The 63,014-nt window shown below is 49.3% G+C and overlaps 2 protein-coding genes across 3 annotated transcripts; one reads left to right on the top strand and one right to left on the bottom strand.

The window, feature by feature from the left end:
• Window positions 1–430: 430 nt before the first annotated feature.
• On the top strand, window positions 431–7,566 carry CUNH5orf58 (chromosome unknown C5orf58 homolog). Its single transcript, XM_023764506.1, has 3 exons — window positions 431–774; window positions 1,821–1,908; window positions 7,139–7,566. Exons 1-3 carry the CDS (start codon window positions 766–768, stop codon window positions 7,288–7,290), a joined length of 249 nt encoding a protein of 82 aa, XP_023620274.1. The 5' UTR covers window positions 431–765; the 3' UTR covers window positions 7,291–7,566.
• A 1,625-nt stretch (window positions 7,567–9,191) lies between these two features.
• Window positions 9,192–47,105, bottom strand: LCP2 (lymphocyte cytosolic protein 2). Of its 2 annotated transcripts, none has more exons than XM_006100958.3 (21): window positions 46,823–47,105; window positions 42,461–42,523; window positions 37,927–37,973; window positions 30,952–31,020; window positions 30,492–30,523; window positions 29,886–29,923; window positions 26,741–26,939; window positions 24,795–24,892; window positions 23,336–23,402; window positions 23,167–23,250; window positions 20,599–20,624; window positions 20,463–20,482; window positions 20,263–20,370; window positions 18,945–18,975; window positions 16,820–16,832; window positions 15,996–16,125; window positions 14,596–14,645; window positions 13,568–13,662; window positions 12,663–12,740; window positions 11,574–11,729; window positions 9,192–9,934 (listed from the first exon to the last, which is right to left on the bottom strand). In XM_006100958.3, the coding sequence occupies exons 1-21, from the start codon at window positions 46,898–46,900 to the stop codon at window positions 9,812–9,814; spliced, it is 1,605 nt and encodes a 534-aa protein (XP_006101020.1). In that variant the 5' UTR covers window positions 46,901–47,105; the 3' UTR covers window positions 9,192–9,811. The 2 variants fall into 2 exon arrangements, with proteins under 2 accessions (XP_006101020.1, XP_014321828.1); XM_014466342.2 differs by having other exon boundaries at window positions 14,596–14,642; window positions 46,823–47,088.
• Between the last annotated feature and the right edge of the window lie 15,909 nt (window positions 47,106–63,014).

Below are 63,014 nucleotides of genomic sequence, written 5' to 3'. Positions count from 1 at the left end.
CCCCGGGCCCCCCTACCGGTTTTAACTTGGCCGAAGGAGAAGGGTTGTTGTTAGAAGGCGGGTGCGGGCCTGGGGTGTTTCTCCCTCCGGCCACGGGGTCGGTGCCCGCGTGCAGGTGTCTGGGCCTCACCCGCACGCTCCCTCCGCCCGAGCCCGGCCTCCACCTCCCAGGTCCTGGGGACACTGCCCACCTGTCCTGCCTGAGGAATGGCCTGACCAGGCTCGCGGGGAGGCCGAGCCAGCCCCGCCTCTGTCCCGTGAAGTGGGGTCTTGCCGAAGCTCTGCCCGCTCACCCCACCCACCCACCCACGGGGCTTAGAGCCCTCGGCAACCAGACCCTGAGCTGGAGGGTCAACTTTCTTGGGCGTTTCACTATCCATCTAGTTTCTACTTCCTTCTTGTTCTTTTTGGCTTTTTTTTTTTTTTAATTTACATTCATTCCTCATTTTTAAAGTTATCCTTCGGTTTGCCATTCCCAGGATACAGCTGCCATTCCCGCTCAGCGCCCAGGGGCTTGTGGGTGGATGCCCAGTGTGTTTTATTCATTGTCCTGAAAACGAACAGTCACTTCCTTTGCAGTGGGCTCTGCAGTGAGCGTGAGGAATCGGATCAACCCCTCTGACTCAGGGAAAGGTGGAGCCAGGGAAGAATTGTTTCATTATTTTGGACAAGCCCCGGAACGGCCTCTAAGCGCCCACCTTGCACATTGCTGGAGTGGGGTGTGCTGACTGCGGCTTATTTTTCAACTCGTTTTGAGAGATTTGAATGGCTCAGGTTAGTTTGGTTTCCAGTGACCCACCTACGTATTTGTTTCTGACGCAATTGTTTAAATATATGTGCTGTGTACACTAGTACTAGTATAACAGAGTAATATGTTGATTTACGGATTTCACTCAACCAAAATTCAGAGGTGGAATTAGGTTGCCCTAATTTCCTTTGCTAAAATAGAAGTGATCATTTTGCTATCCTCTTAGTCAATGAGTTATCATTGAATCTTATTTTGAATTTTACTATCTCTTTAAAAAAAATTTTATGGGAATCCTGTCACTCAAGAATAAGTTAGAAAAGAAAAAAAGAGAATAAGTTAGAAAAAGACAGTGACTTCCGTGTAAACAATGATTGCTCAGGTTCAGGGAGTTTGAGTGCAGAGGCTTGCTGAGAAGGGGGTGTTTGCATCTCCCCTGTAAGGGCCCCATCTTGTGGAAGTGGTTTGATTAAAGAAGAAACTTCGTCCTAAGATTTCCAGTTGGAGGTGTTTTGAGTTGAGAAAATCTACAATAATAAAAGGGTAATATGCTAATTAGATTGGACAGCCAAATGATCTTCTGGATGTCATTCCGGATGTCCTTCCAGATGAAGTTGCAGTGGCGGGGGCTGGGGCAGAGGTGGTTAGGGGCGATTAGGCAGGCAGGCAGGCAGAGGGGTTAGGGGCGATCAGGCAGGCAGGCAAGCGGTTAGGGGCGATCAGGCAGGCAGGTGAGCGGTTCGTGGTGATCAGGCAGGCAGGCTAGCATCTAGGAGCCAGCAGTCCTGGAATGCAAGAGGGATGTCCCCCTAGGGGTCCCAGATTGCGAGTGCGTGCAGGCCAGGCTGAGGGACCCCCTACCCCCATGCATGAATTTCGTGCACCAGACCTCTAGTATTAACATAATAAGTTGATATCTTTTTATGTTAGAATTCTATTTATAAAGACTACTACTTCACAATTATTTGTTCTGAAATAATAGGTTTTCCTTTTAGAAGTACTGAAAATTTAAGTATTTTAATAACACATAAATGTTTCTGATTTTACATTGTTTTTGTTTCTCTTTTAAAATCAGATGTTGAACAGTGATGTTTCTGACCATAGGCTAAATGTCATAATTAAAAATATTAATGCAATTTCTTTGGAATTGAAGAAAATGAAAGGTAAGTATGGAATCACTAAACTAAAATGTTTGCATGTCATTGTTATAAAATAAATAGTAGAGCCATTTTTGCTTCTGTTGAGGTGTTAGCGAATTTTGCCCACTATTTAGGACTTTTCTGTTTCTTAAGAAATGCGTACATTATAATATGAACTAGATCTCTAAAGATGAATTATGTTTAAGCATTGATCTAGCAGTTAGCCAATTTGAATTCCCATCCTTGACACTAACAAGCTTATGATATTGTCTAACCTCTCTAAATTACTACCCTTTCTTCCTTTCATCAAACTATTACATGACAGTGTCACATTCTACAAAATTCACTGTCTTTATCCATTAATCCTTACTAAGCCTCTAAGATTCCTTACAAATTAAAAATTAGAAGTTTGTGAGTTAAGGGCTCTTCATTTTAAACAGACTCATAGAGTTGGATTAGACCTCATGGGGCATGATGTTTGAGCACTCACCTCACAGATGTATTCTGTTTTCCCCCGGCATGTGAACTCTCATTAATGAACATTTCTAGGGGTAATCTATCCCTGACCAAACATTCCCTCCAGTCTCCCTGTTCCATTTTAGGATAGCTGCTCCTTACGGACTAGCTGCAATCTCTTCCCCATTCTTTCACCTGCGGGTCCTACTTCTAAACGTGAAAACTGCATTGATTATGTAGTTCTTTTGACGACTCTTGGATATTTGGAAATAGCCTTTGTGTCAGTTATAGGCCTTCAGCTACGTGTAAAAAAATACCAACTTAACATGCTTATAAGTAAGGAAAATAGCAAGAAGATCCACGGTGGGGCAGCCTACAGTTGCTTCAGAGTTTTAGAAATTTCATCGGATACTGGGTTCTTTCTCTGTTTTTTCTCTGTTATATTCACTCTGTTCGTCAGTCCTCGAGGTCATTACCTGCAGACTTGGCCAGACACTACCTCTACCTCTTCTCTTTATGTAAGCCTTTCCCTCATCCCTCCAGCACATTTCCCCTTTCCTGTCATTGGCCAGATATGCATCAAAGGCAACCGTCTGCAGCAGCTGCTGCCAAGGGGAAGGGGACTGCCGAGACCAGTGTGGACCAGTCAGAACTTACTGCTGAGGCTGAGGCGGAGAGACCACCACACCTGGAGGCAGAGTGTGCCACCAGGAAGAGGAAGGTGGCTGTTAGTTAGGACCAGAGAGTGAGTGCTGTTACACTATTTCTGCCTGTTCCTCCCAGAGCAGCATTTCCCAGACTGCTCTGTGAACCCTGCTGGCCTAGAGATGTTAGTAGATGGGTGCAGTAACCCTGGGTTCCACATCCTTCTGGGACTTAAGTTTGGGAAGTGCATAATGCTCTGTATTTCTCTCACAAATCTACAGTACACATTAGCAAAGGCACCGAGGAGTCCGATGTAAAGAAATCTGGTTAGCTTTGCTTAATTCATCTCTAAAACCAATCTCAACTTACAGCAAGGATTATCTCCTAACATGTAAATATGCTGAAAACTCCCATTGGTTCACTGCTGTCGTCCTCGAATGGACTATAAGACCTCTTGAGACCAGCCCAGCCCATCCAATCTCTCGTCTCGTTATCTCTCCCTGGAAGTGCTGCGCTCCTACCATGCTGACCTGGGGGCACCTCTACACAGTTGCTTTTTTTGTTTCTGTTTTTTAACACAGGCTTCTCTTTCTGAAATGCCCCTTGCGGCCCCCCCCCCCCCCCCGCCACACACACACACACCTCCACTCCACCAGGTTAACTGCTATTTATTAAACTGTGTCAGTCAAGGCTACTTAGGTTGGAAAACTTCCTTTAAGCCAGCGTGTTACCTCTTCTACCTTTTCATACCATCTATCACGCTGTGTTGTAATTGCATGTTTACTTCCTTTCCCTGTCCCTGCTCAACTGGAAGCTTTTTAAAGGTATTCCTAGCACTTAGCAGTGCCTTGATATAATGGGCTCTTGGAAAATGTTTACTTAATGAATAATTGGTTCTGGATGCTTGCACTTTTAAAAAATTCCTCCCAAACTCGATTATCTAACTGTTCTAGACAATCCTTTCATGAAGTAAATTAGAAATAATAAATATGCTATACATGTCCTGAAAAGTTGTGGGGTAGGTCAGGCAGTTAGGGTACAAGGGGCTTTTGTAGACGTGTAGGACGGTAGACTTCTGGTAAACATTGAAGATTAAATGAACACTCTGTTTACTCCACTCTCCCCCAAAATAATAATGTCAATAAATAATCATAACATTTACCATAATCCAGATATCCTTCTAAGAGCTTTATATAAGTGGACTCAGTTGTCATAACAACCCTGTGTGATAGGAAATATTGTCATTGGCATTTATAGGTACAGAATATCTAACATTGGTAGATCTGAGAGTTAAAGTGATGTCAAACAGGCAAAAATTCATAAGACAAAGAGCTCTCAAAAAGTGTTACCTACAAAACAGAAAGCAAATGGAAACAAACAGAGACGTTTAAACCCTAAAGCCCAAAAATCTAAACTATGAACTGGCTGGGTAAAGCAAAGAAATAGCCCAAAGACTCAACACATGGTTGTACAGAATCCTCTGGAAGTAGCGGGAAAGGTGGAGCTAAGAACAGGAGGACTGGTTAAATGTTTAAGAAGTCATAGGCCCCTAAGGTCTCTTCCTTCTCGACGGAACTGGGCAGCTGTTTCTCTGTGACAGAGACACGAGGTTTATTCCATAAAAAGGTAAAACCAGGGATCCCTGGCCTGCAGCCACTGGTAACAAGCCGAGGGGGAGAGTACTGTACTAAAAATGAGGGTATTAAGACCAAATTGACCTCTAGCTTTCTCTTCCCACTTGCCTATAAAACATCAGAAGCCTGATTTATACCCTCAAGCAGATTTTTCTTTCAGGAATATGACCAGCCTAAGAGAAAAGACCTAAAAATACTGATAGCACAGGTTTCCCCACAAACCACCCAGTCAGACCAGCCCACAATACCACCTACCACGGCAGAGAGCTTCTGTTGTCTTTATAGTGCCACGGTCTCAAATATGAGCAAACAGCTGTGGCACGGACATTGGAGGAAAACATCTACTATGAAAAGCAGAGACAGAACCAATAAATAGGTTCAATCAAGGAGGAAGAAAACCAAATTATGAAGGGAAATGAGAACTCAAAGAAACTATAATATCCACAGAGGAGATGCTGTGTCTATGAAAAGGAACATGAAACTACAAAAAATATTTAGAGAACAGAAGGGAGCTCTTGGAAATTTAAAAATGCGATAATAGAAATAGATCTGTAGAGGGTTAAAGATAAAAATGTAGAAAATACCCTAGAGTATAAAGAAAAAAAGAAGAAGAAAGAAAGTTTTAGGGGGGAAATGACAAACCAGGCCAAATGAAGTCCAATATCCAGTAAATAGGGGTGTTAGAACTTAGACAATGAACGAGGAGAAATTCATTAAAGAAATAGTCTGAGGAACTTCCAGAGTTGAAGGGTATGAGTTTTTACAATGAAACAGCCCAACACAATGGATGAAAATCAATGCACACCAAAATACAGTACTGTGAGGCTTCAGAACACTGGGAGAACAAAAGATCCTCGAAGCTTCTAAAGAGAAACAAGAGAAGCTTGACAGTTCTCAATAGTGACACTGGAAGCTGGAAGAAAATGCAGCAGTGCCCTTGGAAATCTGAAGAAACATGATTTCCAACCTAGATTTTTATATTCAGTGACTCCATTAAGCATTGGTGTAGAGAGAGAACTTTTCAGACATATAGAAGTTACTAAGGTTGTATTTCACCAAACAAGGATGCAGACCAAAAAGAGAAAGACATGAGATTCTGGAAAAAGGATGCTCCACATGAGGGAAGGTGAAAGGAGTCCCTAGGATAATGGTGAAGAGAGCTCCCAGAATGTGAGCTGTGCAGCAGTCCTGGAGGGCATCGGTCCAGGCTAGAGCAGGTCAGAAGGCTCTGGAGAGGAGAGACTTTCAACTGTAGAATAGTTAAGTGCTTGACTGAACTGGGAGAGGAGATTTACCCAACTGGGGTTTGAGATATGTTCATGATAATTAAGCAACAAAAAAAGAAATTAACTGTGGCTGGGTGGTAGCTTAAAGGAAGGGAAATGTCATATTACAAGACTCAGCTGTGAAGAATCCTATGTAATAAAAGCATGATATGCAAATTGACTGAACTGCAGAATGACGGGGGCGGGAGGGCAGCTGGGCAGGCAGTGCCAGGCCAGCCAAAGCGTGTGCCAGCCGGCAGAGGGAGGGGACGGCAGTGGGGGGGAGGGGGAAACCAGCGGTGGTGGAGGAGGATGGGGGGGCGGGGCCGGCCATCACCGTCCCCTGATAGGCCCACCAGGTCACCTCCCGCAGAGGGAGGCCGATGGCAGCTGCAGCAGTGGGGTGATGGGGGGCAGGGCCGGCTACTCGCTAGCCAGTGCCATCCCTCGGCCCACCTGTAGCCTTCCACAGAGGGCTGTCAATCGGACATCCCCTGAGGGCTCCCGGACTGCAAGAGGGCGCAGGCTGGGCTGAGGGACCCCCCCTCCAGTGCATGAATTTTCATGCACTGGGCCTCTAGTACTTATATAATTAAAAATTATAAGCATTAAATACTGAGCTAGCAAAAATTGTACTCAAGTATATTGGGGATGGGCACGAGTAAAAAGTGTTATATCTTAATCTTCTGTAATCAGAAGCAGATAGGTAATACTTAAATTTGAAAAAATAAAATATGCATGTTATTTAAAAATATAGAGGTAATTCCAGCCCCCACCTCAAAAAAAAAAAAAGATAAAAACTCCACAGCCACAAAACAACAAAAGCAATAAAAACAAAATAAGCTCCAAAGTGAGCTCCAAAGTTAGAAGTGGTTGCTTTTGGGAGGTGAAAACTGCTAGTTTTGTAACATGCCTCATAGACCTATTTGATTCTTTATACTATGTGCATGTAGAACACACAAAAGTGATAAGTTTAAAAAGTGTAAATAAAATTTGCATAAATCAAGTTGCAGCTTAGTAAGATTGCTGACAAGTTGGGCTAAAGAACCCTTCTAGTAAATTTTTGTCATGCTTACTTTATAGTACATAAATTTGACTTGAAGTTACAATAAGCACACCTAATGTGTAGTTTGATCAATAATCACTTAAAAGAAAACTAAATCGAGAATTAAGGCAATAGCTACTGAAAGCAACAGTAGTTGTCTAGGGACATATATGCTACAATATGATCCCTTTTGTTATTGTTTTACACAGAGCACTCCCAGTTACTGCTTTGTGACCTTACTCTACAGTTTAGTCACCCTGTGAAGACAGATGACTCCAAGGAAACAGAAAGAAACAAGCCCCTCTTTGAAGAGTTTCAACAGTCAGATGTATCCCTTGCTTCTAACCGTTTTTCTTCCTAATTTCTTACTTATCTGTTGTGAATTTATAACTGTATGTATTGTTGAATTAACAAGTATCTTGGAGAACTGAGTTTACCAATATATTTAATATAATAAAATATACTGAGTTATAAATAATCATTTTATGTTCCTGAAGGCTGTTGTATTATTGTTTTAATATTTCAAAGAATGGCTAATTTATTTCACTAATGGCAAGGGTATGACATAGGAAATTGGCCATGTGACACTGCTTATTATTTACCTTATGCTTGAATTTGGCTCAGGCTGAAGGAGAGTCACTAAATTATAAATGGATGGTATGAGTTTATGTTAGTAAGCTGTCTCCTGGTAGCAGGTGCCCAAAACAACTCAAGCTAACTGAAGCATGTATTGGATCACGTGACTTGGAAATCCATGGTGGAAGTAGATGTCAAGGACTCCGCTAATGGACCAGATGGCTCTGTCCTGGTTCTGTTTCTGTGCATTGGTCTCATCCTCTCCTGTTATGGACTGGTTTCCTCCACAAGACCAAAGGAGGGTAGAGGCATGGCAGCAGACAACTGCAGGTGTGCAGATCCCTAGAGGAGAGAGACCCTCTAATTCAGCCTCTGTGTTTAGCATCCCAGGGAAGGACGCCAGCTTTGGTTAAGATTCTTATTTCTGAGCAGGGTCCTAAGCAACTGTGATTGGTGAGGCTGGGCCATATGCCAGGTCTGTGGTCAAAGGCGGAGAGGCCCTACCAGAACAATGGAGTTGCCGTTGCCTGAAGAAGGGGAGGAAGAATGCTAGTCATGAAAACATCAGGTACTCACCACTGATTTCAGTCATGGCCATGGATAGCTTTTAGCCTTACAATATCTTTACCCTAAACTTCCTAATTTTTGTCCCTTTCCACCCAAGGAGACTTAAAATAATAGGCTTTAGTTTGCCATGTAAACATGATTCATTACCAAATAGTTGCTTTGAAATCTACCATGTCCTTCATTTTAGATATTTTTTAATATAAAGGACAGAATACTATGAAGCAAGACACAAAGTCAGCTCACTCCATAATAGAACTTATAATGGTTGCTAGACTCACTACCCAGCACCAAGCTCAGTATTTAACACAGAACAGGGACTGAATAAATGCTTATTGAATATCCTATTGAATAAACATGTAAATAGTGCAGGTTTTTTCAGCTTTAGAACTAGTTCTGGACCCTAAATTGAGAACTTTGGCTTGTAAGGATGATGTTTTGTGAAACATTTTTATCATCATTGGTGAAAAGTATCCACACACTCATCATACCAAATTGTCAGTTTTAACCCAGTGACACTCTTGATCCCTTCCATGTTCTATTAGCTCATGAAATGAAGTTGCAAGATATTCTTTGCCACCCAGAAAACGTGTAGATTAAGCAGAGAAGCAAACAATTTTTCTTAGTAAAAGTTGTGGAAGAATAACCAAGGGCCCAACAGGGAAAACTTGAAGAATCACTGAATGCCAGGTTTTTGTTTTGCAAAATGCCTACTGCTTGTTAAGTGAGATTTGTTAGCAAAGGAAAGAGCTGCATTGCTTTGCAGGATTTATGAAGCTCTTATGGGAAGGATGAGGAAAAGGTCTTTATGACAGTTGTCAGGGGGATAAAAAGAGGTGGAAGAAAGGTTATCTGGCCAGATATTTTTCTATGTATATTCATTGCTTTTTCATCTTCCCAGGAAGACTTTGGTAAAATCTACAGCCAAATCCTTGACATCTACTCCTACCATGGACTTCCAAGTCACATGACCCAATACATGCTTCTTGGTACTTAAATCCACGTGTATTTGATTTAAAATGTTTTCTTTTTGTATTTATAGCTTACGTGTGCTTTAAAACAAAAATATAATAGTACGGACCAAACAGTAAAGTCAATAAAGTTGTTTTAGGAACCCGAAAGTAAAGCAAAAGGCAAATTAATTTTAATTCCAGGAAGTTACTCCAACATGCATTTATCTTTTCATAAAAAAGTATACAAAAATCCCCCCAACAAAAAGAAACACCAAATAAGAGAGAATGAAATATTTTTGAAGCCTTTTAAATTATTGCTGCAAAGAAAGTTAATTTTAGAAATTTTCAAATTACTAGTATACATATAAAAACTCATGATTGCCACTGATGGACAAGGTTTGGCTATCAAAAAATCAGTTTTATGTGATAACAAAAGCTATTATTGTTTAAATGTTTTGAGACTTGCCCCAAGTTATTTTTGTAGCTGTGGAAACTACTGTACTTTGAAACAGGCATCAAAAATGCACATTATTTGCACAAATCATTACAGTGCACACCTACAGTGCCAGTGTGCACATTACCACTCATGCACTTCACAAACAAGAAGAATAAATAAATTATGGGACACGTGACAGTCTTCATTTCAAACCTTTGTTAAGTGAAAGGACCAAACCCTCGTATTCATGCTGAGGGGTTCGATTCAGTCCTGAGTGTTTGTCCAGCCACCCAGGTTGGCTGATCTTCCGCACTGGCCACAGTCAGGGAAGGTTCGCCTGCTCGGCTAACGTGCTACAGGCAACCTGCCGAATGGGTTAACGTGCACTGGTATCTGGAGCCTCGGTTCTTCCCATCGATGAGCAGGAGCGGCATTTTCCGGAAGTAGTCGATAATATCTGACACAGACTGAAAGTCCTGAAAGATTCAAAATGGAGATAAATCAACCCTGGAGCAGGTAGCATGAATTGCACCCTCAGTTTTTTAATCTGCATAATATCTTACCTCTTGAAGTTAGGAGGATTTTTATTTTTTTAATGTAAAATTTGACAAATGTTTTAATGATTTCTGCTGTCACCAACATCCAATATACTATGGATAAAAGACTATATATATATATATGTGTGTGTGTGTGACTAATTTTTAAAAAATATATTTTATTGATTTTTTACAGAGAGGAAGGAAGAGGGATAGAGAGTTAGAAACATTGATCAGCTGCCTCTTGCACACCCCCTACTGGGGATGTGCCCGCAACCAAGGTACATGCCCTTGGCCGGAATCAAACCTGGGACCCTTCAGTCTGCAGGCCGACGCTCTATCCACTGAGCCAAACCAGTTAGGGCGACTAATTTTTTTTTTAACTTCAGACAGGGGATCATATATAGAGGGGCCTAATTATGATACCTTGGCCTTTGCCTCTCTTGGTGTTTTTGATTTTGGTTTCTGAATTCCATATCTCAGTCATTAATATGTGAGGAGGTGTAGGAATCAGGAGGCCACTGTCCCTGGGGTCTGGAGGGGACGTCTGCAACATGGCATAATAATTCCTTCATGATCTCTCTGCTGCCTGCCCACTGCCACCCCCGCACTCACCAGGGCTCTGTAGCCGAGTCTGCATTCAGTGCCTGGATCACCTATCCCCAAGGGCCAGACTGGGAAAACGCCATCCACCCTTCTAGGTGGGTCAGAAGTCACCTAGGTATCCCGACAGGACCGTGCACTTCCTCTAAGACCACTCTGCTAGGCACTTCCCTCGGGGCAGCTGTGATTCAAACACTTGACCAAAATCATGTGGGGGCTTTTTCCCTGCTCATTTACATGATCATAACTGAAACACATTTGGAGTGAAATGGAAGTTATGGTGGGCTGTTTCTCAGTCTGGGAATGTTTGGTTCGCCTGATTCTCCCTCCTGGAACTTTGAACTTAAAGAACACGTTTGGGGCAGTAAATTTAGCTGTTAGTTTCCTTTGCAAAAAGCAGCCCTGAAAGGCTTTCCTCATAACCGGATTACCACCCAAAAAGTGACTGTATAAACCTCGGCTGAACAGAGGAAGGTGTCTTTGGCAATTTGGCCACCTTCATTGGCCACACCTCCAGTTTAGTAGGAAATGAACCAAGTATCTAAATAACCACAACAAACATTCTATTTTTCCATTTGTTGATTTAAAATACAGCCTTATAAATACCCCGCAATCTTCCATTGAAATGATGTGGCAAAGATGACTGAGAAGGGACTTGCCTTTGACACCATCCAACTGGAGCTCTTTGGAGAAATTTAAATGTTTACATATATTTTCTGATTTCAAAAGTTGCACATGTGACTTTAGACTATTTGGAATAAAAGGTAAAAGAAAGATTCCTGTGGTAGAGGTGTGGCTACTGTTAATATTTTGTTTTATTGCCTTTCAGTAAATGAAGGGTTTCACGAACATGATTTAACTTAAGCTGCCGTACAGTATGGACCTGCAAAGAATGTTACAGTGAAGTTCCACTCGGTAGGTATGCAGGGAAGCAGAACAAGAGAAGTGGGGAACATTTTGGAACTGAGGTCCTTACCTCCTTCCCTCGGAGCCCAGTTCCCAGCATGTAAGCGTGGCTTTCCTCCACGTAACGGATCTGGACGTTGTAGACCTTGTCTTTGTATAACACCATGAGGACGTACGGATTGCTTGGTGTTTTCCTCGAGCTGTCTCTAACCAGGAAAGTGCCATCCTGAAAGGAGACATTCGTGTGGGGATGAGAACAGTAAGGCAACAGTGGGCCAGTCTCTAGGGATCTGGAAAACTGGGTTACAAGCCAAGCCGGTGAACATTCAGGTCCCAAACTGCTAAAATCCCAGGAATGGTTATGGGGAAGGAGGCAGGAGAGAAAGGCCTAAGTCAACCTCTGCAGTCTCTGACGAAAGGCGTGCCCTTCTCGGTAATGAAACACATCGGCGGGTGAGTGGGCCCAGGGCCAGGCGACATAAGGACTTGGTCAGCTAAGGAGATAGCTCCCTACTCCTGGGAGCTAATTCATGTCCTTGCCCTTCCTCCCTCAGCCAAAGCCAGAAAACACCCAAACGCCTTGAAATTCACTCACTTTTTTAAACCTCCTGACCTCCAGGTGGAGGGTTCGACCCTGAACAAAACTGAACGTGGACTGTCTTTGTGCTTATATTTTTTTTCCTGATATTTCCTAAAATAGTGTTGTGATTCATCCTGTACTTTAAATTTTTATTCCATAAATTATTGCTATCTAATATAGCATTTCCAGAGAATGATATTAAATTAGAATTGTCCGCCTGGATGTGATCTCTTCCCACTGAGCACGAAGAGGAAGACTGAGCCAGTAAGACGCTGGAACTTTGGGAGAGAGTCTTCTTTGCACACTGTATGATTCCTATGACAAGTTGGGCCTTTTTGATGATAAAATCTGCGATTCTGCCAGCCCAGTGCGGCCTTAATTTAGATTTTTCCCGGGGTCCTAGGAATCTCTGTGGCGGCTGCTGGGAGGTGTGAAGCCGGTACTAACAGGTCCCCTCGGTGTAGCAGCGTGGGCCTAGCAGGATCCCTAGCCTGTAACTGGTACTCAGTAAAAGCCAGTCCCCTTCTCCTCCTGCCACTAATGTTCATAACCACTTAAACATAAACTTCAGCACAGTACCTGGTTTATCCTTCTAAGAGCAGCTTCTGCCTCCGGTCGGGTAATATAAGAGACGTACCACTCTTCACTTAATGAATTCTGAAAATGTAAATTTTTAAAATACAGAATAAATTGTGCAGTTACATAGGTAAGTAAAAAGGCCTCCAAGTAATCATTTTCATAAATCGCCACCTCCATTCCATGAGGTTGGAAACGTTTGTTTTCTTAATATAGAATCATTCAGGTAAGGCTAAATAGAAGGTATTTCCTGCAAACTGCTTTTTATCATGATGCTGTTTCAAAGGTATCTGTGAATAAGTATTCCTTATATAATGGAATCTCTAATCAGAAAAAATATAGATATAATAATTTCTTCAGTCTAATAGAATAATAGACTTAATGAAAAAACTGAATTAACAAGCATTTAAGGGACTTACTCAAGGTCGTAAACTAGGAAACATGAAAAATAGGATCATGGTACTCACTGTTAAATGCAAAACACATTTGCCATTGGAAAAGTCTTTAAGAACACAAGGAAAAAGAATATATTTTTCACCTGGATCCTCCCTTTTAATTATTTTCACTTAAAAACAAATTAAGGCCATGGCCAGCCGTGGCATGGCTCAGTGGTTAAGCATGGACCTATGAACCAGGAAGTCCGGGTTCGATGGCTGGTCAGGGCACATGTCTGGGTTGCGAGCTCGATCCCCAGTGTGGGGCATGCAAAAGGCAACCGATCAATGATCTCTCTCATCATTGATATTTCCAGCTCCCTTCCCTCTCCCTTCCTCTCTAAAATCAATTATATATATAAATAAAATAAGGTCAAGAAGATAAAAGTACAAAAGAATATTCAGTGGGAGCTTATGGTGATTCATTTGCTGGGGGAAAATGAAAATGCAATGAAAACATATGTGCGTCTTTACCTCTTCTTCCCCAGGGGATGGTGGCTGGGGTTTGGTTGGAACTGGCAAGGTAAAGTTCCTGCCTTCCGACCTGAGCGGCGGTCTGTTGCAAGGACCTTCAAAAGTACAACATTTGGAAGTTAATTTACTGTAAACCCTTTTTCACTTCTGTCATAACACACACTCCCCTCCCCGCCCCCCCCCCCCCCATTGCTCTTGCAGTTGTTTCCAGCAACTAGCATTTCAGGAAGCCTAGTTCAACAATAATTTCCACCTGTTCAAAACCACCACGTGGTGACGAGGCAGGAATGAAGATAATTATGTTCTCTCGTGTTCACAAAGAGAAATGTCAGTTGCCCGAGACAAGGTGAAATTACCTTGAGAATACTGTTAGCTTTTAGAACCAGAGTTTGCTCCCTGCTGCTCACTCTCTTTGAACACCTGGAGGAGATATTCTTTAAAAGGCACAGCCTCGCCCTGGCTGGTTTGGCTCAGTGGCTAGAGCGTCGGCCTGCAGACCAAAGGATCCGGGTTCCATTCCCGTCAAGGGCACGTACCCGGTTGTAGTAGGGGGTGTGCAGGAGGCAGCCGATAGGTGAGTCTCATCATTGATGTTTCTATCTCTCTCTCCCTCTCCCTTTCTCTCTGAATCAATAAAAATATATATTTTTTAAAAAGGCACGGCCTCATCCAGACTTACTGAAATGAAATTTGGGGGTTGGGTTCTCTTAATCTGTGTTTTAAACATGTTTCTCAATGTATAAGTCAAGTGTAGATTCATTGTGGAAACAAACTACAGAGAAAGCCAAGTACTACGCTGAGCCTGGGAGGTCTACCAGGGAAGGTTAAAGGCCAAGGCCGCCTTCCGGAGGGGGGTGTATGTTTCCGGCAGCCCTTGGTGCACTGCAGACCGTACTTCAGTGCTGGATGAGGAAGCCAGATGCCTTCAGGAACCAGCAGAACCTTGGCCAAGAGCTTTGGCACAGGTTGGTAACCCTGGCATGACGGCGTGTTGCCTGGAGTAGGCCCCTGGGTCCCAGACCACAAACCTTGAGAGAAGCATGGCGGCAGGGAGGCGCTCTGCGGGAAGCTGCTGCTGCTGCGGGAAAAGAACACACTGTCAGCTGGGTGAGGAGGAGCCAGTGGGAGGCTGCATGAGGGAGACCGGGCTGTCATGCTCCTTCCTTTGTGATTACTTCCCACCCAGCCCTGAAACCACGGGAGCCGGGCCGGAGACGGAACGGGGCGCACGCATCTCACCACCGGCCAAAGTCTAACCAGCTTCACAAGCCGCCAAACAAAACCAAGAAAACTGTAAGTACGGGCATTTGAAAGCGACTTCATGGTTGGCTGCACTTTGGGGCTTTCGAGTTTGGGGAATGGCAGAGTCCTCTGGGGAGAGGGCCTGTCATGGTTAGGAAAATACAGTGATGGGCATGGAGTTGGGGAACAGGGGACCCCCCAGGGCCTAGCAGTGGACAACGAGAGGGTGGGCGGGTGAGGAACAGAGACCAGGCGGCGTTGCAGCGGATGGTAAGGGATTCTGGGGACCCTAAATGCCATCTGTCCATGCTGCTCGGCCATGCCCCCACCCATTAGCCCAACCCTTCTGTTCAAGTCTGCTCTGCTCGGCAAGCTCCTGTGAGTGGTGTTTTGTAAGAATGAGGGCTAGGGCAGGGGCCCCGTGTGGGGCGGACAGTGTGGAAAATGGCAGGTGTGGCCGAGGAAGAGCCATAGCTGGAAGGGTGAGAAGCAGCAGCAGCAACTCAGAGCAAGAGGCACCCAAGGATGATTTAAAAAATAAAAAGGGGGGAGAGGGGAAGAGAGAGGGGTCGTGCTGATGGTTGAGTTTTCTCCCGTATTTAGAGTGGGGCTGGGCCTCTCCCTTTGTCCCTTTGGATATTAAAGGAGAGCGAGCCCACACGGCTGGAGGTCAGGGGGGACACCAGGAGGCATCCTGTGGGCTGGCTGAGGGAGACACGACCCGCGTCTTTTTCCTGTCCGTGCCTCTGGCCAGCCTCGTTGCGGGCCCTGAGCGAGAGGACCTGCGGGGAGGAGCCTGCACAGTGAACCCTTCGCACCTGCCAAGTACACGGTAGGCTTTCTCCGTCTCCCACTCAAGACGCAGGGTGAACTCCAGGTACTCAAATGACTGGGTTTCTTGAGTGGTCGTGTGTTGGTTTTAACTCACAAAGTGAAAATGTTCCCCATTTCCTGCCAAAGCGTCCGTTCTTTGGGGTGACCATGAGGCATTCTATTCTGTACCTCTCTGGCCCTGAGCAGACTCAGAGGATACGGAGGGTTAAGATGTGTGGCTCATTGTGATTAGCTTGGTTTTGGTTCTTAAGACCCAAAGTTCTGACCCTACTATACACTGGCTCATTTCTTCCTTCCTCAACTTACCTCACATTAGCTCAGTCAAGTTAGATCTTAAGGACATTGCACAAACCTCTCTGAGAATGCTCCGAACATGTGTGACGATGGGTGGGAGGGCTTTTGCGATGGCTTGTTGGATCTTGAAGGGAAAGTGTTGGAGCTCATGGGGAGCAGTGTTGGCTGGGGCAAAGGTCTTTGATGCACTGTGGGAAGGGAAAGAGGAAAAAAATAAAGCTGATTATCAGGGTCCAAGTGTCATAGAACAATCCAGAACTGCTCCCCCATTAGAAGCAACTAGTCCAAAGAGAGATACAAAAATCCAAGAAAGATGAAATGTAATTAGGAAGTGGTTGGTAGGATGGAACCCCACCTCCCAAGGACTTTCTGGGTGACCTTTCACCTTAGCGCGCATTTTAAAATGTTGCTATTCTATATCAGTCTCTGTAATACACTTTTTTCCCTTTTTTGAAATGCTAAGTTGGCAGAAAATTATCAATTGGAAACCATATGCATTTTAGAAATGATTCACAAGTTTTGTTTTGTTTTATGAAAGCCAAATTTTATGCTGTCTTATTCTTCTGCAATTAGTGATCCTTTACCCATATGCATGAGAGGGCACAATAGAAATGTTTCCATCAAACCATACATGCCATTTTTAACTCGCTGTACCATTAAGTAATTTGCACCGATACGCACAAACTCAATGGTTCTCTTTGGTAATCCAGCCAAACAATTCCATTTTATTACAGTCATGCAGTATACCACATGATATATGTCCATTTAAAACTAATTTAACAAATGTAATTGACTTTATGGTGTTTCTGTACTAAAAAATTTCATTTGAATGCCTGAGCAGAAAAATGAAGGGATGAGTTATAAGTTATAAGATGAACATACCATCATCTTCATCCTGGTAAAGGGAAGAAAAAATATATATTAGTCTATCATCAAGACGATTCCTCAATCACATAAATGGTTCTATTTCACATTAGCAGTGTGCGACTCTGTAATGAATATATTGTAGGGAACAGAACGAGTTAAGTGGTTTATGATTCCTTAATAAACCGGCATCGAAGGACACTCCACCCGGAGTCTCTCCGTATATACTTAGCATCAAACAGGCCCTGAGGTGCCTAAAAGGGCCCAAAAATACAGTAATGACAGTAACTACTACATGCCCCCAATGATTCATGCATGATCTTTCATCCAACTTCTTTAGCGACCCATCAAGGATTTAACATCCCCATTTACAAATGGAAACCAGCTGCTCAGGAGGACTCCAAACTTGCCAAGGAATTGTTACAGAACTGGATTCAACCCTGCATGTGTCTAACCCCAAGCTCAGCCTTCTTTTGGGCTCTACTGTGCAATGGCCAGTCCTGTGAAGAGCAACTGCATCTTATTTATGATGCAGCTTCCAAGGTGCGCCCACATCGCTCAGCACATTGATCTGCAGGGCAACCTTGTGAAACACGCAAGGGGGAGGCGAGTTGCTCTGCTCTCAGATGAGAAATGATGGGAGAGGCAGCAGCCATGGTGCCATTGACTAGACTGAAACTGACAACTTGGACTTGTTAGGATAGCATGCTGGTGATGAAAGGCTGTGAGAATTACATTAGTTATAACTTGTGCCTCACATATATGGAGTGCTCAGTAAAAGTTAGCTGTCACTAGTCTACCACTGAGATGAGGCAAGAAGGATCATAGCCAGAATCACTCATCCCATGTGGCCAACTGGGAGTCCCACCCAGGGCTGCAGAGCTAATGCATCTGGGCTCCGCGAATCCCCACAATGAAAGCTCTCTTCAACACGGCTGCCGCCATATCAAGTCCCAGGTTCTCATGACGTGAGCAGCTACCCTTCCAGAGATCGTGAGCCTCAGGAATGTGATGTTACCCTCGCTTTCAACCTTCCCTCCTCTTGTCCCTCTGGCTCGGCAGCCAAGCTGCCATTCTCACGAGCTCCTGGGCTCCCTGGGCACTGCCACCCACCTGCCTTTGCTCAGGACGTCCCTGAGGCTGGGCTGCAAGCCCATTTCTCTTAGGGTGACTTCACTCTGTGCCCTCCCCAACATTCAATGGCCACCACAAATTTCACCTCTAAGAAGTCACCCCTGGCTCCTCGACCCCCATGGGTCACTTTCTTCCCTTCATCTCCGTAGCTCATTCCATGATCATACACTGTTTAACGTGTTGGCTGTGGGTTTGCCTGCCTCCGTCACATCTTAACACTTCATCTGAACAAGCACACCATCTAGCACGGAGCTTCAGAACAGCAGGCACTTGTGGGCTGAGCCCTGAGTAGGGCAGGTGTATGACAGCCTGCAGAAGGCTTACAGACCAGAGGACTCAGCTCCTGCCTACTTACTCGCTGTACTACTTGCAAGGAGCTTGGCACCCCCTCTGAGCTTCAGTTTTCTCTTATAAGAGAAACCATGATTCCTCACGGGGTCAGTAAAGGCAAAGCGTGTGTAAACTGGGTGACCAACTTTCCTGGCTTGCCTGAAACTGATGGAATTCTGGGACATGCGACTTTCATTGCTAAAGTGGGCAAGTCCTGGGCACACTGCTGATCCACCAACTGTAGCTAGCTTGCTAACATGCACACAGTAGGCATTCAATAAATGCTGGCTCCCCTCCTTTGCAGGTTGTGCAAGTATTAAAAGGAAAAGAGGGGACTTAGAAACTCTGCTGTAAGGCCAGCCTCTCGGCCATCCCTCCCTTCATTCTCCCTTCCACCCACTGCCCTTCACCTTGCTATTTGCCATCAGAATTGGGGCTGCTATTCACCCAGCCACCCCGGGAGCTCTCAGAGGGGCCTGAGCTACTACAGTGCAGCCTGGCAGCGGGCCAGCGGGACAGATGGAGGCCCCAACAGGCACAGGACTCTGGAGCCCACAGTGTGTAGGCTTGACTCTGGGATGGGCTTCAGTGAAGGCAGGACAGAGGGACCCCCACCTGCACGGAGCCCGCACTAGTTCCCCCTATGCCAGGCGCTCACCAAATGACAGTGTGTACTCACATTCTCTCTTCTGTCTGGTGCCCGTGCATGCCTGAAATGAATTGGGGCAAAGAAAGAGAACTGAGCATGAAGTTCAAAGACCTGGCCTCAGAACATAGATCGTTTCACTTGGCGTAATAGTGAGAAATCAAGCCCATTGAGCTGTGACAAAATAGGAAGCAAAAAACTCCCAAAACCCAGCAGAAAAGCGGGGAGAGGCCGTGGGGGGAGGTCTGGTGACTGAGCTCTGTCCTGTTGCCTGCTGAGCTAGGCAAGCCTTTATTCTGTTCAGCTCCTGCAGCAAAGAATTACAAATGAAAAAGGGTTTAGCCAGCAAACTAACTCTTTAGTAGCTGTTAAATGTCATTGAATAGATGTTATACCAAGTAAACGAGAGCCGTGGGAGCTCATGTTCTCCTTCGCTGATGGGTTAAACAGCCATCCCGGGCCCATCCTTTGGGGGAAGGGGAGACAGTTGGAAACGCTGCTGCTCTGGGGCTTTGCCCGGATGCACAGCCAGTCCAGCAGGTTTGGTGGCAGCTGTGCCCCTGGGCCTGCATTCGCTCTCCCAACAGAGGGGGGAGGGGATGGCATTGCACATAGTAGGCGTTCAGGGTGAGGGTTGGAAGCTTCACCTGCCACGTCCCCCTGTGTGTATTTAAAATTCCGATATTTTGTTCATTATGATATTTTTTCCATTCATTTTGATCTTTTACAATATTCCATTAAAATGTTAACTTGATCACTGAGGTTTTGGGGTGTACCCAGCCCTGGGCCATACTGAATCCTCACACTGGCTGAGCCAGGGTCAGAGTTACAACTATTATTAAATTAAATGGAAGCTTTGGTTTTGTCCTTAGTAAGTGTGAGGCTGGGCCTGACCCTTTGGTAAATAGGCCCCCAGAACTTTCTAGCAAAGCGAGACAACGTTAGAGCAGACCTCAGGATACTGCTGTTATAAAATGAGGAAGATGCCGACACCCCCCCTTCCACCCCATTATCTCCTCCTGCTGTCTGTGTGGAAAACTGCAATGCCAGGGCCAGTTCCCACGCCCTGTGGTGGGAGCAAAATGCAGCCGCAAATGTGACTGGTTGAGGACAAGGTGCCCATGAACAGCAGTCACGCCCACACCCCCGATTAAGCATCTCCCCACCCTTTCTTGGCTGGATTGCCATTTTCTTCAAAGGGACCCTGGGACTTTGCATCCAGCCTAAGCAGCCCGAGCAATCCCTCAGCCCTAGGGGCAGACAGGATCGGGTCCCTGAGGAAAGCTACCACTAGGCAGGTGGCGGGGACATCCGCAGCAAATGACAAGCTCAAGCAACAGAGGACAGTTACTTGGGCACAGGTGGCTTCTTCCCCGGCAGGGGGCTACTCCTGTCGTGTCTTTCCGCGGTCGGGGGTAAAGGAGGCTTTGGTATCTTGGGTAAATGGTCCCCGAGAGGCCTGCAGAGTTGAGAGAAAGAAAGGATGTGTGAGATACAAACCAGAGTCCCAGGTAGACCAGTTCTCTCCCGCAGACACAACAGAGCACTCACCTTCCTGCTGGGGTCGGGGGCTGCAAGACAGGAGGGAAGACGAGTGAGTGGCCTCAGCACTTTCCAAAGAATAAAGACAAGATACAAGACACGACCAAAACGAAAACAAACACAAACAAACAGGAAGGCAGCTCACCTTGTCAGAAAACACCGGTTTCTTTCCTGTAAATGACAAACAGCACACGGGCCTTGAGTTCTGGCCTTTACCAGCTAAGCACCAGGCATTAGAACATAGTTTGATGAAATTGAACTGAGTCTCATGGGGGGAGGGAGGGAGGGAAGGAGCTGCTTGGGTTCGAGCCGGGAGGAACCCTAGACCTTATACCTGATTTTTCAGGCTCAGAGAAGTTAAGTGACTTGCCCAGGGTCGCACAGCATCGCATACATATAAACAGTATTCTGGGTTCTGTGCGTCTCTCCCACAGTTTATTTTAGGTAACGGGTGATAAAAGGATTGGGTGTCTTTTGGGGTTTTATCCCTCTTTCATTGGGCAAGAGGTTCTTGGTATAAAGCCTATGTTTACGTTTGTGTCTGAAATAAACCCATTTGCCACGAAGAGGTTAATTTTCCTCTAATCCTTTGGTACCGTTGACATTATATAAAATATTAATTACACTTAGTTTCTGAGAAGATTTTTAACTTGGGGAAGAGGGTTTCTGAAGATTCTCCTGGCGGGCTGCAAATCATTTGGTTTTGCTGCAAATCATTTGGTTTTGGTTTTTGTTGGCTGGCCTTCCTTTCTTTTTCTTTCACTTTTCTCATGGAGCAGATAACCTGCAGGCTCCCTGAGGGAATGAGAATTCTGCATTGCAAAGTTATTCACAGTGATTTCTTCTTTATTCTGTCTGAAGTGCCCTATGTCCTCAATGTAATACAAGTATTACTCAGCTGGATTCAAGCAGGTCTAGAAGTAAATGCTGCATGACCTTGAACAAGTTATTTAAGATCTTTGAGTCTCGATTTTCTCACCTGTAAAATGGGTGTGTGGATGAAAGGGCACAGGTTCGCTATAGGAGTCAGGTGACGCTATATGCAGGGTCAGGCACTTGATCCCTGTGAGCTGAGCTTCCCCCCTCCCTCCCACCGTCCTGTGCAGCGACCACCCTGAGGTGGATGGTGAAATGGTCCACCTGGAGTTGTGTTTTTACGTGATTTGTTTTCTAGATGCTGAGACAGCCAGGCCCACGGGAGGGCCAATCTTGTCTCACTGTGAGGAACTCCCTGCCCAGTGGGGGAGCGTTTCGGTGGTGTAAAAATAAGTTTGTCATTCATAAAACTCATTGGAGGTGAAAACTCTACTTTAAAGGGATAACCAGCAAACTTATATGTATATCTTTAGACCTAAATAGATTTTCTCTTTTAAAAAATCACTTGTTTATGCATATTCTCTGGGCATTTTAGGAATCTCCTGTGAAGAGTCTGAGCTTTGTAAGAGGTTAGTTCTCCCAAAACATCATGGACAAGTGAGTCACTTGGAGGGCAGAGCTGGTATTGTCAAGACAAGGTCACTTCCCAAGGGAAAAGGACACCTTTTAAGAGGCTGGGTTAGCTCAGAGGTGACTGAGACTTGATGGCAGTATTCCACTTTGTAAGCTTTGGGACAGCACACAGTCCTGCATGAGTCAGCAGAGCCTGGAGCCCTTTAAGAAAAACAGCAGCTAGCAGCAGCCTCGAGGCCAGGAACTGGCCAACAGGAGAGGAGGCTGAGGCCCCCGCAGGCGCAGGCGAATGCCTTGCTCAGAGTGCAGTGGTGGGGCCTGTTCTCCAGGCTCCTTATCCCTCCAAACCCAGGGGCTCCTTGCCCAGGACTCTCTGGTCCACAGAGGAAAAAAGCCAGCGTCTTCAGTGGCAGGAGGAGATGGTGGAAGAGAGCACCACTTTGAAGTCAGAAAGACATGGGTTCAAATCCTGTACCTAGTTAAACACATTTAGGGATGTTATTCAGCCTCCGAGCCTCAGTTTCATCACCTGCATAGGTGTGTGTGTGGGGGGGGAGATAATGCACCCCTTTGTTGGGTTGGTTTGAGAATTAGAGAAAATGTAGGTAAAATATTATGGTAGGTAAAGCACTGGGTCTATAGTAGGTGCTCAATAAATGGTAGCTACGTTTTAGAATTGAAAATAGCTTCATGTGGAGGTAGCTATAATCCAAGACTACCCTGGGTCAGTTCTGGGGGAGCAGGACTGTCGTAGACCCACAGTTTGGTCAACTGCACACAAACAACAACAAAAGTAACCCTGCCATTTAAATAGTACTTTAGAGTTTATGAAGCATTTTCTCCGAATAGAACACACACCTTACAAATAAGGAGGTAGCTTATTTGTAAAAGATTAGGTCCCTGCTAAACAGTTCCTCCCCCGGGCACCACAGCGCCCCCTGCACCGCCTTCGCCTTCGGGAGGACAATGAGATGAGTGTACACAGATGGCCCCGGGGAGAAGCAGGCCCAGCACAGGGCAAAGGGCAGGAGCTCTGCTTCAGGCTGATCTGGGTTGGGGTCTCTACTTGGCAGCTGAGTGATCTTGGGAAGTTACCTCTATGTGCCTCAGTTTCCTCATCTGTAAAATGCGGGTGTTTCTAAAAGCCCCCACTTCATGGTGTGGTGGTGTGAGTTAAATGAGTTGGTGGGTGTGAAAGGCATGCAATCAGCACTCTATAGAGGCTGGTCATCATTATTACGCATCCAATACGAATGATACGCACCTAGTGTGAGGGGCTCTCTGTCAAATGGAGCTAAGGAACGATCGAGGGTGGGCTTGGTGCTTCTGTCTATCGAAGGAGCTGGGACTGGAAGGGAAAAGAAGGAAGTCAATTAAAAGAAGAATGGTTGGCTGGGGGTGGGGCATGGCCGGCCAGGGAGAGTGGAACTCACGCTTCGCTGTTTTGGGGGTTCTACTTCTGCTAGGCTCTTCGTGGTTGGGCTGGGGTGTGGGGAGTGGCTGTTTGGGAAAAAAACAAATGTTAGGAAGTATTTGCAACACATCAGCAGTTCCTGGTGGCTTTATCTCCCCAAATATGTCTGAATCTGTTCACTCTTCCCATTTCCACGTTCCACCCTCAATCTTAATCTCTGATCCCAGTCTGAACAGTAGCCTGCTATGGGAGCCCCCTGTTCTGCCCTCTCTCCCCCAAAGCGATTCCTGCATGGCAGCGGAGGGAGTTGCTCCCTGACAAGCCTGCTAGTAAATCCAGCTCAATGTCACCTCCCCACCCATCATCACATTCCTGGGTCTTCTGTCTCCCTTACCTCACATTACTACTCAAACTGTCTTGTTTATACATCTATTTACTTTTTTATATTATTTGTATCAACCCCCCCCCCCCGACCAAATCAAAACTTCATGAAAGAGGGACCTTATTTGTCTTATTCATGCTCACTCCATTCCCAGCAGCTAGAACGCTGCTGGGCACACAGTAGCTGCTCCATAAATATCTGCTGACTGAATGAGTGAATTCTGCATGCCAATAGCAGAGTTCACAGCCTTCAGATTTCAAAAGTAAAATGCATTTGTAGATCAATTCAGGTCTGTGAGCCCCCTTTGCAAGAAAACTGCACAAGCAGGAGAGAGCTGACCATTCTTAGATGGGAGGTAGCCGACCATTCTTAGATGGGAGGTCCTGACTGTGGTGTGCTCTTGATTTAGAGCTTCGGGGCCAATATGTCCTCCCCCTCCCTCTAGCACTGACACTTTGGCACTTGCCATGGCTGTTAGAGTGCTCGGATCCCTCATGAGGGGAACACATTTCCAGATATTGACTCTTATCCTGAACTTCTCGGGGTCTCTCTGGGTCACTCTGGGTACTTGGATAGGCCCCCAGGACCCGAGACGGTAAGTTTGGAGAAAGAGGAAAGGGAGTTGCTGCCCCTCTTTTGATCTGGTCATAAACCTTGTAGTCTCCAGGCATTTGCCCGTGGAATTTCTGACATTGGCCAGCAGGTGGCGCGCATCTTTTTGCAGGAGAGAAAAGGGGACCTGGGACTCTTGGAATACCACTAGGTGTCATTGACTTAGAGTATATCTTACAGTTTTCACTTATTTCAAAAGTGAGAGACTTTTTATTAAGCAATTAGCTTAAATTGTTTATGATAAAAAATACCAATAAGCATTATAATATGAATAAAAATCACTAGTATATCAATCCCCCCCCCTGCAAAAAAACACACACATATACACAACGCGGTGAGTACGTGGGTATGCATTTTCCCAGCCTGCATATAATCCTGTCTTACTGGTGAGAAGTAGATGAAGATGTTTATCGACTTCTTTTCTCTCTGGCAGAGGAGGTCTGTGGAAGGGGCGGAAAGTGCAGGGAAGAGCGAGGAGGCCTACCGTGTGGCTCCGGCCGGCTGGTGGGGGAGGGAGGGCAGCCATCGGTCTCTGGGGCGGCACGGGCGGCTGCTGGGGGCATTTCCCGGAGAGGGGCCGGTCTGGGAAACACAGGCACAGCAAAATGAAAGGAGAAATGCTAAAGCAAGGTGAGTGTGGGCCACGCTCAGGGGTTCCCAGGAACAGATCCTGCACCCAGTTCTGCACATCTCGGGGCTCCAGGAGCCCTAGGTCCCACAGACTTCCGCCAGCGCCAGCGCAGGGATGTGTGTTACAAGCGGTGGAGAATCAGACACACATACTAGTACACACAGAGGCACGCCCAGCTGCCTGGGCAGGGTTAAATTGGCACTCACAGCTCATGGAGATCCTGTTCTGGGTTCCCTTCCTTCCCCTCACAAATGCTCTGGGCTCTTCTGCCCCCTCCTACTTCCTCCTTTGGCTTATCTCTTCCCTTAAAGGGAGGAGCTGGTCTTCAACTCTAGTTACCCAATCACAGATTCTTAACTGGTTAGGACTTGCCCTGGAGAGCAACTCAGATCTTTCTGGTCACTACAGAAGTATCCCTGAGCCAGGCTTGCAGGCTGACAACGTCCCCACCCCTTCAACAGGGAAAGGCCAGGCCAGGACTGCCAGTGCCGGCCTCCTTACACTTTGGGCCCTGGGTGCCTCTCTTGTCTCACCCTAGCCCCAGCCCTTGAGAGGCATTACCCGTCCATGGAGAATGGGGCTTAGAACGTGGGCAAGCCAGGTCCGAGCTCATGCCACTCCACCCACACTGGCCATCTCTCAGCTCCTCTGAGATGCCATGCTCCTACTAACCCCAGGACCTTTGCACAGCCATTTCTACTGCTTAGCATGCTCTTCTTTTCCCAAAACTACCCTCACTTAGCCTCAACCCTACTCATCCTTTAACTTTCAGCTTAAATATCACATCCTCAGGGAATCAAACCCAGACTAGGCATATACCCCAGCCTCATCTCCCACACTTGTCTCCTGAGTATATATCATGTTTTAATTAAACCATTTTGTGACCCATTCATTTGACGTTGCCTCAGCCACTGGACTATGAATTCTTTAGGGTGAGGACTGTCTTGTTCACTCTGTATCTTCATAACTGACACATACGAGGTACTCAACAAGTCAGTTATCTATTTCTTCGCTGGGCCTGTTTCCCTATATTAAAAAAGGTTGATAATTGTTGCCCTTATCACATAGAGTGCTTACAAAGACAAAGTAAAATGTTGACATGGAGTTTATGAAAGGGCTTTAAAATTGCCAAGTGTGATAGAGCTGAAGAATCAGTAGTATTAATTTTTTGTGATACTGACCATCAACTCTCTGGCTTACCCCTTGATGTTCTATTCTACGTGCTTATTTTCTGTTACCATCTCTCCTAGAACGTAAGCCCTGCGGGGCAAGGGCTGTCTTCTTCCCTGATCATGCCGACTTTCAGCATTTAGAATGGTGCCTGGATATAGTAGGAGGTCAATGATTTTTGTTGAATGAATGAATGAGAAATGGGCTGACAGAAATAGAGAGACAGCGAAAATCTTAAGAATGATTTGAAGTTATGCTCAAACCCCACTCAATATGGTTATATATTCTGACAGCCTGTGGGTAGTTGTGTCACCTAATTATGAGTTGGTCAAAAAATGTGGAGAAACAGGACACAACGAGTTATTACTGCCACGTACCCTCAAGTGGCAGTTCAGTGCTGGTATCAGCCGCCATAGGCAATGATTTCTCTGCAATATGAACAGTCCTCCCAGCAAACCTAAGTGGGTGTGTTATTATTCCCTGTCTCACAGAGGAGGAAACCGAGGCTCAGGGGGTGGAGTCACTTGCCCAAAGCTGGCATCAGCACACCCAGCTTTCTGCTGCGTGGGCGCCCACCTCCCGTGCATCGGTGGGGCCCCGGGGCCAGGGGCGGACTGCAGGGCCCTTACCGATGTACATGGAGTTGGAGTTGGAGAACGGCTTGGCAGGCAGGATGGAGTTTTGCAGGGCTTCCTCGTCATTGGAGGGTGGCGGCTCGTAGTCGGCATCGTCTTCCACGGGCGCCTGGTCCTCCTCGTTGGGGGATTCATAGTCGCCATCATCCTCCGCATCCTGATCGTCATTGGGACTCTCGTAGTCGTCTTCTTCCTGCCATGGTGACGGGGACAGCGCAGGCTGTAGGGGCTCCTCGGCACTCAACGTGCCTGTGTCTACTCTCTCTGCCAGGCTTCACATGGTACTCGCGTGGGGTCAGGCAGCACTAGGATGGTCACTCCCATTTTACAGCTGAGAGCACTGAGGCTGGGGAGGACAGTATGACAGGCCAGCAAGTCGTGGCCTTGGGACCTCCGTCAAGGTCTTCAGGCCATGAGGGCAGTGCATTTTCCTCTACACCGTTTTGCCCAACCGAGACAAGCAGAAGAAAGGAGGAGGACTCTGGAATGGAGGGGCCGGAGACCTGGCTCCGTTTTGAGTAAACAGTTTTTACTCCAGGCATCACCAAGAGGAAGACTAAATGCCTGGAGCATTTGTGATGCCCCAAGTTCATTGTCGATTCTGTTCATTGATGGTGGGTGCTATGCTCAAAAAAAATGTCTTCTCATTACAACCAAGTGTAGCGCTGCAGGCCACGCTAATGGCTAATGGCTAATGGGAAGGCAGATAAGCCACGCCTGTGAGTCAGAAAGCAGGTTGAGCTGTGTCTGGGAATGTTTAGGGGCTGGTCACACTGCGCTATTCATTTTGGCTGAGGGCTGCACATACAGAAACAGGTCATTACTCATGGCTTCTGACACCGAGTTTGAAGCCGCTCTATTGGAAAGACTCTAAGTTTTGTATTGCTTTGCACATGTGCTTCTCTGTGTGTGTCAGGAAGTCAGCTTAGGGGCGGGGTGGTTGCCTGGGAAGCAGTCCCTGGACCTGGACAGTCACAGGAATGACGTCCCAAGAAGAGGGGCCATCATCAGCCACCCAGCGGAGTGGCTGGTCACTCTCAGGCCAAAGTCAAGGGCAGTCAGCGAGCCCAGGGCATTTCTCTCAAGTTCAGGGCAAAGAAGCAATGGGAGGTTGCAGCTCGGTGAGGAAAGCTACGGAGTGATCATCTAGAAATCCTGGCAGCTTTGTGGGTGGCGTGAGGAAGACCAAACTGTTCAACTGAAAGATTGTTGTGTTAATTTTTGACTTGAGGAGCATTTGAAAATATATGTTGGAAGGCAAAGTGAGGATTGAGTGTCTTCCTGGACTCCAAACAAGACCTGTCCTGTCATTAGTGCTTCTTTATCTTAAAAGTCAAGTTTGGGGGGGGGGGGTGAGAACCGGTGACAATCAGGACTTCAGGACGATGGTGTCAGCCCTCTCCAGCCCAGGCTGACTGTGCCCTGGCCTCATGGGCGACCCTCGATTCTCTCAGCCTGCCCCCCAAGCCCATTGCTCCTGACCTCCTACCAGGTCTCCCCCACAGGCCTTTGCAACGGTAGACTCTTCCTCTCCACCTCTAGGACGATTCTGTCTCCCAGTGACTTGTGTGTGTGCTCTTATTCCTGATCAGACTCTGCCCTGCGCCTGTGTCATCCCTGTGTATGCCCTGCACTGTGAACTGCTCACGCATTCGGGTGCTTTATCGCCACCCCGCCCCCTAGTGCCCTGTTCGGTGCCCCGAGTTGTGTGGTCAGCAGCGAATGGAAACCATCTGTTTATAGAGGGGAGTGGGGCGGCCCGTCTGGGGCTGAGCCCTGCACAGAAGGCACTGCATCCCGGCACCTGCAAGGATCTCGCTTCTGGGCCAATGGGTAAACATTTGGGGGAGCTTTGGTCTGTCTTCCTTTCCTACGAGATGAATCTGTCCTATTCCTTCGTGTTCAGGCACAAAGCACAGAGTTGGCAACTTTTTCAAATTCAATGCTCCCCTTTGCCCGAATCCCAGTGAATGGGACAAGGAATGTGTAGGGCCTGTTCCTAAAGGCACTAGATCAGTGGTTCCCAATGTAAGGCACACGCCCCACAGGGGGGCAGTTTGATTTTTAATGGGCTCAATTTGAGAATGAGTTATTAACAGTGAATTTTTCGCATTTCTTATGACTCTAGGGGCTTCATATACAGTATATAAATATATATTGTGACATATTTATGCATTTCAGTTCTCTATTATATGTTTTGAAACTACTTGCTATTTTTTATATCACTTCATATTATAATTTAACAGTTTCTTAGTGATTTCTCCCTCGGTACTTCAACTGTCCCTTTGTTCTTTTATTTTTCTCTTTCATGGATGCCATGTTCTTTGGAAGCTTGTTTAGACCAAGTGAATGGCCTTTTAGACTTCCTCCCCATGAATAAGAGTTCACTTTTTGAACAATAAGAATTCTATGTCACAGGTGGGGCATCAGGGATTTAGAGATGCTTAGGCGGGGCGTGGCCTAAAAGGTTGGGAGCCACTGCACTGGAGGCAGCACCTACTGGCAGACCCGTGGCCCAGGGCGGGCCACCTGGCTCTAGGCGGGTCTCTAACTAGCTGAGTGGCTCTAAGTCAGGCTCCCCAGTGGGCTCAGCGGCTTCATCCATAAAATCCACAGATAAGCTCTGGTCCCCATGGAGCCTTTGCCTGGGCCTAGCCTTGTGCACAGGGAGTGTTTATTGGGTGTTAGGGGTGATGGTGTGCAGAGCTCATTAGAATCTCAAAGGGGTCCCTGTGACCCCTCAACGATAAAACCAACTGGCTGGAACCTTCCCTGAGGTCTTTTCAGGCCTAAAGGTTGATTCTGAAACCCCCTTCCTATTGCTCCACCGGGGGGACTGATGTGCATGAGAAAAGCTACATCCAAGCTGCTCTAAAGCAGGGAGGGGCTGGGGGAGGCCCTGCCGTGGGTGGTAACAGTGGGTAACGGTGTGGGCTGCAAACTATGACCCACGGGCCAAGTTCGGCCCAGCGTCTGGGTTTGTAAGAGAAGCTGGTGTGCTGCCACGTGGGTGCCAAGGCCAGGAAGAGTTACTCTCCGGCCTCCGCACATTCCCTGACCGTGGCGGGTACACTGGCCTCTGTGAGAGGCCTGCTCCTCGCTACAAAGACGCTCTGGGAGAGCAGCCAGCCATACTCACAAAGGACGACCAGCCCCCATTTTCCTCCTCGTGGCTTTCTGTGGAAGGAGACAACGCTAGTTAGTGCCAAAGAAGGTGCTAGAAAGAAAGTGAAAGCAGCTCTCCCTTCGGGTACCTCCCCCATCCTTGCCCCGTCCCACCTGACACCCCCTGAGTGCTAGACCGTCTGCCTGAGGGCTCAATCTCCCAGAGGGCAGCGGGCTCTCAACCTTCCGTGTGTGAGCCACAGAGAGTGCTTTAAAGTGGCCGACGACGTAACCACTGGGAGGCTGCTCTAGAGGCTCAGAACCATGGGGCTGGCTCCACGCAGGTGCCCAGCCAAAGCCTGTGCTCTCCTGCACCCCCTTCCCCGGCCCCGAGTTCCTCACTGTGTCTCTGCAGAGGGTCCCCGCTGAGCAGGGCCATAAGCCAAGTGCCCTGCATAGTGACATCTCTCCTGCCCTCAGTCGGGACCCAAACTCTCCTGCCCTCAATCGGGACCCAAACCCTTCTTCTGGGTTAGAACCGGCTGACAGGCAATGAACAAGGTCACTGGCATGCCCCCCAAGGAGCCCTAGGAACCAGGAGATGGACTGAAGCACCTCCCCCCCCCCCCCAGACCTTTACCTATTTCCTCAGGAAACCGATGGACTTGGGGTCTGTAAGGCAAACGGCGTTGCGTTAACGGCCTCACTGACTTCAGGAGCCCCCCCTTCCTCCACCCGGCCCTGCAAGAGGCTCCCCCAGTGGAGAGTATGTCTCACCCCCAGGACCGAGGTCCTTGTCGCTTGGCAACCAGGGCCAGACTGCCCCAAATTCTAGAAACCACCAAAGCCACATGGGTGGGGCCGCTGGCAGCTGGCGACTGCCTGACTGTCTCAGAGAAGTTCTGCTGACATCCCAGACCCAGGGTGCAGGGTAGGGAGCGGGAACACCCCCAACCCCCTCCCGGGAACCAGCTTCAAGACCCCGGGACTGAAGGGACACCGATCACAAACTGGGCCGAACCAGTTCTGCGCCTCCCAGTTAAGGTCCGACTTGGGCGTGAAAATCCTCGCGCTCCCTCCGGCACACAGGGCCCACTCACTTGCGAGGTGCGAAGATGCTCCTCCTCTCCTCATTCTTGTTGATTTCCTGACTTAACTTACTGAGAATCCTACAAGATAAAGACAGATAAGGTGACAAAACCGTCTGCCCCCAGCCTTCCCACTGAGACCGGATGCTCCCCAACCCGTCCTCCGACCTCACGCCTGGACCAACCTCCCCCAGCCTCCTCCTGCCACAGGCCAGTCCCCTAGGAGGCTCCTCTCCTCACTTCCTCCCGGAGCTGGCCGCCTCCGTGCCCCTGCCAGCCCTTCTCCTGCCCAGGGAAGCCCGCCGTGCCTGGCTCAGCCTCCTCAGTCTAGCCCCGAGCCCTCCGGGAAGACTGGCCAGCTCACACCTGGACCCCTTCTCTGGAGTCCTCAGCCTTATGGCAGGGAGATGACCACCGTGTAGCGGATGCTATCGCGTGAGCCTTCCTGGCTGAGGTGCTCTGACTCTTGGTGCTCGCGGTGATGTCTGGCTCCTAGGAAGCCTGCAATCATCTCAGAGATGATCGTATAGCACTTGACAGGGGCCGGATCCCCTTCCATTCTCCTCTGCCTGCCTCCCCCTCGGTGATCCCCCTCGGTGACGTGGGTTCTAATCTCAGAGAAGTATTCCCGGTCAAGGAACAGCCTGTGGAGTGGGAGACTCCCTCCATCACCCATGCCCTGAGGCCAACTGTGGCCAGGACCTTGGAGATACTCCTAGATCCTGGGGGCTGTGAACCAGAAAATCCCCAACGCCAGGATGGGGAGGGCCTTCTCCGGCGGGACCGCACACAAGCAGGCCTTAGCCATAGGCGTCCGTTCCCTGGGCTCTAGCAAACCCCCAGGACACGGGACTCCAGCCTCCCTTCACACCCCCTGCTGAGACCACGGGAGTGAACAGGCTCAGAGCTTCCTAGGGATTCGGGGCAGCCGGGAGGAGCCTGGGAGATGATCTGGTCTAAGGCCATTTTCCAGGCGGCCCAGGCAAAGGCAGGGCCAGGCCACCTGCGGGTTAGTGACGAAGGCCACCCCTCTCCCCACAACATAGAAGCCGGGCTCCCCAATTTCCAGGCCAGCACACCCCACACACCACTTCCTGTGTTCACGCCCGCCAGCAGTGAGCACTATGAGCCGTGCTCATCTGAGAGGGACCCAGGAGCTACATGCCTTCCGCAAAGTGACTGTCTCCAGGTGACAAGCCTGGCCCACAACAAAACTGCTATGTTAGAAAGGCAGTGCCCAGCACCCACCACTTCCTGCTTCCCTCCTGACCGGGACCCTCCAGACCCCAGACCCCACGCTCCTCCAGGCTCCCAGGACTGCTGCCCAAACCCCCCTCCCTCGTTAGATTGACAGCTAAACACTCCCAGGACTGCTGCCCAAACCCCCCTCCCTCGTTAGATTGACAGCTAAACTAATCGTGATCAGGGCAATGGGGACTTCAGAGGACAGGAGGGAGGGCAGTGCTGAATCCTGGGCCACAGTGTCCCTGTGGGGATGTCACACTTCACTGACTGCCGGAGGGGAAGTGTCCTAAAGCACCTGGGGCTTCCCAGTGGCCTTCTGACTAGCACCTGGATCATGTGTCACCTGGGACATGGTTCCTTTGTTTCTTTTAAGTAATTGTTTTGAGAAGCTAAGGGCCCCTCTCCTCCCTCTGACTTGGGGGAAGGAAGGATCCCACAGAGGGAATCCCGGCAGGGAGGCCTGGTGGTGTCGGCCTGTGGCCAGGCTGGAGGTGCCCCCTTCATGCCAGGAACAGGCTTAAGGCACCTCCGTGCACAAAACACAGCTCCCTGCCATCAAGGAGGCTCCATGCTAATGAAGAGAGAAGACAATGCACAATGAACATTTAAGGAAGTGAAATGTTAGGTGAGACCAGTGTATACAAACATGCCAGGGGGTGGAGGGATGGGGCGGGGACAGGGTGCCAGGGAGGGTGCAGTGCAGTTGAGAAGGAGCGGGCCTCCTGCTGAGATGACATTTCAGCAGGGACCGGAGGAAGGTGGAGCGGCCCACCCCACCGCCCCCGACCTGGTCCTGCAGAGCCTGGCTGGGCTCTGACTCACGGAGCGGCTTTGATCCTAGAAGGACCTCCTGCTCTGTGCGAGGTGGAGGTGTCGAGGTGTCGCTTCACACCAGTATCTTTAGCAGCCAGGCTGGAGGCTAAGGAAGGAAATGCCAAACCACAGGCCCCACCAGAAGAGAAGCAAAGAGCTGAGAGAGCGGAGCAGGGCCTGCCCTTCTGGTTTGCAGCAAAACCCGGGCTCTTGGGGTCCTCCTCCTTTGGTGGCCCTCAGAGGACACCTTCCTAGCCAGCTGGGACCACGCTGAGGAGTGGGGGGACAGGGCAGGAAGGCGGTGGCTTCCTCTGTGTGCAAACCTTGTAAGTTGTCCTCCACTCCCACACCCCCAGAGGACCAAGTGAGTGAGTGGCCGGAGGTGACTCATTCCCCCTCCTTCCCACAAACCTCACACCTCACTCAGAACCAGGGAGCGAGGCGGAGGGGGCTGGGCAGCTGGTAGACATAGCTCTCTTCTTTGTCTCATTTTTAGGGGCTCACTGGCTGAGGAAGAGGGGCTGAACCTTCCAGTAGGAAGCTAGGCCATTGCAACAGGTGACATCCTGCCATGACCTATTCTAGCCCAGTTGCACCCTGCTTGCTGCATCGTAGGGGCCAGTCTGACACCCTGTGACCTCAGGCAAGGCTTTGGCCCTCCCTGTGGATTTCAATATAAAACTTACAATATGGGTTTTAAAATAACCTCCCAACAGGCATCAGCAGACTTTATCATGCACTCTGCCGGCTTACCAGCTCCTGCTCAGCTGTGTGTTGGTTTTGAACTAGGCCCTCTATAGGGAGGCTCCATTTTCCTATTTGAAACCCGTCCCCCATTACAGAATTTGGGGTGTCTCTGGAAGACACTGTGTTCTGAGAGACCGACGACAACTGCAGACAGAGAAAGCCCTTCTCACCAGCATGGGTGTTCTGACAAAGCCTGCTTAATACTGACTTTTTAATCAGGGGGAAGGAAGTAGATTCAGAGGAGCGCAATCGGGTTTTGGTCTGTTGCACATACACAAATTCTCCTTCACAGACCTTTCGGGTAATGATCAGGGCAAATGCACCTACGGACAAGGGACGGGAATGAGTAAGTAGTGACTATCGATATGTGTCAAGTACGGCACCAGGCACCTTACGCAGGCTGCCTCCCTGAAAATCCACTGCTCTGGGGGTTGGCTCCTTCCCCCTCTGTAGATGAGGAAGCCGAGGCCAGAGTGTTAAGGTGACTGCCCCAGCTTGGAGGAGGCCGAGCCGGCTTTCGAACCTGGCTCTCCCTGGCTCCAAAGTCCACGCCTTTCTATTCCTTCATACACTCCCACCCACTTATCAGGATAGGATAATTAGTAAAACTTTGATATCCCGCTCATGGGGATTTTGCATAAAATAACAAGAACAGCTGACCCTTTTTCCATGCATTTTGTTGTCTCCGCATTATTTCCTCTAACGTTCCTATTGACCCTTTGAGGTAGGTTCTCTCTACATTTTCCTCTCCTTTGGACTTTAATTCCACAACTATTAGGCTACTGGAAGTTTCCTACAGTTCCTTGATACTCTTTATTGTTTTATCTTAATAAAGCAATGTGTTTCATTTTGGATAGTTTCCATTGCTGATGTTTACTGATATTTTCTTCTGCAGTGTCTAATCTGCTGTTAATCCCAAGCAATGCATGTCTCATCCCAGGCATTATCATTTTGATCTCTAGAAGGTTCTCTTTGGGTCCTTTTGTGTTTCTCAAGCCTCAACTTAACTTTCTGAACATATGGACCACCATTATATTGCCCCTGTCTGCTAATTCTACTATCTGTGTCAGTTATGGGTCAGTCTCCATGCATCGTTTTTCTCCTCATTGTAGGTCAGATTTTTCTGCTGATTTGTGTACGCATTCATCTCTGATTTGATGCTTGACATTGTGACCTGTACTTTGTTGGGTGGTGGGTGTTTTTGTATTCTGATCAGTATTTCCGAGCTTTGTGTGTGTTTTTTTGTTTTGTTTTGCTTTTCCAGTCTTGCTGTTAAGACTCAGTAGGTAGGGACAGGCATTTTTCAGACTAGGGCTAATCATCCCTCCCCACTGAGGCAAGGCCTTCTGTGCACCCTCCCCAGTGACTATGAATCGGACGTTGTTCCAGTCTGGCCGGTAGACACAGGTGCCACGTCCAGCCCCATGGCTGGACGCTATTCCCTCTAATGTTGGGTGGTTCTCTTCAGGAAGTCTCCCATGTGCCTGCTCCAATGAGAGCTCTGCTGCAGAGGGACCCTGCAGTCCCCCAGGGCATTTCCTCAGGGCAGCTCTCTCTTCTCTGATCCGCATTCAGTGAACTCTCGCCTTCTGGACCCTCAGCCCTGTCCCCTCAACTTGAGGAGTTCAGCAGACTCCACCTGTCCCCTGCCATGGCCTGGAGACTCCCTTAAAGCAGGAAGCAATCATGGAGACCGCCACCACCACCACATTCGCTTTCCATCTCTCATTGTCTGATGTCCCATGTTTTAAAAACTGCTGTTTTGTGCATTTTATCTAGTTTTTTTTGGTTATTTCAGGTGGGAGTGTAAATCTGGTCTCATTACTTCTTGTTGTTCAGAAAGCGAAAGTTTCCATTCCTCCGCTAGAAATGACTAGAGCACCTTAGGGAGTGGTGGGGACCTCAATGAACTGGGGAGCACACCCCCTATCTAAACAGGGCAGTAGACACTCAGATCCAGCTGACCGCTCCCACATTGTAACATGAGCCCAGGCTTACCGAAGCTTCTGTCTGTTTCTAAAGAAGCCAGATTTTATGAAACATACTTTGATTTACAACACCATGTAGATCAAACCTACCTTGCCTGCAGGCTGGCTCTGGCTGGCCAGCCACCAATTCTGACCCCTGTGTGTTAAATTCTCTTCTTTATATCAAACTATGATATATTTTTTACAGCATTATATTTCCATAAGCATAGAAATATCCTGTCTGCACCCTCCAATACAGTAGTCACCAGTTCCATGTGGCTATCAGCCACGAAAATGTGGCTAGTATCTGAGGAACTGAATTTTCCGTTTCATTTACATTTATAGAGCTATGTGTAGTTAGAGGAAACCCTGAGGAAGAACCAGCATCCTTCAACAACACTTGCCCGTGGAGACAGGTAGCACCGAAAGCAAATCCTTATCCCTTTTTTCCTTCACCCTTTCCGATGAGGGAAACCTGAGGGTCCTGTTTCCTTTAATTGACCTTCTCCAGCAGTCGTACTTACCAGAGACCTCCCGGCCTCCCACTCCATTGCCCTACTTCCCTTTTATTAGTATGAGCTCTGGGACCCTTGGAGCAAGAGAAAGGACCTCGGAGAATGTCCAGAGGACCGGTCTCAAACTTGCGTCCCCAGACTAAATCTAGCTCATAGATATGTTTACTTAGACTTTCACAATATTTAACAATATCTGAGCCAACATTTAAAGATGAGATAAATCAAATAAAACCAATCTGTCTAGCTACGTCTGGTAAATTCAGAGATTGAGCATTCTTGGGTCCACATTGACTGGAGCTGAGTAGCTGCTGCTCTCTGTGGGTGGAGAATATAATTCTGATTTGCCACAATCTCCACCACTCCCTACTGTTCACCACCAATGAGGCTCTGTGTTGATTACCTCAGTTGTCATCATAATTGTGCTATCATTTTTCTTATAGAGAAGAAATATGTCTCCATACCCATGTCTTATTCATAGGTGGTAAAATGATCCTGGCTGGCATGGCTCAGTGGTTGAACATAGACCTATGAACCAGGAGGTCATGGTTGGATCCCTGGTCAGGGCACATGGCTGGATTTTGGGCTCAATCCCCAATGGGGGGCATATAGGAGGCAGCTAGCGGATCAATGATTCTCTCTCATCATGGATATGTCTCTCTCTCCCTTCCTCTCTGAAATCAATATTTAAAAAACACACACACAAAACAATAAAAAACAAAACAAAAAAAAACAAAGGTGGTAAAATGAAAAAAATCAGTAGGGCTTTGCATTTTTCAACCTGGTCATTTTACACATTTATATCAGCTGCCTGGCTCCTGGAAGCACTGGAGGATGTGGGACCTTTACTAGAGGGATAGAACACACACACGGCGTGCTAGGCACGCTGGACTTCTCATTTCAGCACCCATGTCAGACTCCAGCACCCATGTCAGACCTCAGCACCCATGTCAGACCTCAGCACCCATGTCAGACTTCAGCACCCATGTCAGACCCCAGCACCCATGTCAGACCTCAGCACCCATGTCAGACCTCAGCACCCATGTCAGACTTCAGCACCCATGTCAGACTCCAGCACCCATGTCAGACTTCAGCACCCATGTCAGACTCCAGCACCCATGTCAGACCTCAGCACCCATGTCAGACCTCAGCACCCATGTCAGACTCCAGCACCCATGTCAGACTTCAGTAATGGATCATGTCGCCCTTCCCTGGGGATTCTTCTCAACACAGTGCCCCTCCCTGCCACCGTTCCCAAGCAGTCAGCTCGGACAGACAAAATGATGCTCTTCGCCATTCCTCACGCTGACCTCATTCTCTCCTTTTACTGAGCTCAAAACCAAGGTCCAGAAAACTTGAGCAATCACGGAGTCTGTGATGACACCACAGTGAAACCTCGGATCACTTGACTGGAAGTATTTCCACAGGCCCGAGCCACCCGTTGGGAAGAGAGGAAATGAAGACATGGCGCAGGGTGGGCTTGTCTTTGGCAAGAGCAGCCAGCGTGCCAGCTGGGCTGCGCCTGCTACTTCCTTTTCCCAACGTGTCGCGTAACTTACCCTCCCCACACCCTGGCCTGGCCTTCACTCTCTTTCCTGTTTCAAACCAATAGTGAGAGATCACTGACTCAGCTCCCCCTGAATGACTCCCCATTCCAACCTCTGTTCCCCAAACCACCCCAACGAATCAGGGGGAATACTTACGGCACCCGGAGCTTAGGGAACTTCTGAATGTCATTTTCTGTCAGGTTCTGAAATGAAGACACAGGCAGGTTACAACCCACAGGCAGGGCCCTGGGCCAGGCGAGTAGAGTCAGGTGTGAGACAGTAGGGAGTGGTGGGGACTGCAGCACACTGAAGAGTACACCCCCCACCCACTCAGAGTGGGCAGCTTCTCGATGTTGCATAAAAGCCTGTGGGCCTGGTGTTGCTGGATCTACCTTTTTCAAAGGGAACACCATTTCCTGAGTTCTCTTGACAAATAATCTTGACTTAAACAAGCACGATAAAAGCTGAGTTATGGACCAGACAGAATTTGTTTGGTGGGCTGAATCTGTCATGTTATGACCTCTTCCCGTCTGAGGCTCCGACCCCAGACTTCAGGGCCCCTCAATCTCTGTATGAGCTGAGCAGCTGTGAGAGGCCGACTTGCAGAAGGAATCTGGGCCTCATGCCACCACTGCACCCCAAAAGCCTCTTTCACCAGGCTTATTGATAGAATTCTCTAGATGTGGGGACGTGACAGAGGCTTTCCTGAGGGAACTGAGACGAGAAAGAAGGAAGAAATAATATTTGTGATGAACTGGACCTCTGCCTTATAGCACCTTGATTAATCTTCACATCCACTCTGTATTATAGGAACCCCATTTTATAGATGAGGAACTGAGGCTTAGGGGGTTACGGGAATTTCAGCTTGTAGGTGACGGAACATCTGTAGTCAAAGTTCTTCCTATCAGCTTCCCTCCTCCCATGTCCGAGCCCTTTGAGGGTCCGGGGAGCCTATGTTGGAGGGGAGGAGGGTGAGAGAAGGTGGCTGGAAGGGTGAAGGAGAGGCAGGGGTGCAATATTGGGAAGAGAAAAGAAGAGGGTGGGCACACTTTCTGTAGAACCAACGCTGAGCCAAAGGGGCCCCACTGGCGTTCCGACTGAGGCCAGAGCCTGGCGGGAGCTTGGAGCCAGGCAGGCCCCTCATCAGACCCTGCAGCAGGGTTGGGACAGGCATCTGCCAAGATTCTTGAGAAAAATCAGGCTTTCCATTAAACTTCTTAACTTCTCTTCTTCATCTTCATCTTCTTCAATATCACTGAGCAGTGGTGTCTCCTCTGCCAAACCCCACCCCTCCCAGGGATGTACTAGGACTCGTGTCCAGAGTGCGGTATGATGAGGGAGGGCCTCCTGGGGGCTAAGTTCCAGGCGGCTGGCCAGCACCTTCGGGTTGGCTAACCGGGGTCATATGCTGAGGGGACCCCGGGAAGAGAGTGAAGGAGGAGGTGGAGGTGAGCATGGCTGGAGACAGATGTTAGGGAAGAGCAAGCCCTTCAGAACAGGGCCAGGAACCGGAAGGAAAGACGAGAGGTGTTTACTGGGCAGTTTTGCTACGTGATGTGATCCCTTCCCCCACCTCCTTCAAACACCTTCGGCAAACTCCGGGCTACTTGTACGATGACTCAGAGGTAGACTTGTGGCTTTGCGGGAATATGACTCTATGCTGAGTGTATCCTCCAGAGGGGCAGAGGAGCGAGGAAAGCTGCAGATTGGCCCCACGTGGAGGGACGACGTGGCCCGAGCGACACTGATGCTTATCTGCCCCGTGTCCATTCTCTCTTCCTTACTGACAGGACCTGCATTTCGTTCAGGGCAACAAACGGTGTCCTGTTCAAAATACGCAATACCCTACCAGTGGTTCTCAACCTTCTGGCCCTTTAAATACAGCTCCTCCTGTTGTGACCCAACCATAAAATTATTTCCGTTGCTACTTCATAACTGTAATGTTGCTACTGTTATGAATCGTCATGTAAATATCTGATCTGCAGGATGGTCTTAAGTGACCCCTGTGAAAGGGTCGTTCAACCGCCAAAGGGGTCGCGACCCACAGGTTGAGAACCGCTGCCCTAGACTCTCTTGCACATGGCTGAGGTCACATATGGCCGGAGAGATAATGAGGCCTACTGAGAAGGGAAGGAAGGAAGAAATAATATTTGTGATGAACTGGACCTACTGGGTGGAGCTTCTAGAAGTTACTGCTTTCCTGAAAACAAGGAGGATGCATTCCCCATGCACTTTTGCATCTTTTACTCTTTGCCGCCCCCCACCCCTCCCCCGCTTCTTCCTGCCTGGAATGCAGATGTGATGCCTAGAGACAGAGTAGCCATCTTGCAGCCATTAGGACAGAAGCCGTAGGCTTTTCCCATAAGCTGGATGGGGCCTGGGTTCTCAATGACTTCCTTCGGCAGCTCACCAGCCACGAGTGCCCACCTCTGAACTTCTTACCACTTGAGAAAGATAAACCCCGATGTGTCTGAGCCGCTGTGATTGTGTTCCTGTTACGTGCAGCCACACACCTCCCTAAGCACACGTCTTCCTTTTCTTCAACCTTCTGGAAGGAGAAGGTGGATGTGAGCGTGCTGGAGACAGAGCAGCAAATGTTAGGGAAGAGGGGGCCCTTCAGAACAGGGCCAGGAACTGGGAGGAAAGACAGGGTCTCACCCTTCTCACAAGGAAACAAGATGGTAGCAAAACAGATCTGAGAAACCTGGTAGCTCCTGTGCTGCAGAAGAATAAAGGAAGGAAGGAAGGAAGGAAGGAAGGAAGGAAGGAAGGAAGGAAGGAAGGAAGGGAGGGAGGGAGGGAGGGAGGGAGGGAGGGAGGGAGGGAGGGAGGGAAGAACACACCACAGGGGCCTTTCACTCTGCCTTCAATGGAGAATGGCCCTGGATACTATAAAGCTGGAAGGAGTGATAGATAAGAGACAGAGCTCAGATCAGAGCCCAAGTTGTATCCAGAGCGCCTGGGGTGGAGGGTGGATTTCAACAGAAGCTGCCTTTCAGTACTCCGGCTGCCGGGGCAGGCACCGGGTTCTGCTTCCTGCTCTCCGGGCTCTGAGCACCCTCCTTCCCCTTCCCTATTTATAGAATGAGCAGAATATGCAGCGGGGCTGCAGGTCCCAGATATTGGAGCAGAGGTGACCAAGTGGCTCAGATACCATTTCTCAACCCAGGAAACAACCAGGTCCTCACAGGCCTGGAACTCCCCCGGGGAGTGTTGGGAGACCCACAGGCTGGAAGGGACCACCACCCAGTCCAACGTGCTGGTTAACAGAGGAGGGAGCTGGGGACGCTCAGCGGGCAAGTGTTTATGCAAGGTGAGCTAGGGCATCAGGACCGTCCTCACAGATGTCTCACCCCTTCCCCACTCAGCCCCAGTAGGTCTCTGTTCTCAGTGCTAAAGGCGCCAGATGGGAACATTTGGGTTTAGCAGTAATTTGCAAGAACAACAATAACAACAAAACTCCAGGAGTTCTACTGGGGAAAAGCTCAGTATGGAGAAATAGCATTGTTAAAAACTCATGCAGTATTAGGCTGCATTAAAATGTGTACTTGAGTCCAATTGCTAAGTGTGTGCGTTTGAACAAATCCCATCACACCCCTGTGCATTATTCCTCAATTGCAAACGAGGTGGTGGGAGCCTGCCTGAAGATCCCTTTCTGCGCTAAAACTAGCCTCTGGAAGACAGAAGTCACACCTTAACCATCCCTTATTCCCAGCACATGGAATGACTGGTGTGTAAAAAGAACTCAGGGAAATGCTTGTCTGATGAATGGATGGGTCAATGAATGAAATTATGTACGTGGGTCAGTGAATAAACATGTCCTACATGACACACGAAAGCAAAACTCAGACCCATAGGGACAGAGGTCTGGTCTCAGCCTGAGACTTCAGTGCTGCCCAGAAAGGGGACAATGGCTATAGGTAGTAGTGAGCTCACCATCACTGAAAGGATTCAAGAAGCTTGGGGATGCATTTATGTAGTCAGGGTCTCTCTTACCCATTGGCAAAGGTGTCATTTCAGGGGAAATGCTCAGACCACATCCCCAACCAGCACCCAATGCCTCTGTCTCCACCATTAGATCTGCATCCCTTCCAGTCAAAGGCTTAGTCCTTAATATGCAGATACATCTTAGTCTCCACTTGAAGTGGTATGCAACATAGTGGAGTGGAGAGAGCCATAGCCCATGTGTTTAATTGGCACAAAACCATGAACTTAGTAGCAAGAAATAGAGATGTCATTGAAATAATGAGGGTGCTCCCACTCTTTATTCCACTCCATGAGCATGTACCCCAGAATGAGAGATGGGAAAAAAGAATCCTCCTGTTCTCCATCCCAGATGGTCTTTTCTCCCTTGGACTTGGATTTCTCAAAGTGTGGGTGGTATTTGAATAGATTTTCAAGGTGTGTGTGTGTGTGTGTGGTTTTAACTATATTGGGTTTCTTCTTTATACTCTGACTTTGGAATGTACCTTGGTATCAGTGAAAGATGTGGGAGGTACCCTAAATAGGAGGATCCTGAGAGGTGATGAGAGAGGGGTTCATACAAAACCTCTGAAGAAGGCAAAAGGTTGTATGGGGATCCTGCAGACAGGCATTGATCCTGGGCATCCTCAAGGATCAATGGACCCTGCAGCCATTGGTTAAAGTACAGAACAGCTCGGTCTCCATGTGTCGGACCAGCAGCACTTACCAAAAACCGTGGCCCATCGATGTGATGCTTCTTCACGGCCTTTTCACAGTCCTTGTAGTTCAGCTGCAAAGAGGGGAGGAAGGTGCTGTCAGTGGCAGGCTCATGCCATTGGTTCCCCTCCCTTGCCTGGCCCAGAAGCTCAGCAATTTGTGGTACTTGTGGCTAGCCAGACTCCCCGCTCCCTCCCCTGTCTAACAGAGGGCCCGTCCCCACCTCAGCCCTGCTTTCACTAATCCCGTGGGACTCTGTGAAATGGAGAACTTGCCTCGGTCGAAAGCTTTGGGGCCAACCCCTAAGAAAGAGAGGCCTTCAAGGCTACTCTGCAAGAGGAGAGGATCAGGAAGAAGAAAATAAATAGCACTCATTGTCTCGCCACCCAAAGACAAGCTCCGTGGACATGGCTGTGTGTTTCCTTCAATGCTTTCACTCTGAGCATACTTCTAAACATAATTGAGGTTATAATTTATATTCAATCTTGTGAGCCTGGCTTTTTCTCAAAATTACCCTCAGGCGATATAAGCACTGCCTCGTGTTATTGCAAATTTATTTTAAACATTAGTTTCATTGATCTCTTGTTGCTAAACATTTAGATTGTTTACCAAACTGCTGCTCCAATAATGATAAGAGCAACTGCTGGAAATTATCCAACGCTTGCTCTATGGCGGGCATTGTCCTTAGTATTTAAACCAATCTTAGTAATTTCATCCTGGCCTTCTCCAGATGGAGAGCCAAAGGCGCAGAGAGTCAAGTAACCTGTAGGAAGCTCCACGGGGAGTAGGTGACAGAGGCGACAGCCAGGCTTCAGATCAAGCTTTTAACGTCAGGAATGGTCCCGTATTTGTTAATAACATTATAACTTAGCCATAAGTAAAGTGAGCAAATTTAAGTGCAACTTAATACACATCCAGATCATATTAGAGGACATCATGGCCATTCTTTGCATTTTCATTTTCTTCTACTGAACACACTGCAGGTGGGTCACGAGCATCCTCGTGTTTTCACATTACACAGTGTTTTACATAAATGTTAAAGGCGCGCCTTAACATTAAATACCCATTGCATTTTGAAGTTACGTATTACATGTTTTTACAAGCTAATATCTTTTTTTAAAGTATGGTACTTTGTGAAACGATTTTTGTACTCGTTCAATAGAAACTTATCTGGCCACTGGGTAAAGCTAGCAATAAAACTACTGGTGCGTAATGTGTTAAGAGAAACTGTTTAAGTTAGAGTCTCAGAATAGAGTTATAGGATTAACAGGGATGATCATTTTGAGGGTCTCGGTTGCTTTCCTAAAGAGTCACATCAATCAACAATCCTATCAGGTATCTGTGTTACCTTGTCTTCAACAGCATATGAATTGGCATTGGGAATATCTCCAATCTGATGTGTAGGGTTGGAGTATTTAAGGTTCAATGTTTGTCCTTGAGAAAATTAGGTTCTCCTTACAAGTGTGTCACAGTTTGTGGCAGCCTTCTTTGGGCACAGATTTAAAATCGTGATCTTTTCTTATGGCCGACAAGACTAAGAAGTAAACACACTTGTTGTAACCTCTTGGCTTGGAAGGGTAGGATGAATGTTAAAAAGCTCAGGAGAAGCTGATTTAGAGATCAGTGTGGAAAGCAAGCAGCATCCGAGGAGCCCTGAGCATCCCTCTTATCTACATGCTCTGAGCTGTAAGTGGTTCTTAGAAGAGTCAGCTGCCTTTAATTCATCATTTTCACTGTCATCGTTGTCAGATGAACCTCCGATTTTGCAAAATGTTGACCTCAACTCTAGATAGACAGACATCCTTGCAGACTGGGGCCTGCCTGGGAGTTTGATTCTGATCTAACAATATCTGGGCTTGGGGGTTAGAATCTATATTTTTAGCAAATACTTATGTGGCTTTTATGAGCACCCAGTGTTAGTTGGCGCTGGTCTAGAGTAGGTACCTGGTGCTGCAGATGGGACAACCGAGGCCCAGAGAGGCCTAAGTCTGGGGCCTAACATCACACAGTGAGCTGGGAACACAGCTGGGACAGGAACTCATGGCTCTGAGCCAGTGCCTTCTCTACTGCATGGCCCAAGTCAAAAGGAATTGGAGGGGTTAAAGAAGTACAGACCACGGCCTAAGTCCTCCTTGGGGGCTTGCATTCCAGACAGAGGATGAGCTACTTGTGTAGCTGAGACAATAAGACTCAAGAACCTGCCAGTCTGCCTGGGCCTGGGCTCCCAGCTTGGGGCCAGCAACTAGAGCAGGAAAAATGGAAGCTCGATCATCAACTGCCCCCTCTCTGCTGAATGCCTCACATTCGTTACTTCCTTTAATTTTCCCAACAATCCCATGAGGTTAGTTACTGTTAGTATCTCTATTATACTGGTGAGGAAACTGGGGCACAGAGAGGTCAAGTAACGAAGGCAAGGTCACCCAGCTAGCAAGTGGCACAATCAGGATTCAAACCGAGGTATGTCTGCCTCCAGAGCTGGCTGGGGAGGTAGCTCCAAGGGGACCTGATATCACGGCTTCATTAGAAGTTGTGCTGGCCAATCAGGGTTTTAAATAGGAGATTTGATGGTTAAGATCCATCCCCGTTTGGTATTTTCTCTCGGGGGGACTGAAGTGCTCAGGATCTGAAGGGTGTTTATCTGTGTCTCTGGGGGGACTTCCAGGTCACAGAGGCCCCGCAGTCTCCTCATTCCCCCCTTCGGTCCTTTTATGCTGGTGCTGTGGGCTTGACCCGGGGTGAGGGATTTCCAAGAAGAAAGCTCTCCCTCGCCCCAGCTCAGGCAGAGACCTCTCCCTGAATCAGCCCTGGCCTGGGGCCCATCTCCCTGTGCCCTGGGAACTCGACCATGGGTTCTTCTGTGGCTGGGCTGGGTTGTACATTCTTCTTCTCACGTTGGAGATGGAGTCTATCTGTGCTTCCCGGCCTGCCCCCTGGTTTCCCTCCCTAATTCGCAATCCTTCTCTCCTTTCTTTACTGAGCTAGCGTGCTGCTTGATAGAGATCTTGGCAAATTTCACCGGGTGCCCTGTTTCATTTTGTCTACGTTTAAGAAAAAACACGTAGAAATGGCCTTCAGAAGTCAGTTTTCCCAACCATCTTTGCAACCACGATGCTGAGACCTAAGTTGAGATGACCTTTTAGAGGGAAAAAGAACAGGAAGGAGATGCACAAAAAGCAGCAGCAGCAGGGTTCGTGGGCCGGGTCCCCATCATGCCACACCTGATTCAACATTTTCCGACTTTTCTTCCTGAGGTCGGGGAAGAGCAGTGTGACAGTAAACGCCTCGGGGCCACACAGACCCCAGGGTTGGCTGTGTGACCCCGGGAGCTTGTGTTACCCCAGGGAAAGCAGAGCGTGGGCTTAGATGATCTCTCAGGCCTCGGCTTTAAAATGTCATCTGTATGACGGTCTGGAGTCTCAACCGAATCTGAGGCCAGCCTCCTTGGGGGCAGGTGCAAAGGGGTCAAATGTCCCTCACAAGACACCGTATCCCTTGGACAGGGAGAGAATATCCCTGAGTCATGTGGCTTGAAGCCGCTAAGCGACCTGTGGTCCCACCAGCAGATGACGAAGCGTGGGGATCTTCAAGCATCTCCAATGCTAGAAAGCAGGACAACAGCCTTCTGGTCTCAGCTCTGCCACAGCTCACTTCTGGCCCTCCTGGCTGAGCCTCTTCCTCTGCAGGAGCCTCAGTTTCCCCAGCTGTAACCTGGGCTCATACCAGTTTTCTGACCTGCCTGGCAAGACCCTCATAAAGCTCCAAGGAGATGCTGCCTCATGTAAGGGCGCGAGGAGCCCTCCGTCAGGGTGATGAACAAGGACGGCTGCCTCGGGCACGGCTCATCGCGGCCTTCCCCTCCCCCGCCCAGGACACCGCTTCTCCCTTTCTAATAAGGAGCCTTGATCTCACTAGGGGTTAGAGCAGTTCTGCATCTCAGAGCTTGGACTTTGAAACCAGACGGGCGACAGACCGGAATCCTGCCTCTGTCACATGTAGTCCCTGGGGCTTTGGGCCACTTAACCTCCCTGCGCTGATTTTGCAGCTGAGCCCGGGGACAGACCCTGTTAAATAGTCCTGGAGAGTGTGAGATGGGACAGTGCCTGGAGAGCACAAGCCCAAGCCCTGGCACACAGTAGGTACACATTCATTGGAGGACTTGCCTTCTCCCCCGATCTTACTGTGGGAACACTCGGTGGGGTAGGCATATCTAATGGTACTTGCCCAACTGGTGAGGTGGCTGCGAGGCTGGACGTTCGCTGCTATCTTTCATGCCTTTTGCGTTCTGCCTGGACTCCACCTTCAAGCCTCTGTCCAGCCGCCCCCCATCCCCGAGAGCACTGCCAGCCCCCCACCACCAAAGAGCAAGGCTCACCTTCCTGAAGTAGTCTGCGAGGCTGTCGGGGTCCCAGGCCAGGACCTCAGAGCGGAAGGGCACATTTCTCAAGGCCATGGCTGCTCTCCGGGGAGGACGCTCACAAGCTGAGCATGGGTGCGGCACCCATGGACAGAGAACCCCAATCCAGAGCGTGGGGGTGTCCTTGGCTCTTCCCACACCCGGTTACCCTCTGGAGCAGCCTTGTTGGAGCCAACGTCTTTTCTGCCGTAGCCAGATCCCAGAAAGCAACGCTTCCTCCGCGAACAAATATGGTCTCTTCTCAGAAAACGACTCAGCAAGTTTCCTTTACCACTTCCTCTGCTGGGCCCTAAATAAGTAAACAAGGAAGCCAGCTCCCCGCTGGAGAGGCCGAGCGAGCCACGGGTGGTAATTCCCCAAGGCCAGCCACCCAGCCCAGTGGGAGTGGCATGAAGGGGACATGGACCCCAGGGTGAGTTCAAGTACGTTTCTGTTAAAACTCCTGGCACCCAAAAGTCTACACCACATTCCTGCTGGCCTGGGTCTTTGCAGTTGAAAATCTCTTTTGACAGTTGACCTAAAATATAGACAATCTCCCACATCAGTGAACTGCCGGGGGAAGCAGCAGGGCCTTTTCATGTTTTCCAACCACCCCTCGGTCTCTCTAGCAGGGGTGGGGAACGTCCGGCCCACGGGCCGTATAAGGCCGGAGAAATCATTTGGTCTGACCCCGCCAAGGCACTAGGGTGAGTTAATTAAATGTTTTACCAAATATAGCAGGCTAGTTTTTTAAGTTGATAATTTGGCATGGCCCATGAATGATGGTATCAATATTCAAATGGCCATTGGCAGAAAAAAAGGTTGCCCACTCCTGCAAGGATAAAGTCGAGATTTCTTCAGCTGCCTCCTTAGAGTTACTGCCAGAGGGTTCTCTGTGCGTGAGTGGGTGAGCCAGGGCCCAGCGCTGAGAGAGGGGCTGCATGGGCCAGACTACGCTTGATTTCTCATATGATGGTTTCCATGCCGTGCACCGTGGGTAGGACTTAACACGTTGAGGACCAGTAGCTGTATTGCTAGCTTTACCCAGTGGCCAGGTAAGTTTCTATTGAACGAGTACAAAAAACGTTTTACATCAATGTTAAAGGCACGCTTTAAAATTAGATACCCGTTGCATTTTGAAGTTATTTATTATATGTTCTTACAAGCTAATATCTTTTTAAAGTAGGATACTTTGTAAAACACTGTGTAATATGAAGTGCGAATTCTCATGATCCATCCGCAGTGTGTTAAGATCTAGGAATCTCAGTTCCCATGTCTGTAAAACAGGAAAACAGAGGCATTGCTTCACGGGCACATGAAACTTAGATGCATTTAACTAGACTCACTTAAAGGGAAAAAATTAAAAGAAAAAAATGATACTGATGCTGCCATATATTCTATTCACTATTTCTTCCTCCGTATATTCCATCCAAAGGACACATTCCCTAGAGTGGCCTCGAGACAGAGAGGGGAATCTGCTGCTTCTGTGGATGTTGTCAGATTCTGTGCATTTCTCACAGTCTGAGAGCTTTGTTGTTAAATATATTTATGCTACATCGTAGTCTCTAAACACAAGTTTATGGCTTCATCTACTCTCTGTGCATGCGTGCACACGCGCGCGCACACACACACACACACACACACACACACACACACGGCCATCAGCTCCGATGCTGAGGAGAGAACCAGCTCTGTTGCACTTCCCAAATGATGCTGCATTGTCCCCGAGGTGATGCCTTCCCCCAGCTTTTCCAGGGTAGCTGTGGCCATGCACCGTTTCCATCTCATGCAGATTCTAAGGGCCCCACCGTCACTGTGATGCACCAGCCTCCCAGGTCACGGTGAGCTTTGGTGTCATCTGCATTTCCTCCCAGGCCCAGCACCTTAATGGATGTGGCCCACGCAACCTCGCCTCACAGGGAGCTGGGGCATCCATCGAGGCAGCCCAAGCCAAGCGCTCCTCACAGGGCCTGGACCTGAGAGCGCTCAGTCACTGGCCGTGCTCTGCAAAAGCCACAGTGGGAGAGGTTGCCTCACTTTTCAAATCACCGGAAGAGCAGCCATTTGAAAAGAGGGAGAGAGAGAGAGAGATCACTTCCAAGTAGAGTGATCAAAGAAGATGCTGTGGAATGAGCTGCGACTTACGCAGGGCCTTGGAAGGTGGAATAGAGGGAAGGCATTTTGTGTGTGTGTGTGTGTGTGTGTGTGTGTACTTCATGAGCAAATAAAACACTCCCTACCTGGGGAAAGGAACATTCAAGATCATCCTTAAAAGTAGAAGCAATATTTTTAACTAGAGGCCCGACGCACGAAATTCGTGCGTGGGTATGGTCCCAGGCCTGGCCTGTGATCAGGGCCATCTTCCCAGGCTGCCCACAGCCAGCCCTGCCCCTTGCCATTGCCCACCCCCAGTACCCCGTTTGCCATCGGGTGATCAGAGCCTGATGCCGGGGGAAGGGACCAAGAGGTGGTCAGCGCGCCTCATAGTGACTGGTTGAGCGGTTGTTCTGGTAGTTCCGCCTTTAAGGTCAATTTGCATCTTACCCTTTTATTATATAAGATGATGTTCACCCCCCAGTCAGGAGAATAAAAATCTGCAAGCGTTAGAAATAAGATACAGCTAAATATTAGGCTTTGGGGGAAGAATTATCCACTAAATGTGGCCAAGATGGACAATCCATGGAGCCCCTGCAGAGGAGGGACACAGCAGTCAGGAAAGCTGGTGACAGTGGTGATGACACTGAGAATCACCAGGAGTCCCTCCTAGGTGCTTGGAGGGCTGAGGACTTTGCACTAATTCTCTTATCGAATTGTTGGTGCAATTATGCCTCCTTCGCAGAAGGGAAAACCAAGGCTCTGAGAGGTAAAACTACTTGCCACCGACCCCTCTGAGTCCTTTACCTCGGTGCCACGTAGGATCTGAGATGCTACGTAAACTGTCCAAGCTGGAGGAGGGATCCAAACCCAGCTCTGTCTCAGGAGCCTGCATAGTTTCCACCCTACCTGCCTGTCTCCATGGAGAGCAATGTAGGTTGTCAATAGTGACAAGCTGAGAGGATACAGCCCTTTCCACGAGGCAGGCCTCTGGTACCCTCCCCATACGGCCCCATGCCCACCTCTCAGAAGGGGCAGCTGGGCAGGCGGGAGCAGGTGACACCAGGGGAAGCTGCTTGCTTCCGGTCTGGAGCCTCTCCTCTTCCCTCTCCTCGGGGATTTCCCAATGCTCACAAGTTTCACATCTCCTGTCTCTGGCCAGATGGTTCCAGAAGGCCCAGGGGCAGGGGCAGTTAGTCCTGGGTGGGGGGAGAGGGTCAGGAGGACCAGCGTGACCCTGTGCAGGCTGGCTCATTGGCCGAGCCTCAGGCTTCACAGCTGTAAAATGGACAGGGACAATCGCAGCCTATGGGTACAGCCCATGGCAGATGGGATGCTGCAGCGTGAAGGCCAGGCCAACTCACATCCATCCTCTAAAGAGAACCGGTCTTGGCCTCAAACATGAAGCAGAGTGGAGCAGGGAGCAGCTGTGGCCTGGGGTGGGGTGGGGGACCCTCCCCTTTCCCTCTCTCTCCCAGCCAGCTAAAGAAGCCCCACACTCATAAAGAAGCAAACTGATAGGTTAGCAGAGGCCTTCTTAGGCTTTGGAATCTGCACCTCAGGTTTAGGACAGGGTCAAATAGACCCTGAGCACAGTAACAGCACCATCATGCAAGCTCACAGGGACGGGGTGCACGGGACAGGCATCTTAAAAGTGCATCAGGGCCTGTGGACAAACACACAATACTTGCAGGGAGTGATAAGTTGGAGATCTCAATATTAGGGACAAAAAGAGATGTAGGTGCAGCACACTGCAACCAGAGGGGGTTCACCCCAATATCCTCCTGCCCCACCCCACCCCGTCCAGACTTGAGGGTCCCTCTGGTTCCCGCTAACCCACAGCAGAATCCGTGTGTGTGTGTGGGCGGGGGGGATAAATGCCTTCTCCAGCCAATTTTAAGGTGAGAGAAAGACAGGTCATTAACAGAGACCTGGGAGTCTCGGCCTGTGTGTGGGGCGGGGAAGGAAGAGCACTCAGGGACCCTGATAGAGTGGAAAGTAGGGACCTTGGAGGGGACCATGTGTTGACCTTCTGAGGAGAAATGCCTATGGAGTGAGGAGGTAGGTGGGAGGATGGGCTACTTCGCATTCAGTTTGAAAGAGGGTGTTGGCTGGAGGACAGAGGAAAAGGCGGCGGCACGGGGCCCATGGAGGGGCCAACTTGGGGACTGCAGAGAGCGCGTCCCCACGGGCTCACCCCAGCCTCTCCTGCTGCTGTTGGAACTTTCTCTGGGCCTGTGCGGGTTTGCCTGCAGAGGGGACGAGGACAGTCACCTTCACAGAGAGGGGACTGTTTTCCCCTCCATCCCCTGAGGCTGGTAATGGAAGCACCATCTACCCGGTGGAATCCTCTGGATGGCAAAGCTGCAGCCACCAGGGAAGAAGGGGTCCCAGCTGCGCCCTGGCAGGGCAGCTCTACACACCAGCAGCCACAGGCGAAGGCACAGCATTGGGTGCAGGCCTCAGAGCCGTGTGCCCCGAGGATGGGCCTGGCGTGCGGCATCCCCGTCCTCACCGGCGCTCCGGGAGGCTGTGGGGTGGCAGGTGGGGGAGGGCCTCGTGCCAGCCACACTGCCCTGTCTCCTGTCAGCCACCAAGACCCTCCTCCCTCCCAGACTGGACAGTCCTCCCCTCCCCTGCCCCGTCCTGGGATAAGCATGACAGAGGATGAACCGGTTGCCACAGGCCAGAATTCGAGGAGCAATATTTTCCACTTCCTCAGAGTTAACAATTTCAATCTTTTCAAAAAACATATGTTTTTCATCCTCTCTCTCTCTCTCTTCTGATTGAGCTGAGGCACCTCCGAAGTTCAGGGTGGGTGGAGGAAGTGCTTATTTGGACTTCCTGCCAGCCTCCCTCTCTCGCCTGCCCTGTTTTTGACTCGGGCAGAGGATCCTCAGAGAGCTCTCTGCTCCCAGGGAAACCCCCCAGGCCCGAGAGGGTGGGTGGGGTGTGGGCAGGGGGCAGCGGAGGGGGAGGCAGACTTCTCAGCTCGATAGAAGAGGAAAAGGCTTGCCCCCTCCTCCTCCAGGCAAGCTGGAGAGGGCAGAGGGGTGGGAGGGGAGGGTGGGTGCAAGAAAAGCAAAAACAATGTTACCTGCAGCCCAGAGAGGCGACTGTGGCCTCCTCCGGCTGCACCTCCAAGGAAGAGCTATGGGCCCCAAAGCACATGTGTACCCCTAAGATGAGGCTGAGGTTTGACCAGCAAGCCCAGCAGCCCAGCGTGGGTCCAGCTCTTTCTGCCTCTTAGCACGACTGATCCTCACAAAAGCCCTGCGTGTGGACCTGCGAGGAGACAGCAATGCTCCAGTCTTACAGATGCCGAGACTGGCATTCACTTGCCCGAGTTCCCACAGCTCAGAGATGCGGGGTAGGATGCCCGCTCATGGCCGGGGGCTTTCCGTCTGTTCTACTTGTATGACTTGGCCCTTCCTCTTGGCTTGTCACTGAGTGGATGACTTTGGGTCTGGACTTTCCTGCTTCACCTGTGGCCTGGTGCTGGCGGTGTCGTCACCACCCGCGGAGCCCCTGATGTTGGCTGCATTCCCTGCCTTGAAAATATCCGTGCCCTGCCCACCGGGTTTCACCTGACCTTGTGGACTTCTGACCCGGACAGAGTGCATCTCCCAGTACACTGTCCCAGGAGGGGCCCCTTGCTGGGCTCACCAGCTCCTTAGACCTCACAGTACGCCAGTGTCAGGGCTTTGCCGTGAGTGTGTTGCTGGCAGTGTGGAGGGAATGGGGGACAAAGACAGTGAGTCCCCTAGAAGGAGCGGGGTAGGGGTTTGGGGAGAAGAGGATGCATCTAGAAAACACGTCCTTTGTCTACCCAACCCTTCCAGGAGGCCTCAAGGGTTTGGGGAAAATAAATGCTAGATTCTCATACCTATTATATCCTGTAATCCTCTGACCGCTCTGTGAAAGGAAGATGGAAGTGTGCATCCCCATTTCACAGATCACGGAGTGAAGCTTGGGAGGAAAAATGCTCGTCCAAGGGCTCACAGATCATCAGAGGCGGAATGCAGTTTGAAACCAGACCTGTCTGACGCTAAGACTCTTTCCACTGAGAGATGCGGTTTCCAAGGAGGGAAAGTTTACTTGGTGTCTAGCCAGTATTTACCTAGAACAGGTCGTGCCATACTTACTAGGCTATAAGAGAAAGGATATTTTGCCTTTGAGTTTTTGTAAAAAGTGATTCTTGGTTTTTCTCTAATTAAAAATAAAAGATAAAAACAGGTCCTGGCCTGTGTGGCTCTCAGCTGAGCGTCATCCCAGGCACTGAAAGGTCTCCAGTTTGATTCCCATTCGGGGCCCATGCCCAAGTTGAGGGCTGGATCCCCAGTCTGGGTGCATAGGGGAGGCAACCAGTCGATGTTTCTCTAAAATCATTTTGGGGAAAATAAATAAATAAATAAACATTTAAAAAGAGCTTTTAAGCCCTAGCTGGTTTGGCCTGTGGACTGAAGGGTCCCAGGTTTGATTCCGGTCAAGGGCACACGCCCCAGTTGCAGGCATGATCCCCAGTAGGGGGCATGCAGGAGACAGCCAATCAATGATTCTCTCTCATCATTGATATTTCTATCTCTCTCTGCCTCTCCCTTTCTCTCTGAAATCAATGAAAAAAATACTTTTTTTTTTAAAAAGAGCTTTTAAAAAGCCAGTGTAGCAATTCTAGTACAGGATTAGTGGTGCAGGCTCACTGAGTTGAACCCCTCAAATGCGCACTGAATGTAGGGAGCCACCCACTCTGGGGGATGGCTCAGCTGGGTCGGGCTGAGTGGGGATGGGAGGCCAGGGTGGGGGAGGGGAGTCATACGAGGGGAGAGAAAGGCCAGCGCTCATTCCTTCCAGTCTGGGTCCCCGAGGAAGCCTGCTTGCTCTGCTGTGGGGACCCCTAGAGTTGTCTGGCTAGTGAAAACCGTCCTCTGTGGTGTGGGAATACCCCTGTGTCCTTCTGACAAGTTACCTTATGACTCGGTTGGCAGAGTTGGGTTCTGTCCCTTGCAACCTGTCTGTTTGGGCTGTTGTAACAAAATACCATGGACCAGGTTGCCGATAAACAACAGACATTTATTTCTCCCAGTTCTAGAAGCTGGAAGCCCAAGATCAGGCTGCCAGCATGGTCCTGTTCTGGTGACCGTCTATGTTATCAGCCAAGCTGGGACTTTTTGAAAGTGGAAGGTGCCCTATTAATGACGTGCCAGGTCAGCAGGCATAGTCCGGGGCCATCACTGGCAAATGGGGACATACAGGCACATGAATCACACAGTTCTCACCAGAATTATCCTGGGGCTGTGGTCAGTCTTCCCCTGCAAGGTCTCATCTCCCCATCCTCACCCACCTGGCACGCGGTGACTCTATTTGCATTTAGAAACAAATCAGAATCCATTTGCCAGGGGCAGGAGCCCCAAGTAACTCAGGAGGGGCTGCATTTGAGCACATAGACACCAGCCCAGCTGCTGCTAAGTCCCAGCTACATAATGGGTTTCCTCAGAGCAGCGCCATATCCGGCCCTTACTGGAACTGGAGGGCTGCTTTTCCTTAAACCGGGGAGGCTCACAGGTTCACAGCTCTAAACTTAATGTGTGAAAAGCCAAGAGGCCCGGCCGGTGTGGCTCAGTGGTTGAGCATCAACCCATGAACCAGGAGGTCATGGTTCAATTCCAGGTCAGGGCACATGCCTGGGTTGTAGGCTCGATCCCTAGTGGCGGGCGTGCAGAAGGCAGCCGATCAATGATATTCTCTCATTGATGTTTCTACCTCTCTTCCTCTCTCTGAAATCAATAAAAAAATACATATTTAAAAAGCCAAGAGAAATGCCCGATTCTCACAACCAGCCTCTCTCCCTCCTCCTCACCTCCACCGTTGTTCCTTGCTGTCTGTTACTCAGTTTCAGGCCCCCTTGCAGGCATCAACACGTACCCTGATTGCCTGGGTGCTGATTTAGGATCTCTCGTGTAGGTGACTCCAAGGCCCACATTCCCCTGAGCTGCAGCATCCTCTGCCACAGGCCCTTTGTTCCCATGTCAGTGGCCGCCTGTGTGAACCTGGGAACTCAGAGGGACTCGGCTTCATTCCGGAGACCTGCTGGAATGCTCCTCTGGTCCAGCTTCTCTTCCCAAGTGCAGCTCCTCAGAAGCCCCAAACCGCAGACAACTCTCTCCTTCTACAGATAGAACTATAGGAGTGGAGACTCAGACTCTGGAGTCAGAATCACATGTTCCAATCCCGCCGTGTGACCTTGGGCAGCTTAGTTGACTTCCCTGTGTCACAGTTTCCAGAGGGGGATGAGGCAGGTTAAATGGCATCAACCTCACTGAGCGGTTGTGAGGATTCGGTGAAGTAAAATTGCAAGACGGAGCCACACCATAGAAAGTGATCCTTTCTGGCATTTCCCACTGTTGTGAACTTGTCTGCTTTGTTCATTCTTCCCCGGGGACTAGCCCAGATGAGCAGTTAGTTCTTCATTGCTGTGGGCTCCCTGGGTTGCATATAACACCAAGCTCTTCTTTTTCGTATCACATGTGCCTGGGAATCAATTGCCTACACCTCTCTGTAACGTTTCTCATGTAGACATACAGCAGCACTGGTAGAGCTGAGCCTCCCTGAGAATTAAGAAGAGGCACTGCGACCTCATAGGCTCATCAGCCAGGGGCAAATGCAAGTGCGTGAAGCAAGCCTGGTAGGAAGAACAGTGTAGGATGATGACAGATGGCAACTTACTGTGGGCATCCATCAGGAAGACGATCAAGAGGGGTGGGGATTGGGGCAAACAAGGAGCAGTTCCAGCTGACTGTCACCATATTTAAAATGGAGGCTGCTAGTGCAAGGGGCCCAGTGGTGCCAGATCTTTGCTTATAAGTAGCTAAAACGCTAGATTTTATGTTTTTTTTTTTAAAAAACACACACACACCACAGGAAATGCCATCAATGTCAAAACCAAAATCTGTGAATATGTTTGGTTACATGGCAACGGGGAGTTGAGGTTCCTATCATACTGGCCTTAAAACAGGGAAATTATCCTGCAATGTCCGAGTGGGCCCAGTAGAACCACCAGGGTCCTTACCAATGGGAGAGGGAGGCAGAGAGTCAACAGGAGACGTGGATGTGGAAGAAAGGCTCAGAGAGACGCACCGTGGCTGGTTTGAAGAAGGAGGCCACAAGCCAAGGAATGTGAGTGGCCTCCGGCAGCTGGGAAAGGCAGGGACCCGGATTCTCCCCTGGACCCTTCGGGAAGGAACGCAGCCTCTATTTTAGCATCGTGAGGCCTGGGTCAGGGTTTCGACCTCTAGAAGTGTAAGAGGATGGATCTGTGCTGTTTTGCATCACTAGTTTATGGTAATTTGTTACAGCAGCAACAGAAAACAAAGGTATCGCCGAAGTTTTACAAGAAGCCAGGTGAGGCAAGCAAACCACGTGTTGGCTGTGGGGAGTACCTGTGAGCCACTTCTGATGTAGAATCACTGAATGACACGATTTTTTAAGGTGGAAGGATTTCCATGACCTAATCAGTGGCTGGGAGGTGACCACAATCACATCGGTGTGACTCACGCTGGGGACTTTGGTTCCGAGGACAGGACTCATGCCACTGTCTGAGCAACCACAGAAGGCAAATGCAGGTGAGCTAATGTTGGGTAGGTCCCTGTCAGTGTGACATTCCCATTATAAGCACTTATGCCGTACAGAAACACACCGCACAGGGCCAGGAGGAGAGAGCGGTAGAGCCATTTAAGTGGTGGGGACCATTTTGCCTACTATTGTAATTTTTTAAAAAAAAGATGCCCGGGTGAGCTCAAGAAGGCCAACGACAGGTGCTGCCTTCAGAACGCAAACCCCGGGCAAGAACAAACTTCCTTCTAGACGCGAGGCATCGTGCTCAGCCCTTTCTCTGTCACGGCATTTAACTCGGCTGGCCACTTCCCAGGCTGATGTTCCTGTTTCTCAAGCTAGTCACACTTTATTTCTTTGGTTTCTGTTTATTTAGTGTGTGTGTGTGTGTGTGTGTGTGTGTGTGTAATTTCTGAGAATCTGTTCTGTTCCTCCAGAGAGACCTGCCAGGAGGGAGAACATGAACGGACATGTCTTCCTTCAGCACCGTTGATGGCACGGTTTTCTGAGCCCTGGTCCTGCAGCACTTGGTACAGTCAGGACTATTGAGACCGTGCAGATTGAGAGTTGAACCCTTGGGACCTGGAACCAGCACCAGTTGGTTTGGGAGAGGATGCTTAGCCATCCTTGTGAGGTGCTGCCCGGGCTGGGGGACGAGGAGATGAGCTAAGCATCCTCTCCCAAACATGCACACTCACCTGGTAACTATGGAGCGATCAAGTTTCACAAGAAGCCAGGTGAGGCAAGCAAACCACGTGTTGGCTGTGGGGAGTACCTGTGAGCCACTTCTGATGTAGAATCACTGAATGACACGATTTTTTAAGGTGGAAGGATTTCCATGACCTAATCAGTGGTTGGGAGGTGACCACAATCACATCGGTGTGACTCACACTAGGAACTTCGGTCCCGAGGACAGGACTCGTGCCACTGTCCTCACCAGACATGTATGGAGCGATCAAGTCCCCCAAAGGGGCCGCTCGTGGTGTCCGTGAGCCGTGGCTGTGCTGTGTGGACCACAGTGCTCCTCTCCACCAACCCCAACCCCAGAAAATGACTGACAGCCCTTACCTCAGGTGTTCTCTTCAGTTCGCCACAGCGCCTGCTCCTTCCCATTATCTTATACCACGCCCTCCACTCATTTCTATTAAGCCAAGCCCCCAAAAGAGTTTGAGTTGGTGACAACTGAGCCTTATCCAAGTCCCACATTCAACTCTATTCACTTATCCATTCATCCAACAAATAGATAGTGAGCACCTACTATGTGCCAAGAATGTTACAGGTCATGAGGATTCACCAGTGAGCAACAGATAAAGCGCCTAGTCTTATGGAGCCTCAGAATGATGCTGGTAATGGCAGTGAAGGTGATTATTAACTGAGTCCTGAGTCCCCAGCACCTACAGCAGTGCCCAGCACAAACCAGAGGCCTGAGAACTCTTTTTGAATCAATGAGTGAATGATATAGAGAAGGAAGGAGAACAGCTGATACTTGAGAACACTGCAGCCCAGAGGGGGGAAGCCACTGGCCTAAAGCCACACAGCAGCGAGTGGCAGAGCCTTGGCCTCCCGACCACCGTCCTGTGCTCCCCACTACCTCATGGAAGGTCCCCTGTCTTCCCGAAGCTCCTGGTGTTCACTCATCGCTTTTCCCTGGACCCAGCTGCGTCTTTACTCTCTTCCCATTTTCTCCAGAATGTACTCTTCTGGTTGGCTGAACTTTCCCTTTTTCTGCAGGCCCAGCTCAACTGCAATATCCGGAGAGTCGTCTGCACCATGTGAAAGAAATGGAACAGGAAGCCACGATGCCCAGCCTGGTTTCTCTAAGAGGGTAGTCTGCGCAGTGAGACGGAAAGGTGCTGCCCGGGCTGGGGGGCGAGGAGATGAGCTAAGCATCCTCCCCGAAACATGCACATTACTGAGCAACAATGGGGGTCATGCAGTTTGCTCTGGTACCTGCCAGGGACTGGCCCTGAAGAACCTCACTCCATCTGCTCTTGTGAGCAGAGAGCCCCCTTCCTGTCCCCCCTTCCCACCTCCCCTCGCTGACCCATGTGGGGGGGGGGATAGGGGAGGTAGGGTGCTTCTCCAGCTCGCCTTCAGACTCTTAGTCATTCCATCTCTGGTGTAACAGCAAAGTCTCCTCCATATTCTTTACCATAATATTTTAAAGCTATGCCTTAGATCACATTCTATATTAGGCACTCTGCACATCTGCAATCCTTGCATAGCCCATTTTACAAATCAGGGCACTGGGCTCAAAGCTTACCCCACGGGTAAGTGATGGAGTTGGGCTCAATCCTAAGGTCTCCCTGGGTCTGATTCTGGAGCTTGTTTTTTCTCCAGACGTAATCACCATTCATTCATTCATTCATTCATTCATTCATTGTTTGTTCATTCATTCAGTATTTTTTTTTAATCAAAGCCATACTATGTGCCAGACACCGTTCTAAGTGCTGGGTGAACAAGACCAGCAAGACAGACCACGTCCTGCTCTTAGGGAGCAGCAGGAGAGAAAACAATAAAGGAGAATGAATGCCCGAGGCCTTTTCAGTAGGGTTAGCTGCTCTGGACACAAGAGACCCAGCCAGTGAGTGAGTGCAGGGGGCGGGCGGTCTTCTCCAATGGGTGGTTGGAGGTTGCTTTGTGCTGATAGAAGTCAAGTGCAGCTGGAAGGAAACACTCCCTGGGAGGTGGGAGTCCAGTCTGGGGACTGAGGCGGCATCAGGAGGGTGGGGAGGCGCATCCTTGGGGAAAGTCACAGGGTGGTGCAGGCATCTTAGGTCCTCATCACCAGCCCTGGTTTATTAAGTGGCAATATCCCATCTCCCCTGTTAGGTTTAATGTCACACAGCTCCTGTCCAACCCTTGTCCTTATTCTTGTTCCTTTTTTTCTCATTGTGCCTGGTTGGGCCCCTAGAGGTTTTTCTCCTACGACACCACAGGCTGAGGAACCTAAAGCCATAATCACAGGGGAGGTAGCAGCAGCTGGAACAGTTGCCTCCAGCTCCGCCTGGGGGCCTGTCTCCCAGCGGCACCCCTCTCCCCCTCACTGCTCCAGGGCGGCTGGTTCCCCACTCCCATGTTCCCCATCTCTGTCCACAGCTGCACACATACCTCCTCTCTCCCCCTCTGCCCATCCCCCTCAGACAGGATACTTGGTCAGACCCAATGCCTGGCTTTGACTTCAGTTGCCTTGCCCGACCCTGGGCTTAGGCACCGACCCCTCCTGGCTCTTCCCAGCTCTTGCCTGGTCACCTGACAAGGGCCCTAAGGCCCTGCGACCAGACACAGAGCCGCAGGCCCTCTTACCTGGAAAGTGACTGCAGAATCCCTTCACATGGCCCGCGATGCAGACTGAGGACACTATCCTGTCTCTGCTCTGGGAATGTGGACAGCCCCTCCCCACTGTCCTCCCATCAGAGCTGAGCATCACCTTCCTGCACCTCCAAATGGGGGTTGGAGTCCTTCCCAAGTGCACCCTGGGGTGCTGTGCCTACCTCCCATCTAGCACCACCCAGGAGTGGCCACCTGATCTCTCATCTCTCCCACCAGAAGGGGTCTCCTTGAGGGCAGGAGTGATAGGGTGCCTGGCACAGAGGAATGAATGACCTTCAGGAACCCTACTGGCCCAAGTTCAAGGTTCCTGCAGCTCTGCTGTCTGAACCCTGGGAAACAGCACGTGTTCATTTCCATTTCTGTCTAGCATGTGGGAGTCCATCAGCTTCCCCTCTGGTTTCTCCTAAAAAGCACTTCTGGGGATCTGTTAGCTCAGCTGGGGCTGGAGGGCCCAACGCACATGTGTCAAGAGCACCCTCTCATTGCGAGCAGGGAGACCGGATGGCCTATGATGTAACCAAACAGCATGTGAGGGTCTGTGCATCCCTGTGGACAACTCCAAGAGCCCCTGCTTAGAAGGTGGTGAATCCCTGGCACTGTGCAGGGAGCTGAGCCAGTCAGAGGGCAGGGGTATGAGGGCAGCCGGACGGCAGCTTCCTGTACCGCCCCTACCCCAATCCTTTCAGGCAGTCTGTTCCCCACTTATTTTGTCTTGTTTGAACAAACCTATGATTTTTTTCTATCCATAAAGGTAAAACACAGTCATTGTGGGAACATTAATAAAATACAAGCAAGAAACAAATACAAGACATTAAAAATTAAACACTTAAAATTTTATTTCTTCTTTAAAAAAAAAGTCTTTATCACTGTCAACATGGGGCCACACTCTCTATATAATTCTTTAAAACTTCTTTTTATTTTGCAGGCAACCTATTGTGAACAGCTTTCCATGTGGTTGAATGCTATCCTGATGCAGTTTTTAAAAATGACAGTGAGTAGCCGAAACCGGTTTGGCTCAGTGGATAGAGCGTCAGCCTGCAGACTGAAGGGTCCCGGGTTCGATTCCGGTCAAGGGCATGTACCTGGGTTGCGGGCACATCCCCAGTGGGAGATGTGCAGGAGGCAGCTGATCGATGTTTCTCTCCCATCGATGTTTCTAACTGTCTATCTCTCTCCCTTCCTCTCTGTAAAAAATCAATAAAATATATTTAAAAAAAAAATGACAGTGAGTATCCTGTGATATGAAGGTACTAGAATTTATTTCAATTAATTTGAAATAAATGTTTGGATTCTTGGCTCCAGATTTCACTGTTATGAACAACTCCGAAATGAGCTTTTTTGCTTTGTTTTGTTTTGGTTTTTTATCGTTGTTTTTAAAGCTAAACTGCTGTATGCTAAGATGTAGACTTGCTAGGTCAAGGGTATGAACTTTAATAATTTTGCTACATCTCATCCCACTGCCCTCAACAAGAGAGCCTTAACTGTGGCTCCCTGCCAGCAGGGCACAACGGTGGGCACTGTCCTTCCATGGCATATCCTCCTGCCAAGCTGTCCTTGGTGTGCACATAACCTGTTTTCCCTGGGGTGGTGGGTGGCGGGCCGTGCAGTTGGCTCCAATACCTACTTGGGAAAGCCCCAGACACGCCTCAATCAATGTGGAACAAGAAAGCGTTCGAGAAAGGCTGTGGTGGTCCTATCAAACACAGCATGGAGGTTATTCACTCTGGGGTCACAAAGACTTGAGTTTGAATCCTGCCCTAGACTTGGCAAGACCTCACTGAGCCTCAGTTTTCTCAGCTGAGATATTATAATATCATAATATATTATGATTCTCAGAATCATAATATCACATCTCATGGAAGAAGGGCTCATCTGAGTTAATTTCCATAAATATCTACTCTATTTTATGTTTCATAATTCAGTGTCTTAACCTTCCCCATGGCATTTGGCCTAACAGGCTCCAAGCTTCTCCAAGGCCCTAGGTCAGAGGCTCCCTGGCTGGGAGCTCCGGGGGAAATGCAGACAATCCAAGCCTCCCGCCCTCACCCCCAGACCTCTAGGTGGGTCCTAGGGGCCTGTCCCATCAGCAAACTCCCAGGTAATTCTTCTAGCTGGTTAGCCCCAGACTGCAAACTAGCTTTGGAAATGCCAGAAGGTAACCATACACTGGATATTTGGAGATTTCCAGGGGAAAAAATGTCAATTTTCCCCCATTCTGTCAAAACACTAACCGAAGCACATTTCCACTCTATCCAGAGGGAACATGGTCTTGGGCTTGAACCCGGGTTAACACTTAGTTTAAACCTGTGATGTTCTATTTTTCTTTCCATCCTAGGCCCACCTTTCGGGGCCCGAGAAGAGGGCTTTCTGGTTCTGGCATTGGCCGGGCAGCGCGGCCCGAGCCCCACTTTTTCCCGAGGACACGGTTGTTCTGGGGGTGCAGTACCCCACTTAGCTGTCCCTCGGCAGTGGCTCCGTCTGCAGAAGCCAAGTGTTAGAAACCACTTTGTTCATGGTTGGCGGCTTGGTCTGGACAGAAGGGAGCACTTAATGTGGAGCTCCAGGTCGGCGCCTTCCAGTCCTCCCTGGAGGGTAAGTCATTTCATGTTATTTTATTTTAAGACTAGAGGCCCGGTGTACAAAAATTTGTGCACTTGGGGGGGAAGGGGGGTCCCTCAGCCCGGCCTGTGACCTCTCACAGTCTGGGACCCCTCGGGAGATAACAACCTGCTGGCTTAGGCCTGCTCCCGGGTGGCAGAGGGCAGGCCCAATCCCTAGGTGCAGCCCCTGGTTGGGCTCAGAGCAGGGCTGATTGGGGAGTTGGGGCGTCGCCCCCTGTCATGCACAGAGCAGGGCGGATCAGGAGGTTGCGATGCCACCCCTAGTCACGCTCAGGGTAGGGCCGATTGGGGGGTTGGGGCACCGCCCCCTGTCACACTCAAGGCAGGGTCGATAGGGAGGTTGCGGCGCCACCCCCTGTCATGCACAGATCAGGGCTGATCAGGGGGTTGGGGCACTGCCCCCTGTCACGCACAGAGCAGGGCCCACCAGGGGGGTTGGGGCTCTGTACCCTGTCACGCACAGAGCAGGACCGATCAGGGAGTTGAGGAGCTCCCCCCTGTCACACACAGAGCAG

Source organism: Myotis lucifugus, unplaced genomic scaffold, assembly GCF_000147115.1.
Source record: "Myotis lucifugus unplaced genomic scaffold, Myoluc2.0 scaffold_333, whole genome shotgun sequence".
NCBI lineage: Eukaryota > Metazoa > Chordata > Mammalia > Chiroptera > Vespertilionidae > Myotis > Myotis lucifugus.
This window is presented reverse-complemented; position numbering and strand designations above follow the sequence as displayed.

Coding starts and splice junctions, on each gene's coding strand:
- CUNH5orf58 (XM_023764506.1), top strand. Junction 1,909..7,138: donor GGAATTGAAGAAAATGAAAG/GTAAGTATGGAA, acceptor TGTTTTACACAG/AGCACTCCCAGTTACTGCTT.
- LCP2 (XM_006100958.3), bottom strand. CDS start 46,900: ATGGCCTTGAGAAATGTGCCCTTCCGCTCTGAGGTCCTGGCCTGGGAC. Junction 42,524..46,822: donor TCGCAGACTACTTCAGGAAG/GTGAGCCTTGCT, acceptor CCCTCTTTGCAG/CTGAACTACAAGGACTGTGA. Junction 12,741..13,567: donor CATCCCCTGGGGAAGAAGAG/GTAAAGACGCAC, acceptor TTACATTTTCAG/AATTCATTAAGTGAAGAGTG.